The sequence below is a fragment of the Musca autumnalis genome, unplaced genomic scaffold, assembly GCF_047663935.1.
Source record: "Musca autumnalis isolate F117 unplaced genomic scaffold, ASM4766393v1 scaffold_2, whole genome shotgun sequence".
NCBI lineage: Eukaryota > Metazoa > Arthropoda > Insecta > Diptera > Muscidae > Musca > Musca autumnalis.
The window spans coordinates 115,898,296-115,970,384 of record NW_027411755.1 but is presented as its reverse complement, the minus strand read 5'-3'; the positions used below and the strand labels follow the sequence as shown (position 1 = coordinate 115,970,384).

At 36.0% G+C, this 72,089-nt stretch overlaps 1 protein-coding gene across 1 annotated transcript; it reads right to left on the bottom strand.

Annotated features, from left to right (window-relative positions):
- Positions 1-52,669: 52,669 nt before the first annotated feature.
- Positions 52,670-55,786, bottom strand: LOC141393044 (uncharacterized). Its single transcript, XM_073965989.1, has 2 exons — positions 55,279-55,786; positions 52,670-55,041 (listed from the first exon to the last, which is right to left on the bottom strand). The coding sequence occupies exons 1-2, from the start codon at positions 55,663-55,665 to the stop codon at positions 52,678-52,680; spliced, it is 2,751 nt and encodes a 916-aa protein (XP_073822090.1). The 5' UTR covers positions 55,666-55,786; the 3' UTR covers positions 52,670-52,677.
- Between the last annotated feature and the right edge of the window lie 16,303 nt (positions 55,787-72,089).

The window sequence follows — 72,089 nt, the reverse complement described above, 5'->3', positions numbered from 1 at the left end:
CTGAAGAGAATTTTAAACAGAAAAATTGTACACATAGACATTTTTGTACCTATTATTGAAATATTTGTTGCATAATTTTGCATATGTCATATGTTTCGATTGCAATGTAATCAGAAGCCAAAAATATGCCCAGTCCCAAAATTTGGCATGAATCGGACCAAAAATAGGGGTTGCATAAAATTCCGCTGTCTAGTTATGACTTAGACTCAGATCACAGTCCAATTATTCTTAACTTTAGTACAAGGAATGTTCATAAACATAAACATAAAACATTAATTACATCAAAACCAACATACCTATGGTACAACATCACATTGAACAACACCTAAATTTAAATATCCCGATTAAATCCGGAAAGGAATTGGAAAATGCTGTAGAACATTTAACACAAGTCATACACAATGCTACAAATCTAAACACTCCCGATAAAATTGATTTAAATTCCACAAACTTTTATGTTACGGCTGAAATATGATCAATGATAAGAGAAAAGAGACGATTGCGCAGAATTTGGCAAAATTCGAGACACCCAATGGACAAAACAAATGGGAATAATTACGGGTCCCTGTAGAAAAAGATCAATGTCCTGCAGCTGGGTAAACGATGAAATTGCTGACTACAGTAGGTTATAAAGAAGAAACAGAGAAAATTGAACCTTTATTTTGTGGATGTCCGATGCTCACTACCCGGAGACGAATCATGGGTGAATACACTGTCCAATCTCTGAAGACTGTCAGCCAAACCGAGGCAATAAGTTTGCTTCTCCTTGCCAAGGGTCTGAATTGGCGGCAATGAGAAGGAATTACCACATCATAAAATATGACAAACTCTTTCATTTCTTAACACCTACACTCTTCAATACCATTCATTGTGCGTCTTTACTATATCCCGAAATAATCTAACAAATCCATTACATTCACATGAACTTAAATTTTTTTTATCAAATCCTTCAAAAACAATTTTTATAGCCAAATTTCCTTCTAATAAATATACCTGACTGCTACCACGTGACTGACCATAGACATTCAGCAAATTCGAAGCACGTAAGCAATTTTATGTTAACTTATCTGATGGTGTCATCGTAAGGTCATCCTTGCACGCAATCCACGCGAAACCAGGAACTTTATGACAACAACCAGAAAAAAATCAAATTCACATTTTGAATTTAATTGCCGAATGCAGCAACACTACGCTGCTGCTCGCTGACCACAGAGGGTTGTGTCTACCTTCCACCCACAAACGACCATCAAAGCTCAAAACGGTAATTAATACGGACAAAACACGTGAGAAAGTGAACAAAAAGTAAAAAAGCGAAACATCACACATGTGAACATCGAAACAACGCGGAGAGTTCAATTGACTTCCGTTTTACTTTAGCTAAAATATCCGGTTGTAGCGTGCCAACGCAAAATGTTGTTGCATAATTTCGCCTGCAGAGGAAATAAAATATATTTAGCACCAAACCCATGGAAATGAAATGCCCCTGGGGTTTGGTTACCGGTTTCAGGACTCATCTGCATGAAATTTTGACGTTTTGTGCGTTCTCCGCATTGGTGGGCATTTTTTAATAGGTGTGGTTCCTCCGGCAGTTCGTTAGTCGGCTTATGTTAATATTCTTGTGTCACGCCAGACAACATAGTTTGAGTGTGTCTGTGTATCTCCCAGTGGATCTGGGACAGTGGAAAATAAATTGTGAACATTAAAAAAAGTTAAGGTGTTTAAATCATAAATATCCATTATTAAAGTAGAAGCAACCATGATTGGATTTTTACGATTATTGTTGTAATAAATATAAAATATTGTTATTGTTGTAACTTCAATAAAGGTTTGTTTGATATTGGAATACAATTCGTCACATTTTAACATAGTTTTGTACTACATGTAAATTAATTACATTCACAAATACGCTATAACCAACAGAACTTAATAGTCAAACCGAAAATGAATGTCCATATCACTCATTTACTCAAAGAGTGGCATAACTCAAAAATTGCCTTTTCTGAGTTAGAAATTTCTATTTTTTCTACGACTTCTACCTTATCTTGTGTCAAATTTTCAAGTTGATGTCTCAAAAATTCAACGAGTTACAGCTAATTTTCTGGGAATTAGGCATAAATCGTCTAGAACGTTTTTTGAGGTTATGAAGCACTAAAGCATTCAAATCATGCTTGAACTTGCACAGAAATTTGTCACTGATATCTGGCTAGCTCTTTACAAAAGATGGTCCAAGTAGTTTCTTTAGTTTTAATATAATAAACTTTTTAAGTTGGGAAGTCAAATTTCAGTTTTTCTCGGAATTAGATTTTTCGAGATGTGTCACTCTTTGAGTAAATGAGCGATATGTAGTCCAGTCAAAATAGACATTGAAATAGCAAAAAGCTGAAATTTGGTGGAGAGCTAGGGTTTGCCTTTAGAAGCAACAGTTATTCTGGGTTAAAGGTCAAAATTTGGGGATTGTTTAGGTTTTCGTATTTTTTCTTGAAAATGGTGGGTGTAATCAAAAAGTGACTAGAGCAAATATTGTAGACAGAAAAATTCTTTACAAGTTTGGTGTTTATAATTTTTTCTAGAAGAAACCATTCTTAATATGTGCTTATAAGGGAAATAAGTACATATTCAGGTGAAACGGCTAACTTTTACTTTTAAACGGATACAACTTTTACCTTAGTCGATTTCTATAGGTCTTACCGTTTTTGAGAAAAATAAAAAAAAAAACTGAATAAGGCCTCCAAAATGGCCATTGACCTTGAATAACTTCGTATGCACACATAGGATCGATGGGGACGTTTAGGACGTTACTTCTAATGGCAAACCCTATCTTTTTACCAAAATTCAACTTTGTGGGAATTTTTGCTATTTCCACCTTATACGCATGTCTATTTTTACTGAAAGTTGTTTACTGAGATCTTAGGTAGATTTTTGTTGTTGTAGGTGTTCTTGAATTTTGAACGGTTTGGTATCTATGGACCAGAATCGGAGAAAAAAAGTATAAAAATCTAATATTTTCTAAAGTTTTTGCTATTTTGATCTTTAGAAGCCGTCCATAAAGAGCTCAGATATTCCAGAAAGTTGTTTACTGAAATCTTTGGTGCATTATTGTGGTTGATTGTTTTCTTCAATTTGGATGGTTTAGTTTCTAATAGAAACGTTCTATGGAGCAGAAACCGAGAAGAGGATACAAAATTGCATTTGGTTTGCTAGTTTAAACTTAAAGAATCATTTCTACAGAGTTTGTATGTTCTAGAAAGTTGTTTATTGAAATCTAGGAACATATTTGTAGTTGGTTGGCAGACTAAAATCCGAGAAAAAATTATAACGGATATTTGACATTAACTAACGATTTTGACCTTGAAGATAAGATCGAAAATCTTTAAGACAAGAGCGGTGTAGAAGATATGAGCCTGACAAAATGATCCCTTTTGACATCTAGGCCTCAGGTCTTTGGGGACCCATAACCGCAAAAGTCGAAGTAACAGGGAAAAACACCGGAACACGTGTGTTCTTCTTGTTTTTCGTCTTCTATCACGCTGCCGTGTCAGAATATGGTTAATTTTCCTTGGTTCAAAAAATTACCCACAGTGTAACAAACAACTAATTACACTATGATACAAAAATTGAAAAAATTATGCACCCCGTCATCAGCGTAAATACAAAGTAAACTCGATACGTTCTCTTTAAGTTACTGCAAATATAAATTTTCTGTAACAAACTCTTACTCCGCGAGCTTATCTTAGCAGTATTGTGGCGTGTGCAAGAACTCAAGAGTTGAATAATCAGTTAATACATATACAATTTAGAAATTTTTATCTGACCACAAAATGTAGAACGCATTAAAAATTTGATGGGCGTATAATCTCATTAAATAATGGCGTATTGGCAGAATATGATCTTGACATTTGATCAAAGTTAAGGGAACGGTTTTGTAGATTCCTGGGCGAAAAACAAGAACCAAATCGACTGACAAATCTTCTGATCTTCTTCTTTATTTGCCTATTCGTTTCACGAATTTATGGTGATCAATGCAGTTACATAAAATGTATTACAGTATATTCGGTACATATATGTGTTTATAAGTTGTTGATTATTTCAGCAAAAGATTTTCGATTTCTGCACTCGCTGAGTAGAGTTGCAACATCATTTATACCGGTCCATTCCTGAATATTATTTATCCAAGATTTCTCTTTTCTTCCCCTGGACTGTCTTCCCTCTATTTTGCATCGGATAATGTTTTGGAGTAGTTTGTATTTGTTGTTTCGCATGATGTGTCCAAGATATGCAGTTTTTCGTTTCTTTATCGTACGTATAAGCTCTTTTTCTTGATGTATTCTTTGCAGCACTTCATTGTTCGTTACAAACTTGGTCCATGGTATTTTTAGAATTCGTCTGTAGGTCCAAAACTCGAAAGCTTCAAGCTTCTTCACGTCGGCTGCCTTCAGGGTCCACATTTCGACTCCATATAGCAAAACTGACCATACATATGTTTTCAGATATCTTAATTTTGACTTTATATTGATATCATGACTCACAAAAATTTTCTTGTATTTTATGAAAGCTTCTCTCGCCATTTCAATTCTGCTTCTTATTTCGTTTGAAATGCTCCACTTGTCATTTATTGTGGCACCAAGGTATTTAAAACTATGTACTCTTTCCACGTCGATATTTTTATTACAGTGTTTTATTTAACTTGCCTTGGTGTGTGTTTAGTTCAAATCTGGTAACTCATTTTTAACACGGTTGCAGTTGACCAATCGAACTAAAACTTTGCACACTTCTCAGATTTGGATGACAATACACGAATATGAAATCAAAACCAATATTGGTCCATTTGTACACTGTTTTACAGTGTTTTATCTAATTTGCTTTTCAAATCTGGTAACTCATTTTTCACATAGTTGCAGTTTACCAATCGAACTTAAAATTTGCACACTTTTTAGATTTGGATGACAATACATGAATATGAAATCAAAACTAATATTGGTCCATTCTTACAGTGTTTTTACGGTGTCTAACATGATCCCCTTTTCAAATCTGGTAACTGATCTTTAACACGGTTGCAGTTGACCAATCGAACTAAAACTTTGCACACTTTTCAGATTTAGATGACAATACATGAATATGAAACCAAAACAAATATGGGTCCATTGTTTCCTATAGCCCCCATATAACGGTACCACCCGATTTCCGGTGTTTTGCTTTTCAAATCTGGTAACTCGTTTTTCACGCAGTTGCAGGAGACCAATCGTACTTAAACTTTGCAGACTTTTCAGATTTGGATGACAATACATGAATATGAAATCAAAACTAATATTGGTCCATTCTTACAGTGTTACTACGGTGTCTAACTTGTCCCCCTTTTAAAATCTGGTAAGTGATTTTTAGCACGGTTGCAGTTGACCAATCGAACTAACACTTTGCACATTTTTTAGATGACAATACATGAATATGAAACCAAAACCAATATGGGTCCATTTTTTCCTATAGCCTCCATATAACGGTACCACCCGACTTCTGGTATTTTGAGGATTTTGTCTTCATTTTTAGCCCGAATTTGCTGTAACTTGGCATTTGGAGTTCTCAATAGTCCAGGAACTTCCCCACTAAAAATTGTGGACGTAGGTCAAGGTTTAATATAGCATCCATATAACTGTACCACCCAATTTCAAGCATTTTATCTACATTTTCTGCTCAAATGGACTGTAATTCGGCATTTGGGTATCTCAGTGTTCAAAAATTGTATTTACTAAAAAGTTAAAAATAAAAAATAATTTAAAAAAATTAAGTTTCAGTGTTTTATTTAGAAATGCACTTAAAACTAAAAAATAATTTGTCGCTTAGCCTCAATAAATATATTCTTTCTCATGATAGAATCTCTCAAATAAAACGCTTGCCGTTTAATTTTGCCACCATTCATAATTTAAAGAGGATACGATGGAAATGTACCTCATCAAAATAATGGTGTAGAACCTCAAGTATGTTTGGACGAAATCCGTTTCTGACTATTTGGATTCATTTAGCTGGAGCAAACGATAACTCTCAAACGGATCAACCGATTTGGTAGAAAAGTTGGATTCCGACATATTTTTCAAACTTAGATCAATATCGAAGTTGGGATATATCGGTCCACTCCTTCGAGTACTTTCCACAAAAGTTCAAAATTTTGGGTAATATCTTGAGTACGATAACTCTCAAAGGGGGTAACCGATTGGGTCCAAACTCTGTACTTTGTAATATTTCCTCCAGACATTGATAGGTTCGAGTACAGACCATATCGGTCCAGTCCTTCGAGTACCTCCCACAGAAATTTTCAAAATGTTTGGCCCAAGTGCATGTTAAGGACTCTTGTCAGATCGGCAAGGAATTTCTTGCAGCAGGTTGTGCTCTCGGAACTTTTCACGACAGTGTAACTTTTTTCGGGGGCATGTCCATACTTTCTAAGATAATGTCCCAAAAGCACTAAATATTACCATTACCAACTCAAATGAGTGATCAACACGAAACCCTACGAATTGAGTATCCGATTCGGGATAAATTTTGCAGAGCTTAAAATTTCTTCCAAACGTATATTAACTTCCAAGAAGCACTATATTGGAAAACATCTTCGGGTACCTCCCTTACAAAAGTTCATCATTTTCGCTTAAGGGCAGTTTACGGGCTGTTCGAGGATAGTTTGAATTTTTTACCGAAAGTAATTCTTGTAGACCCTTTTAAAGCGGTGTAATGGTTTTCGTGGTTCAAAAGCTCTAAAAAATATACACGGCAACCAACTAAGGTCTGATGGGAGCGATAACTCTCGAAAGGGGTGATTGACATTGGTCCAACCTTGGCTCATCGTAATATGCCGTGTGAATGGCCAGAATTGCTCAGAGTTAAATTCATAATACGGTTAAGGAATAATAATAAGCTTTACACCCCAAAGACCTTAAAAATTTTTCGTTCATATGTACAATCTTATGCGACACAGCCACTTAAATGAAGCTCTCTATTCGTTCGCAGTCGACGCGATTTGGGAACCATGTAGAAAACGCAAATCGGGCTCGTATCGAAAGTGCAGTTGGGAGTCCCAAATTAATTCAAACCTTTCAGAAAAAACTTTACGCCTTGAATCTACTCTACTAATAGCTTCAGTAATCATTGGTGGAATTCCAATGGATGCTACAACGCATTCACCAGCAAGTAATTTGCGTGCGAGATCGAAACAACAAGCATGTGGTTTCCTTTAAGGCACTGGCTAACGATACGGACCAACATGGCTTACAGAACGCTAAATTGAAGTCAAGAGTACAAACAACCCAGCAAAAAGTTTGCCTCCAAAGAGGCAGTTAAATGATATGTACAAGTGATCTGGAAGTGCATCAAATTATGCATTTTCACTCATGATTTTTACAAGAGCGTGACTACGGAAAGAGGCACTCCATTGCACTGCATTTTAACTGACCCTTTGGCACTGCATTTTAACTGACCCTCTGGCACTGCATTTTAACTGACCCTTTGGCATTGCATTTTAACTAACCCTTTGGGGTAGAATAGGAGGCAGTCCAAAGCACGTGTATTGATACAGGCATTCTGCGGAAATTGTACAAGCCATTACAAAATATGCCAGAACAAATAAAATGCATTTATTATTTGTGTAAAACAAAAATATTAACAACTTTATTACAGTAACACAAATTATGAAAATTCTCCATTGAATTCAATCGCAAACATGCGTGTTTCCTCCGCTTGCGTTTGTTCCAAGCTGAACTGTTTTTGCTTCATTTGCTAAATGGGTTGTCTTCCCATCACCAGTTAAGATTTCGACACGTACTCCAACAGCACTCCATTCGGAAATTTTCTTCTCGTGATTTGCCGGAAAAATGTTCACAAATTAAATATTATTTAAATATTAAATATTATTTAGTTTGTATTAACAAATGTTTGGAAATATTAACACGCTAATCTCTTTGTGGAAAATGTATGCCGCTGCCTGTAGAGATGTACAATCTGATTTATGTACATGTAGGGATCTCTAAAACTGCTAATAAAATGTAGCGAACGGAGTGCCTTTTTCACGACTCCGTTTGGACTGCATCCGGATGTTGTTAAATTGTGAGGAATTGGAGTGCCTTTTTCACGACTCCGTTGAACTGCTTCCGGATGTTGTTAAAATGTGACAAGTGTATGTGATTCTTTGGATTGCATCCAAATGCGGTATAAAATGTGAGGACTGGAGTGCCTTTTCACGACTCCAGTTGAACTGCATCAACACATGCCGTGACAGAACTAGTCCACATTGCACTACTTCCAATTTATTTTGCTGGGAAGAGATTGGTTATATGTAATTCATGAAACAACATGTAAATCATGTTATGCCTTGTTCATACTAAGGCTAATTCGCTCTCTATTCGTTGTTCGAACCCAAATTACGATATACATAAGGTTTGTCCTTTTACGTACTGAACTTTACTGAACATTGTTTCTTCAGTAATGTTTAGCAACATTTCAATTATACAATTGTCAAAACTTTACTGAAGAAAAAATGTTCAGTAAAGTTCAGTACGTATAAAGACAAACCAATAATTACTTCATTTCCCATACACATTTTTGAGAAAGAACAATGATTTTTGTACATTGATCAATTAAAATTACTCTCCGAACGACAATAAAATATATCTCATCTCTAACAAATGACAGGAAAGGAATTATGACAGGAAAAATACAAAATTTAAAAATTAATTAAAAACCCAAACATTTTTAGAAAAACTGCAAAACATGAATGAAAAGGAAACGGTTTAACGACTAGTATATACTCAAATCAGAGCAAACTTTGTCTTCTCTTTCATTGCAGTTGCATTTCTTGTCCATTGTTTCATATTCGCGTACAAATCTAGAAACAGCATATCCCGGAATGTCTGCTCCGGATTTTTTTGGTCCGTGCCGGGAAGGAGGAAAACCCAGGACCAATATATTTGTTCTCGGTTTGTCACATCCGCATCTTCACCCATATCCAATCTTCGGTGAGATTCAATAGATGTCTGGAGTGGGTGCATTTAAGGGGTTGTTCTGGACTTGCCCACGCGAGGGGCTACGATAGGGACTATGTTGATGCATGCTGCGCGAACACAGCCCCCAGTGAGTCGTCGTCAGATACGAAAGTCCTTCGTCGTCGGATTACGAAACTCCCCCGCAGTCCCCCCAACAGCAGCCGCACGCGCAGCATTTAACACCAGCCGTTGTTGTTCCAATACCTGAAAATGCATCCTTTTTGCAATTTAATTGCAATGGGCTCCGAGGTAAGATCGATGAAATAGTGGACTTTATGAATCGGAAGAAGATCAAGGTCGCGGCGGTGCAGGAAACCATGCTGAACGACCACAGCTCAGTACGTTGTGATGGTTACAACGTAATAAGGAAGAATCGCACCAGATATGGAGGTGGGGGATTACCTTTCCTTTTGCACCAGTCTGTTCAATACAGACCTATCTCGCTTGAGCCTGCCTCTAATGACCCGTGGGGGTAGCAGTCAGGTGTGGAACTGCGGAGATAGAGTTGCTGAACGTATACATCCCGCATCTCAGACTATAAGCCTGACATTAGCCCGCTTTTGAAAGGTCATAATCGTCTGGTCCTGGGGGACTTTAATGCGCATCATGAGATGTGGCATTCGGCCCTCGGAAACGACCAGAGAGATATAGCGCTGGCTTAGCAGATTGATAGCTCTACGTTTTGCTCGGTCAATGAGGACGACCTACCAGAATTAGAGGAGCGTGTCACAGTTCGCCAGACATAACCATCGTGTCACCTGGTCTGACAAATGACGTCACCTGGCAACCCGTCTTTTCCCCTGGATCAGACCATCTCCCCATAATTGTCTCCATCAGCAGCCATCCGATTTCATCACCTCTGAACGCCGCACATTCGTCAATCATGGGAAAGCTGATTGGCCGAGTTTCAGAGAGTTCACCAATCATCGCTTCAGAGAATTGCCCAATCCTTTTGATGTTCGGGTAGCGGAAAGGACGTTCCGAGACATCATCAATGCTGCAGCCGCTCGCCATATACCTGCTGGTCGAATACCCGAAGTAAGACCTAATTTCCAAATTTCTCACTAAAGTTCTCAACCTGTCGCTAGCCACCCTTATTGTTCGCGAAGTCTGGGAAATGGGCAGGGTGGTCCCGCTACTGAAGCCAGGCAAGGATGCCAGCAAAGGTGAATCGTACAGGTCAATTTCGCTTTTGTCACCTGTAGCGAAGACCCTTGAGGCCTTAGTCCTCCCCAGCATTAGAAATAGCGCTGCACACCATCTCCACACTTATTTGTCGAGGACTCAACCAGGAGCGGCCGTGTGATAGAACAGTGATGGTGGCGCTTGACCTATCAAAAGCCTTTGATACTGTCAAGCACTCCACGCTGTTCGAGGACATCGAGCAGACAACCTTCCGGCCAAGTCTGAAACGTTGAATAATCAACTATATGTGTGGTCGCCAGTCGTATGTGGAATTCAGGAACAAGAGATCCAAGCCCCGTAGGATGAAACAGTGAGTTCCCCAAGGAGGGGTGATATCTCCGGAACTGTTTAACCTCTACCTTTCCTGTATTCCGCCCCCTCCAGACGGCATTGAGATCGTAACGTATGCGGATGATTGTACGATCTTGGCGTCAGGTACCTACCCTGATGACATCTGTGAGAGACTGAACTCCTATTTAACCGATCTTACCACCTTTTTCCATGCAAGGAATATGCAGATATCCGCCACTAAACCGATGGCCACTCTGTTCACCACATGGACGGCGCAGTATAGAAGAGAGTTGAATATCAGGGTCGATGGTAACAGAATTCCGACCACAAACTGCCCCAAAATTCTAGGGGTCACATTCGACACCACTTTCACGTCGTCCGCGCATGCCACAGCTATCTGCGATAAACTGAAATGTAGGAACAAGGTCCTCAAGTCCCTAGCTGGCAGCACTTGGGGTGCAGATAAAGAAACCTTGTTGACCACGTATAAAGGGATAGGTCGATCTGTGGTAAGCTATGCGGTGCCAGTTTGGTCCCCGAATTTATGTGACACACAGTGGGATAAGATTCAAATTTGTCAGAACGCCGCCCTGAGAACAGCAACAGTGTGCCTCCTCAAATCTACAGTGGACCATCTACATGAGGAGGCAAAGATTCTTCCAGTACGACAACATAATGAGATACTAACGTTGCAGTACTTGCTCGGGTGTTACCGTGAGAGCCATCCCAATTACCATCTGCTGGCCACCGATACACCCACGCATATCAAGAAGGATATTCATGCTCTAGAGACAACGGTCCAACAATATAGGAGAGAACCTATAGATCAACGGGCATATCAGGCAGGTTTGAACAGCATTCACACGGACACAGTTGCTAAGACTATAAGCAATTATTGTGTGAATGCAGTCATCGGAGCACATCCCCCATCTGTCGCAGCTGAAGAGCGTCAGCTGCCACGACAAACCAGAGTAGATTTGGCTCAATTGTGCTCGGGATATTGCAGTCGCCTAAATTCCTATTGGGCGGGAATCGATCGCACCGTGCAAGACATCTGCCCAGTATGCGGCATGGGCCCGCACGGTACTAAGCACCTATTCAACTGCCCCGAGTGTAATTAACTTTTGTTTGACTATGCCATTGGAATTGTTGTTTTTGTTGGAAATTAATTAAAGCTAACACTTTTTTGTAGTCGTCCTCCCTCCCCCTACACCTATCTGCTTGAGGGTTGTTATGAATGGGCACTAAATATGAGCGGGAACGCATAGACGAACCCTTTCTGATGTACGATTTTTTTATTTTGTTTGTTTTTTATTATAATTTCTTTGTTTTATTTTAGTTTTTTTTTTTTTTTTGTTTTTAGTCGTTGTTGTTGTCGTCTCTTGCTGTTATTGTCATTGTGTTCATCATATTTTTTGGTCCTTTTTGTAGTCATATTGTCAATGAGTTCGTTGCACGCAATAACGTCGTCTATATTTTTGTTGTCAAACATTTACGTTTTGTTGAGCCACCCTTGTAAATTGTTGTAAGTACCAGAATGACATTCTATTAACTCATAGCTCGTTTAATTACACCTTAGCGTATGTAGAACAAATAAATCCATGTTTCTCATACCATAGACCTTTCAAAATATACATTGTATATGTATCTAAAAGGAGAGGAATTTTGCCAGCATATAATAATTGTTCCACAAACATCTCATAAGAAACAAGGGATACTTCTTTCATACCAGCGATCAATCTTTGACTTATTGTTTGGGAATCATGCTGCGGGAGGAATAAATCTCCTCAGAAATAAAATATAATCGCTATCAGGTGACCATTTTGGTCTTGGAAAATATTTTCCACGAAATCTCAAAAGAAGAGAGCAATCGATTCTAGATAAGCTCAACAATATCGTTAATTCTGAAAGGCGTGTTGAAGAAAATACTGGACCTCTTGTAGACAGGTGACTTTATGTCTGTTCCAAAACCTGCAAGAATCTACAAATTTTTACTACAATAACAATTTTTCCTTTATGACATCAAAAAAAAAAGTAGATTCTTGGAGTCTGGAACAGAACATTTGTTTTCAATCTGCTTGTTTAGACTAAGTAGCATCTTTTGAGCAATACAATTTTCTTCCTTCCGTTATGGCCTTTGTTACTTTTTTCGACACTTCGCTGTTTGGGAGAAAAATTGTAATTTTGGTAAAAAAAATGAAGAATAAAAAAACATGGGAACTTATGAGGATCTGTGGCGAGCAGGGACGCACAAAGGGGGGGCCTGGGCCTGGTCCAACAAAATTTTTTGAGCTACTTTAACAAATTATTACGCTTTTTTTTAAATAATTTTTTTTTAGAAATTTTAAATGAAAACTTTTATTGTTTTGAAGGTTCTGTACTAAAAATGTACTTTATTAAAAAGTTGTCTAAGAAATATTATTTTTTAATACACCTTTTGAGAGAAACTAGATTTGGTCCAAATTTTGGATCTCTCAATATTTGGTCCAAACTTTAAATCGTATCGGTCCACTCCTTCGGGCACTTTCCCCACAAGACTTCAAAATGTTCCCAAAAATGGTGCGCACAATAACTCTCGAAAATGCAAATCGATTTACTGGAGACATATGTATATTAGGTTCGAAAATCGAGTATAACGATTCACTCTTTCAGGTACCTCCAACACAAAATTTCAAATATCCGAATTGACCGAAACTCTGAACATCCTAAAATTACTTCCAGATGTATATATGGTAAATTTCAAATTTCTTTTGCAATTCCATTGGAAAAAATTTTAAAAAATTTTTTGCGAGCACATCCGCAATTTTTGGAAGATAGATTAAGAAAAAAGTCGTGGTTTCAAATCTGTTCGCGTTCACAAAATTGGATGCTGCGCTCCAAAGTTATGGAGGGTTTTATTCCCTTATAAAGAACAAATATTTAAAAATTCCATTTTTGCTGTAATAAGAAAATGTATATATAAAGCGTTAACAACATTTAATATCTATCCGTAGATGCCTACATATTTACTAAATGTATTTCAATTTTCGCGGAAAATCAAGAAATATTGAAAAAATCTTGGAGTAAATTTAATTTATTCTAATTAGAGTCCAAATAAAACTCGAAAAAAATAAATTAACAATACGTACAGAATCTAGACAACGCGTAGAAAAATATGAGACCAAAATTTTAACGATAGGATTTATAACTGCTATATTACAGCAACAACAAAAGACGAAAACTTATTGTTGCAATATTATTTCAAAAATATATTTTTTTGTTTAATACGAAAAATAGAAAAAACATTTTTGGGAGTTATTCTACTATTTCGCTAAATTGCGATGCAAGGACTAACGGACTTCGCTGAAACTTCTTCAGGGAAAATGCGATGACAAACCCGAAAGTGTATTTGCTTACTTTGATAAACAATAGGATTATGTAATAGAAAGTAATATTGAAATTACAACCAAAGAAAAAACATTAAAGTTAAAAAACGTATAATTCGCGAATTCGTTAAAATCAGTTAAGGCGCATGCGCTTTTCAGATACAGCGAGTGCCTCTCTATAAATATGTAGCGATTTTTCCACTTTTCATTCAGCGGCCAAAGTGTGCAGTCAGCTGCATCTTACTGTTCAAAAAACCTTTATGTGGGTAAAAATTGCGCGATGTACATAAGATTATAAGGCGCATCCGATTTCAGTGACCGCCTATAAAAAATACGTTATTATAACAAATTTTAAACAAATTCGTCAAGAACCGCGGATGTGCTACCAAATTCTATTTTATACGAAATACGAATATTACTCCAGAATCTCGGTAATTTATGCCACATGGTTTTGGAAAATAATATAATCGCGTATAAAGGATTCCATTTATGTAAAAATAACCAAAGAAAATCGCGGTTCAATGCGCGGAATCATCAAAATATAATATTGCAGAATTTCCTACTTACAAGGTATCTATAACCGTCGTTTTAGTGGATGGATTTGTAAGCGGAAGGGTTCATTAGATCCGGCGCGTAAAAAAACTAAAATCACGCGGGGTTCAAGGGTACCTGAGTCACAGTTGTAAATTTTGAAGCCAAAAAATGGGTTTTTAAAGAAAATTTACGCACCAAAATTTCGACTTTGGACTCCTATTACTAGGGAGCTGTATGAAGCACACTCATGAGATATACATCAAACGACGTGGAATCACGAGTTCTATAATCCAATAAATAGGTTGGGTAATTATCTGGTTGCGCCCTCCAATTATAAGAAAAATTCAAAAAACCCAGATTTCAAAACTTCAAAATGTCAGCATCGATTTTATGGGGATGTGGTGTATATGTCGAAAAGTCATACATTAGAACCATGTTGCCCAAGGGATATTCTTCAATTCTTTCTTTGAGCTCAGGTCTGAATTTCCCGTGGTTTGACCAGAAATCAAGAATGAGCACAAAAAAACTTGTAAACTTCAACACATTTTTACCCATTTTTTAATATTACCACCAACACAGCTTCCACATAAATTATTTGTTATGTTTCATTTTATGCTACCCCGACTAAAACACTTCAATTAATATAAATATATTCATATTGTATAAAATATATTGTCAGTTCGCGACTTATTAAATGGTGAACCTCAACTTCAACGATTGTAAAACATTTTTGAATATTACCATATATCAAGTACCAAGAGGGTCTATATGGGACAACATTTTTGGATACATCCCTCTCAAAAGTTCAACATAAGTGTAGTTTAATGGCTGTTCTAGGAGCCATTGCACATTTTGACCGCAAGGAGGGTCTTTTTTACAGCGATATTCTATTTTTCGTATGTAAGTCCATGGTTATGTCAGGAATGGCCCCAAAGCTCTAAATCTTACGGTGACCAACTAAAATGACGGCTTAACAGCATAACTTAAAAGGAATGACTTCCAAAATTATATAGATCCACTTCCGGTCTATTCCTTCAGGTATCTATATACCCTAAATGTTTCAATACGTCTGCCTGAAACTTTATATATAAAAAAAGTCAACGAATTCTGAAACTCTCTGACAACTTAATTTTTAGGAAAAAGATTTTGGTTATATAGCCCGTATTCAATCTGTCTACTGTCTGAGGGTATATCTCTGTCGGCAAAATCGACTGATATGAGAACTATTTTGTTTTCCAGAAACAAAAGTTAAGAATTTTTATAAGTTTGCCACCGCTGTGCCGGCAGAAGTGATTAGTCCTTGGAAAGCTTTTAATGTCATCGAGTCCATAAACATCAACTTGTGCAATAAAGATAGAAATAAACTGGAACAACAACCATGGAGGTATCAGAAGGAGTTTTTTTCGACTTAACCATTTTTTTAGGACTTAGCTAAAATTTTGCCGAACTTTTTTTAAAGCTTAGTTTCACAGAATACTGCGATTTGGATTCGGAGTCTATGAGTCATAGTATTTATCGCCCGAGTCCTGATAAAAATTTTTTCTTTTTTAATGTAATTTTCTGAATTTTAAGTTGGCTTTCACGGAATCTATCACTTTTGGTAAAATAGTAAAGTTTTTTTTTTTGGTTTTATGACATAAAATAATATTATTTTCTTACAATAATACAATTTTTTTAATGGAAGTGATGTTAAGTGTGTGATATCTGGATACGAACTTTAATGAAGAAAAGGTGATATGTTCGGGCAGAACTGTTAAACCCTCCACATTAAAACACTGTATATCTCATTTCGAAATATTCTCGAATGCAATCCCTGGAACGTGGATCTATTTCCTCACTTTCTGCATGGAGGTTCTCACAACAAAAGGATTTCCAAAACCCATATTACAAGCGATATTTTTAAAAATTAGCAGCTTCGAATTACAGAAAATCTTTCTCTGCGGGAGTTAGAACCCAAAATGCCAAACTAAGAGCTAATGTGGTAGAAAATTCTGGGATACGCCAAAATGTAAACCTATTTGGGTAATATTAATTTAAAAGCTTTTTAGTTATTGCTTCAATGGTTTGGAGCATTAGGTTAAAAACTTTTGCATGAGGACTATATCGATATTTTTAAAATGGTTGGCACAAGGACAGTTTAGCGACTCTTTTCGGTTCGCATTGATTGTACTGACGGTCCCTTTCACAACGGTACATTTGTTTCGGCGGCACGTCCGTATTTTCTGAGATAATGTTCAAAAGCTCCAAATAACAGAAATTTTTCACATCGTAATTTTTTACCAAACTTACAACAAGTTCAAAGAAGTCCTATATACGAAAACATCATTGGGCCACCCTCACAATTTAGTTTTTTTTTTGCTTAAGTGCATTTTAAGTGCTGTTCGAAAATTGTTTTTCAAATGTTTAACCAAAGTTCTTCTTGTAGACCTACATATTTACCGCTACATGTTTTTCGTGGGCCTGGCATATTGGTCCAGAAGCTCTAAAATCCACATAGGCCAAATAATTGCCTGATGGGCACGATAATCTAATGAAAAGAGTAATGTACATTGTTCCAATTTTTCGTGCAATGTAATATTTCTTTCACATTTAAATCATGTTTGAAAATGGACTATATCAGTTCGCAAATGTGCAGTTTTGAGACATGTCTAGGATCATATTGAAATTTGTTCAGCAGATAGTCCTTGCGGGGATAAGCCAACACTGACTGAGATAATTACCCTGTAAAAACTGTAAAAATTATCGATTTTGTCCAATCACTGCACAACACAACAGTAGTGTTTTGGAAAAACAACCTATAATGGGTTTGCTTTTTTCATTATATCACAGGCTGAATATATATCAGAAAAAAGGCTGATATCGCCTTTTCCATTTAAGAAAAAAATCGTCATTCCAAATCTGTTTTCGTTACCAACTTTGATCCTTGCACGCAAAAGATATGTCCGTTTTAATTATGCTAATTAGAAAAAAATTTAAAAAAAATCGCCATAATATGCCATAATATTAAAATAATGTTATATTGAATATTACTACATTTGAAACGCATCTAAACCGCGTAATAGTGAAAATAGCATGATGCGCATCCGATTTTCCAACACAGCGAATCAATCCCTTTTATTTGATGTACAGTTTGTGAAAATCTATTTGGCGGCCACGATGTAGCATCTGTTGCATATTAGGGCGCAAAATACAGTTAAATGTTCATAATTTCAACGAAGTTCATTTTTGAGTTGTATAGTTCATGAACGAACTAGTTCAATTGAACGATTCATTGAATAGAGCGTATGAACTAGATCAGTCGATATAGTTCAATAGTTCAATGAACTATAATCAGTCGGCGACCGTACGATCAACGAACGAACGATTCACAATCTAGTTCAACATTTCGTTCACATATGCATAAAATTTCGCCGTCGTCAGTGTTAAGTGATGCCTTCGTAATGTGATGAGTTTGTTTAGGTTTTGGATCAAGGTACAATGAATAGCTGTTCGAAAGTGAAGATTTCTTCGAAACACAACAAATTCCACATATTCCCATATTGAATGTGCCTTGTTCTGGATAGAAAAAAAAAAAATAAAAAGAAACACACACGCGCAAAGCTTTTTCGCATTGACAGTTTCTACACACACCACATAAGATTTTTGCTATTGTTTGTTTCTATTTGGTGTATGTATGCGTTTGATTGAACGATTATGATCCGAATGAATGAACTGGATAGTGAACTATGAACTAGATTACTGAACTAGTTCAGTTAAAAGAGCAGAACTATTGAACTAGATCTTTCAAATGAACTAGATTGTACAACTCTAGTTCATTTACATTTTATGCGCATCCGATTTCGATGATATCCTTTAAAAAATACATCATTTGATGTCGTTTCATTGCCATCTATCAAGAACCGTGGATGAAGCATTGCACTAATTTTTAGAAAAAACCAATTATATCTCCGGATTCATTATAGTTTTTAAATATCTGTTTTCGCACATTCAAAGCAGGCGTATCGCTCGATTTGGTTGCGTAGAAATGACACATACAAAACGCTTTTAAATACGCGATATTTTCAAAAACATTTGTTCAAGATTTTCGAAAATTGAGGGGTATCATATCCGCCGATATAGTGGATGGATTTAGACGCGCCGTGGCTTATTAGATTCAGAACGTAAAAAAAACTAAATTTTCGGGGGTTTCCACGGAAATCGAATGACGTTTGTAAATTTTACTGTGATCCTATGAAGACTACAGGCTCATGTTATGCATTAAAAAATACGAATTGGCGAGTACTACAATCAAATAGTATGCCTTTAGATAAATCCAGCTGCGCGTCCCAATTAGAGAAAAAATTCAAAAAACCCAATTTTTTTTTTGATACAGTGGATATATTAAAAAATCATACATTAGAAACCTTAACTATGAAGTGTATTCTTTAGCTTCTCCTTTGAGCATTAAGCTGTATATTGTGTGATAAAACCACTAATTGAAAATTAACATAAAAAACATTAATAAGAATTCAGCTTCCGCTAAAATTGTTATTTTTAAAAATCCATCGGTGAATCGAGCTAAACCACTTCAGTTTACCTAAGTACGTTCAAAAGTCATGGTATATTACAACTGTTAGCGAGTTACAGTACCCGATACCTCAGTTTCAACCAAGGTTTCGGAGTCGAAGTCTACGAGTCGGAGTCGAGCAATTTTGCTGGAGTCGGAGACGGAGTCTGAGTCGAAAAAAAATAACTCGACTCCGACTCCGGTCAAAATCCTTTCCACGTTATAGAAACAAGAACTTTGTTTTAAATCATTATTTATTTTAAATGGTATATGAAATAATTACCTTTTATATGAAAATATATATGCAAATTACATATTATACTAAGTTAAAGGACAATTCACAGGATATTTATTACCCTCTTAAGTGTAGTCTATTCATCCCTATTTTGTTGATCCAATTGATTCTTTACATTTTTGCAAACAAAAGTAAAGTTCTATGACAATCGAATTAAGATTGGACCTTTAACCTCTTTCGTCAGAAATCTTACTGTTCTTCTCACAAAGGTCTACTGGTATTATCATCTTGTTTTTTATGAAAAGTCATCCTTGTCTTCTATTAAAGACATAGTGGTCTCTATGGGAAATCTTACTGAATACCCTTTGACACGAAATGGAAGTTAAAATCGGGGGGAGGAAAATTCCTTTTGGGAATGAAAGCCCCAATTGAGAACACCAAAGGATCCCATAGCTAAAATTTCTGAGTCCTGACATAATGATTTTTTTGATTGACCCCCATCAATCATTGAGAAAATAGTTTTATATCTCTGTTTGGAGATATTGTTTCATCATGTTTAGATGACATGTTTTCAGTTAAATGGAATGAGGAACCTTTCTGTCAAATATGCTGTCCTTCTAGCTCAGTTCTTTTCATGTCCTTTTTGTTCTTGAACTCAAAAAGTAAAACAAATTGAAATTTTTTGCAAAAATTTTCTACCGAAAATTATATGTAGGTTTCCCATATCCAAGAAATCGATATTGTCACGTTTTCATTGTTTCACCCGTTACTTTTTCAAAAAAAAAACCGCATGTTTATGTATTTCGGTAAATCTCACATAATCTATTAACTATATATCAAATTCGGATGGCTACTTTGCTATTTTTCAATGTAAGATTCGAACGAATGCCCTTTCTAATGAATATGTAAGGAAAAACTAACACATTAGACTATATAGGCCAAAATATAGGGACAAATTACAATTTTGTGCACATTTTATTAATTTTATTAATTTTTAGTGGTATAGGAATTCACTCTCGGAGTCGACCCGGAGTCGGAGTCGTGAAAATAACTCGCCTGGAGTCGGCGTCGAGCCAAAAATACCTCGACTCCGAAATCGTGGTTTCAACATAAGTTAATTTTCTACAAAAATCTTGATATATAAGTCGACAAAGTCGACTGATTCCTATTTACTTGTAGTATGTATAAAAGTGATCTAAAAATTGTTAATGAGGACTTAAAGTATAAAATTTGGAATGTCATACCTTGTGGCTATCTACGATGCTGCTAGTGAACGACATAAATATTTCCTTTTTATATCATACCCCTTTGTGTTGTAATTGAATAAGGGGGAACTCCTCGTTTTTGTTTTGTCATAATTTTGATTGAACACGCGTCAAGTGAATACACATGTAATGCATTTTGATTGACTAAATGACTGCTGACTTTTTGTTTGTTTGTAATGTGTCCTACTTAAATGGACAAGGGAAAGGGTAATATTTGTATTGTGGTTTTACACCAAATGTGTGATAATAACCTATCTGTTTCTATTTTGGGGGTTGATTTATGACGTTACATATGTACTATGCAGTCCGTTTTGAAGAAGGAAATTATAATGTAAAGTAAATACGTTAGTTACCCACTATTTGGTTATAATACTTGGATATGTAGAATAGCCTTCAAGGAGTTTCGGGTTCCACAATGTGGTGCAATGTATGCATGACCGCATTGCAGGTAAAAGATTGTGGGTTCAAATCTCTGGTATGGGAATAACTAATTTTTCAGTGTGGGCTAATTAATTTTTAGTGGGATGTTTGTGGACTCCACATTTAGAATTATTGCATATTGTCCTCTTATTAATACGATTGGTAATATATATACCAGTTCTCTATTAATACTCCCAAGGAAGATCCTCGAGGTCTGTCCGCGGATTTCGTTCATACCATATTAATAAACAAGTGAGAAAAGGCTATAGTCGGTAGGGGGCCGACTATGTGATACCCTACACCACTACCTCTGTGCATAATTTTTTCACTCGAAAACATTTCTTTTAGGGAGATACGAAAATTTTCGCCGATCTGGCTTTTTTACCAAATGACTTAAGGTGAACTGAACCAAAATAATAATCAAAATTCCGACCTGTAGTGTGATTGCAGGAAAAGTTGAAAAAGGGATGTATTACTGACTATTGCGATATCTCTATTATTTGACCACCTACGCCAACCTACTTTGCATAATTTTAAAGATGGGATTTTCTACATTCTTAGCCAGGCTTTGCTTTTAGATGGTCCCCAACCAAAGGTGTGATATCCGTCACTATTATAAAAATAGCAAAAATGACAAGTTGGGTTCTATTAGCGACTACTGCGATATCTTCGTTGCTTGACCACCTACAACAACCTTCTTACATCGTTGTAAAGGTGATATTTTCTACTTTCCTTGCCAGGTTTTACTTTTTGTATACCCCTTATAGACGCTGAGATATTTGCTTTGGAGAAAATGTTGTCTTTTTATATAAATAAGTTTTTTGCCCATTACAACCCCTAAATATTATCCGACCATCGCCAAAATAGGCTTCTTTATCTGTGAGACCCCCATTAACCCTCAAAATTTGGTGACGATCCGATCAAACCGACCTGTAGCGTGATTTCCAAAAAAAATTTAAAAATGGGATGTATTGCCGACTGTTGCGATATCTCCGTTATTTGGTCACCTACGCCGACCTAGTTTGCATCATTGTATTGATGGGATCCTCTACATTTTTAGTCAGGCTTTGCTTTTGGAAAATCCTCAACCAAAGCTTTGATATTCGTCATTTTAATTAAAATCGCAAAAATGAAAAGTTGGGTTTTATTTGCGACTATTGTGATATCTTCGTTTTTTGATCACCTACGAGAACCTACTTAAGATCATTAGAAAGGTGATATTTTCTACTTTCCTTGCTTTTTTCCTTGGTTTTACTTTTTGTATACCCCTTATAGAAGCTGAGATATTCGCTTTGGAAAAAACGTTGTCTTTTTACCCAAATAAGTTGTTTGCCCTTTCCGACCCCTAAATATTATCCGACGATCACCAAAATCAATAGGGTTCTTCCTCTGTGAGACCCCCATTAACCCTCAAAATTTCGTGACTAGCCGATCAAAATTGCGACCTGCAGCGTGATTTCCAAAAAATGATAAATGGGATGTATTACCGACTGTTGCGATATCTCCGTTATTTGGTCACCTGCGGCGACCTAGTTTGCATCATTGTAAAGATGGAAGCTCTACTTTCACAATCAGGCTTTGCCTTTGGAAAGTCCCCAACCAAAGCTGTGATATTCGTCATTATAATTTAATTCGCAAAAATGAAAATTTGAGTTTTATTTGCGACTATTGTGATATCTTCGTTGTTTGATCACCTACGAGAACCAACTTTACATCATTAAAAATGTGATATTTTCTACTTTCATTGTTTGCTTTTGGTATACCTCATACAGAAGCTGAGATATTCGATTTGGAAAAAAACTTTGTATTTTTATCCACATAAGTTTTTTGCCCATTCCGACCCCTAAATATTATCCGACCATCACCAAAATATAGGCTTCTTCCCCTCCGGGACCCCCATCAACATCCAAAATTTCGTGACGATCCGATCAAAATTGCGACCTGTAGCGTGACTACAAGGTTTAGATGGACAGACGGAAGGACACACAGATCAACTCAGCTCGTCGAGACATTCATTTTGGTATATATTAGTATGGGTCTGCGACCATTATTTCGATGCGTTACAAACTTTTTGGCCAAAACCAACTTATAGTACCCTCCCCTCATAAAAAGTGACTTACATATGAGGCGTTCCGTGCCCTTGGTATAGTCATAACATTTTATATTAAATATAACTTTCCTGTAACTTTTATCGATTAAAAAGTTGTTAAAATGTCTTTTATTTTTGTAACAACTACAAAACAAACAAATGAAATTGTTGTAAAATAAACAATGAGTGAAGTTGTTAAAAGTTACAGAATACGCCCCATGGATAATAAAGATTAGCACCTTTAAATTACAAAGAAACAATAGCAATAATATTTATAGTAATATAAAAGTTAGCATTAACAAATAAAAAGTCGTTAAGTTCGGCCGGGCCGAACTTTTTATACCCTCCACCATAAAAAAGTCTTAATTAAAATGGAATAATCAGGGTCCTTTTACAATTTTAGGTGTAACGACTTTTCGACAATGGATAGATTCCTACTGCCTCCCACTATTGCTTAAATTACACTGTGAACACAAATGATGGGGCAGAGATAATTCCTTTTGGAGATGAAAGCCCTTGGTGTGTATATTAAAAACTCCGAAGGACAGATGCGCCGTGAGTCGAACTTCCGCGTTATGGCGTGATGAAATTTTTGCAAGAGACCCTGTAAGCCATCATGAATTAGCATTATATCTTTGTTTGTTGTTTTTGTAGAGCACTTAAGCAATAGTGAACAAAGATATAACGCTAATTCCTGGTGTCCCACAGGGTCTCTAACAAAAATGTCATCACGCCATAACGGGGAGGTTCGACTCACGGCGTATCTGTCCTTCGGGGTTCATAACATACTCACCAAGGCCTTTCTTCCCCAAGAGGAATTTTCCGTGCCCCAGACTTTCACCTCCATTTTGTTGCATAGTGTTATCTAATCTAGCTGCAGGGAACATCAAGAGTCAAATTAAGGGTAGTTTCATCTATATTGACGATTATTTTTGAATAGACAAAATTGTAGCTAAAATTCTCAAATACCGATCATTACAGCTAGTTCGGTTAAAAATTGCAGCTAAAATTCTCAAAATACCCAAAATCGGGAGATACCGTTATATGGGGGCTATACCAAAACATGGACCTATGTTGACGATGTTTCGTTGGACCTGTTTTATGACCACTGAGAACTTCAAATGTCAAATTACAGCTATTTCGGTTAAAAACTGTAGCTAAAATTCTCAAAATACAAAAAATCGGAGGTACCGTTATATGGGGGCTATACCAAAACATGGACCTATGTTGACGAAGTTTGGTGGAGATGTTTCATGACCACTGAGAACCTCAAATGGCAAATTACAGCTAGTTCGGTTAAAAATTGCAGCTAAAATTCTCAAAATACCGAAAATCGGGAGATACCGTTATATGGGGACTATACCAAAACATGGACCTATGTTGACGATGTTTCGTTGGAGCTGTTTTATGACCACTGAGAACTTCAAATGTCAAATTACAGCTATTTCGGTTAAAAACTGTAGCTAAAATTCTCAAAATACAAAAAATCGGAGGTACCGTTATATGGGGGCTATACCAAAACATGGACCTATGTTGACGATGTTTGGTGGAGATGTTTCATGACCACTGAGAACCTCAAATGGCAAATTACAGCTAGTTCGGTTAAAAATTGTAGCTAAAATTCTCAAAATACCGAAAATCGGGATGTACCGATATATGGGGGCTATACCAAAACATGGAACTATGTTGACGATGTTTGGTGGGGATGTTTCATGCTCACTGAAAACCTCAAATGTCAAATTGCAGATAGTTCGGTTAAAAACTGTAGCTAAAATTCTCAAAATACAAAAATCGGGAGGTACCGTTATATGGGGGCTATACCAAAACATGGACCTATTATGACGATGTTTGGTGGAGATATTTCATGCCCACTGAGAACCTCAAATGTTAAATTACAGCTAGTTCGGTTTAAAATTGTAACTAAATTGTTCAAAATACCGAAAATCGGGAGGTACGGTTATAAGGGGGCCATACCAAAACATGGACCTATTATGACGATGTTTGGTGGAGATGTTTCATGCGCACTGAGAACCTCAAATGTCAAATTGCAGATAGTTCGATTACAAATTGTGGCTAAAATTCTCAAAATACCGAAAATCGGGAGGTACCGTTATATGGGGGCTATACCAAAACATGGACCTATGTTGACGATGTTTGGTGGAGATATTTCGTGACTACTGAGATCCTCAAATGCCAAATTGCAGATAGTTCGGTTAAAAATTGTGGCTAAAATTCTCAAAATACCGAAAATCGGGAGGTACCGTTATATGGGGACTATACCAAAACATGGACCTATGCCCATATCCTTTGGGATAAAAGTTTGTTGATCACTAGGAACCCTAAGTGCCAAATGTGGCGAAGAACGTCAAAATACCTTAAATCCGGAGGTACCGTTATATGGGGGCTATACCAAAGAGTAGACCGATATAGCCCATCTTCGAACTTGACCTGCCTATAGAAAAAACCCTCGGGTGCAAAATTTCAGCACTCTATCTCAATTATTGCGGACGCTAGAGTGATTACAACAGATGGACAGACGGACGGACATGGCTAGATCGTCTTAGAATATTATCCTGATCAAGAATATATATACTTTATAGGGTCGCAAATGATTAGTTCGATGTGTTACAAACGGAATGACAAACTTAATATACCCTCCATACTATGGTGGAGGGTATAAAAACTGTTTTGCATGAGGTGGTCGGATATATCAAGAAGAATATGAAATGCTGCAATTTTACTTTGGTGATTTTCCTTAGGTAGTGCTTTCAATAACGTAGATCCGGAATTAATCAAGGAAATTACCAACGTAGCCAGAGGGCTTTTAGAAAATGTTGGGGTTTTAGACCACTAATCGTACGGTGCACTATAGGTTAAACAGCCCATTTTAGTGGCCAAAACTCAGATTTCGCACTTTGTATTTCCACTTACTAAGAAACATTTCAAAGATAATAAAAATACATTTTGTTTTTGTGTAAGGAATTACATTACGTTACATGACAATCTGGCAAATGTGAATTATCCAAGTATCTTTAAAACTTGATAAATAAATATATTTACTTGTATATGTTCAGGGTAACACAAAATCAAAATATTAATATGAGTAACGAATTGATAAGAGAGTATTCGATATCTAGTTATCAAAAATGTGTTGTATCTTGATTTGCATTAATTATCACAGAAATTGCAAAATTTTGAGGTTATGCATGTTTGTGAAGTCACAACGTTCGGCAATGGAAGTGAAAATTTAAGTTGGTTCATTGACTCGTGCCGAATGCAGAAAATTTGTATGTGATGTTAATTCGCTCGAGAAGAATTATCTAACTTTTTTCAGGATACCATATACATATTTAAAATAATATTTACTTTTTTGAAGTCAGGGTTAAAACTCGTAGCAAGTAATGCTAGCCTATTTGGAGTCTATAGCGTTCTGCTGTGTTTTAAACCAAAAATATACAGAAATGTTTTTTTTTAAATATCTCCAGTTACAGTAAAAATATATCACATGATATTATCGGATTTTGTTGGTAAGGGCACCGAATAATTTGAGGGAACATTAACATTAAAAGTAAAACAAAACACAACTACAAACGGTTCTTTGATTAACAGACTTGTCAGTTTTGGTCCCCAAAGGATTAAGGCACGTGTTAAGTATTTGGTCCATAAAGTGTTAATTTTTTGGCCCACGCTGTTCCATTTTTCTACCCGAAGCTTAAACCACTATCTTCAGTTAAACCAAATACTTTTTTCAACTTGAAAACTTTTGGTTAATAAAATGCCCCGATTAAGCCATAGCGCAGTTGCATGTCATTGTGATTTTACTCGAATGCAAAGTACTGCATTAGTCTTAATATCCAAACACATAAAAATAACCTCTCAAGTGGATCGGAAATTGATCCTAGATCCCCAACTTCTGGCTGATCTGTGTCAGTATTTACCAATGCATTGAAACTTTGACAGCTCCGGCATGTGCCCGCGAACCCCACCTGCCCTTTGATAAACCATAGTGTATAAGTGGAATATATTAATCAGGACAGTTATTTAGCTTGATTATAAAGTTTCCTATTTAAATCTTCAGGCAGTACATCGTTGTCTTAACTATAATTCTCTAAATTTTAGGGAATTTTTAGAGTCTAAAAGCAAGCAGTTTTCTAATCACAATCAAAACTCATATACATATACTTACATATATTGTTAGTAACTGAAATCTTATCCATCCCTTTGATAAATATAAAATATATGACAAATAGATATTACAGATTTGTCTTCCTGCATATGAAATATGCAAATAGTTATGAATTCTCGTTTTTGATTTTTTCAAATAAATATGTTTTCATTAAATATGCATCACAAGTTGTGTCGTTATAACAACTCTAACTGTTGAACATTTAATATAATATAATTTAAAGGAAAAGGGAACTCGGAAAAACGTTGGTACGTTGGTTGACAAGTTGAAGATAGATGAGAAGGGGAGCACAGAAGTCTATCTCTCGAAACATTCGTGGAACAAAAATAATATTTCATCGTGTGTTTACTTTCAATGAAAACATTTTATATATTTCGTTGTTGATATTATCTTTGAGGATGTTTTATTTAAGTATTTCCTTTTTGCTATTTTTCAACAAAGAAGAAGCACAAATACATACACATACACCTACTATAACAACAACTTCATGTTTCCATTCAATTTTCTGTGGGAAAATACAATAACGAATGTACGAACCAACATGGCAGGTTGCAAAAAAATATTTATCCTTATTTCTTCATTCAGATAAAATATACAGGGTGAAACGAAATTTTGGAATATTCCAATCAAAAAATGAACTTGATTTTTTGAGTTACGTTTATGGGTATTTCAGTAGTGCGATTCTCTTAACTCATTTCTTGAAAAGAAAGAATGAAAAGTTCAAATAAAAGTTGACAACACTCCTGTTATTGGTAGAACTTTACGGCTGTTTTTTATTCGTCGCTAACTTACCGAAAATATCGTTAATTACCGAAATTATCAGCATTTTAAATTTTTAATCGTAAATTTTAAACATTTGTCGATAACTCAAAAAATGAGTTAGAGGATCGCACTACAGGTGGCGATATGTACATTCATTTTTTAAAAATGTAATAATAATTTTGTTGCACCCTATAAATGTGCGTACAAACAAATAGTCTCCGAATGCAAATAATATTTTATTATTGCCATAATCAGTAGTGTAGTATATGTCGATATTACTCTATTTTGACGTATTTTATAATAAAGTGTTATGTTGATAAGTATCTAGAAAATATGTTAAATGATGAAGTAACAATAATCACGCCTAGAAGACAACTGACGTTAACTTCTTTGTAGAATCACAGAACATAAGTCTAGAAATGAGATTAAATAGGTACATTTTGAGCTAAATATTGTTCGATCATAACGATAAGGTGATAGGTTAGGTTTGGTTAGATTGAGAAGGGGGCGATACAAAATCGCCACATATTCGTATGGACATAAACTTAAGCCAAAGTAGATGCTTAAGTAGTGTTCTTAAGTTCGGAGTCTGGAAGAGGTTATATTAAATTAAATAAATAAGAGTTGGATTCACATTCACTATTTTAGGCACAACCTATTTAGATCTTTTTTTGACATAATGATAGCACACTATCAATAGCGGTCCTACACAGGAACCACCAACCCAGGACCGCTCTCGCACTACTTCGAGTTGGCGTTCATTAACTGATATTTTCAGTTCTCACTTATGTGATTAGGGTTCGATGTTGTTGTTGAAAGGATACATATGGTAATATTCAAAAAAGTTTTGCAATCGTTGAAGTTGAGGTTTACCATTTAATAAGTCGCGAACTGTTAATATATTTTATAAATTATGAATACATTTATATTAATTGAAGTGTTTTAGCCATGATCTCATAATATGGACCATAACAAATAATTTTGGTGGAAGCTGCGTTGGTGGTAATATTAAAAAATAGGTAAAAATGTGTTGAAGTTTACAAGTTTTTTGTGTTCTTTCTTGATTTCTGGTCAAACCACGGAAAATTCACACATAAGCTCAAAGAAAGAATTGAAGAATACCCCTTGGGCAACATGGTTCTAATGTATGACATCTCGATATATACACTGCATCCCCCTAAAATCGATGCTGACATTTTGAAGTTTTGAAAACTGGGTTTTTCGAATTTTTCTTATAAATAGTGGGTGCAACTAGATAATAATCCAAACTAGTTTATAGGATTGTAGAACTCGCGATTCCACGTCGTTCGATGCATATCTCATGAGTGTGCTCCGTACAGCTTCCTAGTAATAGGAGTCCAAAGGTGAAAATTTGGTGCGTAAATTTTCTGAAAAAACCTATTTTTTGGCTTTAAAATTTACAACTGTCGTACAGGTACCTCTGAATCCCGCGTGATTTTAGTTTTTTTACGTGCCGGATCTAATGAGCTCTTCCGCGGTCGAATCCATCCACTAAAACGCCGGATATAGATACCTTGAAAGTAGGAAAATCTGCAAAAATATATTTTGACAATTCCGCGAATTGAACCGTGATTTTCTTTGATTATTTTTGCATAATTGTAATCCTTTATACGCGATTATAATATTTGCCAAAAAGGTGTGTCACAAATTACAAAGATTCAGGAGTAATATCCCTATTTATCCCAAAATAGAATGCGGTGGCACATCCGCAGTTCTTGACGAATCTGTCTAAAATAATTTATATTGACGTATTTTTAATAGGGGGCCATTGAAATCGGATGCACCTTATCATCATATGCATATCGCGTAATTTTTGCCCACTTGAAGGTTTTTTGAATAGTAAGATGCAACTGATGGCACACTTTGGCCGCTGAATGAAGCATGGGAAAATCCATGCATATTGATAGACATGTACTCCCTGTATCCGAAAAGCACATGCACCTCAACCGATTTTAACCAATTCGCGAATTATTCGGTTTTTAACTTCTATGTTTTTTCTTTGATTGTAATTTCAATATTACTCTCTACTTCTTATTTCTATTGCTTATCACAGAAAGCAAATATACTTTCACGATGACTAATTACTTTTCTCGTAGAAGTTTAAGCAAATTACTTCAGGATTTGGATCGAAATTTAGCGAAATAATAAAATAACTCCCAACATTTATTTTTCAAATTTTTCGTATTTTACCAAAAATATATTTTTGAAATAATTTCCAACAATAAGTTTCCGTTCTTTGTTGTTGCTGTAATATGCAAGTTGTAAACGCGATCTTTATAATTTTGGTCTCACATTTTTCTACGCGTTGTCTAGATTCTGTACGTATTTTTAAATTATTTTTTTAGAGATTTTTTTGGACTCTGATTTAGAATAAATAAAATTTATTCCAAGATTTCTTCAATATTTTTTGATTTTCCGCGAAAATAAAAATAAATTTAGCAACTATTTTAGCATTTACGGATAGATATCAAATGCTGCTAACGATTCATATATACATGTTCATATTACAACACAATAGGAATTTTTAAATATTTTTTCTTTACAAGAGAGTAAAACCGCATATAACTTTTGAGTGCAGCATCCAATTTTGTGAACGCGAACAGATTTGAAAACACGATTTTTTTCGTAACCCATGTACCAAAAATGGCGGATGTGCTCGCCAAAAAAGTTTTTAATTTTTTTTTCTATGTAATTGCAAAGGAAATTTGAAATTTACCATATAATTTTGGGTTTCTTTAAAATGCAACTTAAAACGCATTTTTGAACGGGGCAAATCATGGATAGGACAGAATACACTTCTTTGAGATTAGCAGCGGAAAGATTATTCTTTAAGATTAGTTTGATCATTAAGGTACGACAAAACAGTAGAGTTGTATAGTTCATGAACGATCTAGTTCAATTGAACGATTCATTGAAAAGGGCGTATGAACCAGATCAGTCGATATAGTTCATTATATTTTAATAGCTCACTGAGCGCCGACCGAAAGGTCCACGAAGAAAGATTCACAATCTAGTTCAGCATGTCATTCAATATGAATAAAGTTACGCCGTCTTCTGAGCTAAGTGATCAATGTGAAGTGTCAACTCCCATTGTAATAAAAGTAATTTCTACATAAAGAACATTTCTGACAGAAAAAATAAAAAGAAACATACATACACAAAGCTCTTTTCGCAGTGATACTTTCTACACACACAACATATGACTTTTTTGCAAGCCACTTAAATGAAATTCTAAATTTATTCTTTCTTTATGAATGGAATAAAAATATCTAAATGTAATATTTTTGTAGTTCAATAATACTATTATAATGTTTTTTCCTATTTGGTGTATGTGTGTGTGTTTTCAAAGCATTAAAAGCCGTTGAACGATTCTGATCCGAATGTTTGAACTGGATTGGATAGGGAACTATGAACTAGATTACTGAATTAGTTCAGTTAAAAGAGCAGAGCTATTGAACTAGATCTTTCAAATGAACTAGTTTGTACAACTCTAGTACGAACACAGAAGACCCGAGGGTAAGAGAGCTTACTCTTGAAGTCAACAGGTTAGAAGGCGAACATAAGCGGAAAAAGTGGCTAGATCACCTGAAGCAACGCAACATTGCTACAGGATTATGTAAATTGTGGGCAACGGTTATGTAAATTGTGGGCAACGGTTAAAAACGGGAAAGAAGGATGACAGAACGGCTGTTACTTTCAACGGCGAGACAGTGACTGACCCAAATAGGTGCGCGTGTTATTTTAACCGGCAGTTCATAGAGCACCTCGAGAGTGATAGGGCAAAGAGAAGTGTGCTACGCCGTATAAGAAGAGCCCTCCCAGCCGAGGAGGTACCACCACAATTTACGATGCGCGATGTTGCAGATGCCATCCGGAACGCGAAATCATCTAAAGCGTTGGGCCCACACAGAATATCAATGGTAATGCTTAAGTAACTGGATGAACCCGGAGTTGAGTATTTAACAAGTGTCCTCAACTTATCGTTAGCCACCCATATTGTACCATAAGCCTGGAAAGTTGGCAGGGTGGTCCCGCTACTGAAACCTGCCAAGGAGGCCAGCATAGCGGGGATCGTACAGGCCGATTTCGCTCCTGTCGCCAGTAGCAAAGATCCTATAGGCACTACTTTTCCCCACGATGAGAAGCTGTTTTCCAGTTGCCCATCATCAACATGGTTTTCGGAAAATCTATCGTACTACAAAAGCACTAGACGTCATATCTACACATATCAGTAGAGAACTGAACCAGAAAAGTCCGTGCGATCGAACAGTTATAGTGGCTCTTGTCCTATCGAGAGCCTTCGATACTCTCAAATACACTAGCGGTCATCTGAATAGGTTTGAATTTTTATACCCACCACTATGTGGTAAGGGGTATTATGTGTTAGTGCATTTGTATGTAACATACAAAAGGAAGCGAGATAGACCCATAGTTCCTTCTAGGGATATACATAGAATCACTTTCTGAGTCGATTTATGCATGTCCGTCCGTCCGTCCGTCCGTCCGTCCGTTCGCAACATACAGGTCGCATTTGTTGACCGATTTCGCTGAAAATTGGGGAATACCATTTTTTTAGCCGTCGGAAGATCAAGTTCGAAGATGGGATATATCGGTCCACGTTTTGGTATAGCCCCCATATAACGGTACCCCCCGATTAACGGTTTTTTGACGTTTTCAGCTACATTTTCAGACCGATTTGGCTATAATTTGACATTTAGGGTTCTTAAGTGTAAATAAACATATATAACAAAACTTGTGGACATAGGTCCACGTTTTGGTATAGCCCCCATATAACGGTACCCCCCAATTTACGGTATTTTGACGTTTTTAGCTACATTTTCAGACCGATGTAGCTATAATTTGACATTTAGGGTTCTTAAGTGTCAATAAACTTATAAAACAAAAGTTGTGGACATAGGTCCACGTTTTGGTATAGCCCCCATATAACGGTACCCTCCGATTTGCGGTATTTTGACGTTTTTAGCTACATTTTCAGATCGATGTAGCTATAATTTGACATGTAGGGTTCTTAAATGTCAATAAACTTATATAACAAAAGTTGTGGACATAGGTCCACGTTTCGGTATAGCCCCCATATAACGGTACCACCCGATTTACGGTATTTTGACAGTTTTAGCTACATTTTCAGACCGATTTAGCTATACTTTGACACTTAGGGTTCTTAAGTGTCAATAAACTTATATAACAAAATTTGTGGACATAGGTCCACGTTTTGGTTTAGCCCCCATATAACGGTACCCCCGATTTGCGGCGTTTTGACGTTTTTAGCTACATTTTCAGACCGATGTAGCTATAATTTGACATTTAAAGTTCTTAAATGTCAATAAACTTATATAACAAAAGTTGTGGACATAGGTCCACGTTTCGGTATAGCCCCCATATAACGGTACCACCCGATTTACGGTATTTTGACAGTTTTAGCTAAATTTTCAGACCGATTTAGCTATATTTTGACACTTAGGGTTCTTAAGTGTCAATAAACTTATATAACAAAATTTGTGGACATAGGTCCACGTTTTGGTTTAGCCCCCATATAACGGTACCACCCGATTTACGGTATTTTGACAGTTTTAGCTACATTTTCAGACCGATTTAGCTATATTTTGACACTTAGGGTTCTTAAGTGTCAATAAACTTATATAACAAAATTTGTGGACATAGGTCCACGTTTTGGTTTAGCCCCCATATAACGGTACCCCCGATTTGCGGTGTTTTGACGTGTTTAGCTACATTTTCAGACCGATTTAGCTATATTTTGACACTTAGGGTTCTTAAGTGTCAATAAACATATATAACAAAATTTGTGGACATAGGTCCACGTTTTGGTTTAGCCCCCATATAACGGTACCCTCCGATTTGCGGTATTTTGACGTTTTTAGCTACATTTTCAGACCGATGCACAGAGGGGAAACATAGGCCTAAAGTTGCTCAAAACTCAAAATATGAAAGTCGTTTTTTTATGAAAAAATTTTGATAAACGGCAACCAGACTCTTTTCTACATTTGCTATAACCATCCTCGACTTTGCAAGATAAACCAATCCAATGCAGCAGTCGATCGAACTCAGCCATACTGAAAACAAAAACTAAATTTTCGAAAACTAAGAAATTAGGTGAACATTAAAATGACGTTATTTTCGCGAAAATTTATATTTTTCAAGATTTATTGTTTTTGTATAGTCTCCGAACAAGATTAGCATTTAAAATTTTCAGTTTGATTTTACATTTATGCTCTTTAATATTGGTAATACATATCCTCTTTATGAAAATTGTTTATGATCATTTTTAAGATTACTACAATTTCAATAGTGAAAAAGTCTATTTCCCCGTCGTTTCCCGACCATAGTTTCTTCTAATGTTTTATGCGCTTGAGTCTCAAATATCAGATTCAATCATAAAAAATTGCGCATATTTGCGCCATTCCGAAAAAATACTAAAATATGAAATATTTTTATATGGAATTGCAAGGTTTACTCACACTAAACTTTGTTCCGCCTTATAACCGGGGCTCATATTTATCAGACTAAACCAACAGCTATCAAATATGTTTGCATTATTCAGAAACATTCACGGCTTTTCTCATGTGAATTGAGAAAAATTTAATTTAAGTAAGTTTCAAAAAAATAAAATTTGGAATGAAATATTTGTATATGGGACTATATATACATCTGTACCGATTTGTTTGAAAATTGGCTCAATGTTTTTTTAGGCTAGTTCAGGTTGCATGTGTCAAATTTCAGTGATTTTGGTGCATTTTTATCTCATATCAGATGCGAATATATACGGAAGCTGCATCCAAATCTGGACCGATTTTCATTATTTTCTATAGAATTAATCCTTGTACAGAAGATATGCTTTGTGCAAAAGTTTATATCAATCCGACTATAAATGAGCTTTCCAGGGCTTTTGATCAACTTTTAACACAAGTTTCCCCTCTGTGCGATGTAGCTATAATTATACCCTACACCACTATGTGGTAAGGGGTATCATGTGTTAGTGCATTTGTATGTAACATACAAAAGGAAGCGAGATAGACCCATAGTTCCTTCTAGGGATATACATAGAATCACTTTCTGAGTCGATTTATGCATGTCCGTCCGTCCGTCCGTCCGTTCGCAACATACAGGTCGCATTTGTTGACCGATTTCGCTGAAAATTGGGGAATATCATTTTTTTAGCCGTCGGAAGATCAAGTTCGAAGATGGGATATATCGGTCCACGTTTTGGTATAGCCCCCATATAACGGTACCCCCCGATTAACGGTTTTTTGACGTTTTCAGCTACATTTTCAGACCGATTTGGCTATAATTTGACATTTAGGGTTCGTAAGTGTAAATAAACATATATAACAAAACTTGTGGACATAGGTCCACGTTTTGGTATAGCCCCCATATAACGGTGCCCCAATTTACGGTATTTTGACGTTTTTAGCTACATTTTCAGACCGATGTAGCTATAATTTAACATTTAGGGTTCTTAAGTGTCAATAAACTTATATAACAAGAGCTGTGGACATAGGTCCCCGTTTTGGTATAGCCCCCATATAACGGTACCCTCCGATTTGCGGTAGTTAGATATAGGCACCATAAAAAAGGGCCTCCCGAATGAAGCATAAATGTACATAAACATAATCTGACATTTTAACGTACCCACTTAAAGTTGGGGACAGGAATGAAAAGTAATTATTCCATTTTAGTTCAGAATATTTTATGGTGTAGGGTATGAAAAGTTCGGCCCGGCCGAACTTAATGCTTTTTTACTTGCGCCGCAAATCCGCAAGATAACTCTCAAGGGGATTTTCTGATTCGTCGAAACTTTACACATCGTATTATTACATTCAGTCATGGGTCAGGTTGGAATATGGACTACATCGGTCCGTCCTTCGAGTACCTCCCACACAAAAAGTGCAGTTTGGGATGCATTTGATTATTATTATTATTATTTTTTTTTTTTTTTGAAGAAGGTTCTTTTCACGGTCCCTATTCTGGTCCCTTTTCCGGGGTAAGTCATACTTCCTGAGATAATAGTCCAGAAGTTCCAAAAAACCCTGCCGGATCCAACTAAAATTACAAATCTGAAAAAATAATTCTCAAACTTTTCCAAAACTCAGAAGTTAGCTTTCTAAAATTGATTTGATATAGCCCCATATTACGATACCTACAGATTCCACGTATTTTGAAGCAAACTCGTGTTACAAAATAAATATATTTTTATACGGCAGAGGCTGAGGGTATATCACCGTAAGCGCAACTGACTTATACTATCTTCTTTGGTGTGTAATTGAATATGAATAATTTTGGGATTTATAAATTTGTTTGCATGCAAAATTTTTGAATTTCTATTCATTGTTAGTTATTTCTACCAGTATAAAATGTATTTTTGATATCACAATATACGCCCATAATGAACTATTTTAAAAGCATATGTGAGATACAAATGCACAATTTTTGGACGATAGATCTTCAATAAACTCGAAATTTTCCAATTATCAAATATACCAAATTGCATGGTATATATATTTATTTATTTATTTTAGGTGTATTCCAAAAAGGAACTTGATATTCAAAGACAAAGACAAATTTATATATTTTTCCACAAACATCCCAGTAAAGACAAGGGAGGAGTCATATTAAGTTATTGATATGTGACTTGGTTTTTATCGCCGAGTCCGAATGGCGTGTCCTAAGTTACCACTTGTAGAGACTTTTTTCGTGGCTGAAATATTCAGGAAATATCGCCAACATATTAAGGGGTATTTAATTCCTAAAGGTTGTGGTGTAGGGAATCACATGGTCGGCCCCGTCCGACTATAGCCTTTGCTTACTTGTTTTCTTTTTATATGTTAAGATATCTTCTGATGTGTTCGTATTACAGATCCATACTATTTAGTTTTTGAGAGTCCTATCCTATGCCAACATTCCCAAGAAAAAACTTGACGGTGTTGCCATATTTTCGGAAAATATCCCAATTATAATAAAAAATGTACAAAAAAGTGTCAAATTTTTGCGATCATCAGAATAGGTTTGAATGAAATAAAATTGAAAAATAGTACTACCATGCAAATATTGCGCATTTTTTTGGTTTAGTTTAGTAAAATGGAACATTCTGATAAATCCTACAACAAATTTGACCCGCTTTATTAGGAACGTGGGTTCAATTCTCAACATGGAAAAGTTACCAAGAACTTTCAGATAAAATCAAGAAATATTCAAACAAAAACGTTTTATAAACTTGATTTAAATTACTTTTTGATTTCGTAAGATCTCTTCTGAGCTTCGGAATTTGTCTGAAAGCAAATACCAAGTGTAACCATATTATTAGGATCGATAAATTAGAAAGGTTATTGAAAATAGTTGGTATTTTAGTTCAAGTTTCATTTTTTAACTATCCTTGCAGTACAAATTTAAGTATTATCATGGTCACAAATCCACCATAGTGGACCACGTGTATCATTAATGTTCGAAAATTGGTCTGGAAAAATGTTTCTTCGACGACAATAAAGTAGAAAATTGTAATTCAAATTTAACTCAAAGGGGCATGATATCGCCGACTTTTATAGTGCTGTATAACTTCAGTAGTCCATTCCTTTGTACTTATTCGTGTTTGTTTTATGACTTGTGAACAGAAAACACTTTTTGACCTGACTATATAGATATTACAGCACTATAAAAGTCGGTCGGTACAGCCGCCTCAATTCCTATTGGGCCCGAATTGATGCCACGGTACCCAACATATGCCCGGCATGTGGATTGGGACCTAACGGCACACTTCATTTGTTTAGCTGCTCTGCTAACTCCACTCACCTGTCTCCTGATTCTTTATGGACGCAACCAGTCAAGGTTGCAAAATTCTTGAGTCTCGATACAGAGGATCCAGAACCTTATAACTGAAATAATACACGAACGAACATATATGCGATGCTACAACAACAACGAACATAAAGGGTTGTTAAAACGCTTATATGTTTACCACCAACTGTTCCTAGTCTTTTGTAACAAAAAAGTACCCGGCCGACGGTGACCGTTGATTTGTAGTCGAACACTCGGATTTGTAGTCGAACACACACGCTCTGTGCAATCGTACTCATAACTTAGAAAGTAGTTATTTTTGTTTATATTACTTTGTAACGGATCCGATTTTTGCTGGGTAGGTCCCCATTTTGGTATAGCCCCCATATAATGGTGTCTCCCGATTTTCTGTATTTTGAGGAGTATTCATAAAATATCCCCGACATGATTTGGACTTAAATGTACCTCCCGATTTTCGGTATTGTAAGGATTTTAGGAACAGTTTTAACCGAACTAGCTGTTATTTGATATTTGATTTTCTCAGTGGCCACGAGTGTTCTCCACCAATAATCGTCAACATAGGTCCATGTTTTGTTATAGCCCCCATACAAAGGTACATCCCGATTTTCGGTATTTTGAGGATTTTAGCTACAATTTTTAACCGGACTTTCTGTAAATTGACATTTGGGGTCCTCAGTAGTTACGAAGTACTCAGCCATAAATCGTCAACAAAGGCATATGTTTTGGTGTAGATCGGTACCTCCCGATTTCCTGTATTTTGAGGATTGTAGCTCCAATTTTTCACCGAACTAGCTGTAATTTGACATTTGAAGTTCTCAGTGATCACGAAATTTTTTCACGAGAAGTCGCCAACAGGTCCGGCCGAACTTAACGACTTTTTACTTTTTTTTTGTTTTAGGGAAGGTCAAGGTTGCCAGAGATAAGTGATCGTACCACTCTACCCCTGACAGGTCATGTCACAAAGTGATTTACCTCGTTAAGAGCAGAATAGTATGACAGGGTGGATTGTCATCCGCCGGTGTAGACGCGTCCGGTAGGAGAACTATCAAACACCCTCGAGGTGAAAGGTGTAGCCTCCTAAGTGGCGCGGTCTAGAGTTCGGAATATGGCTCCTGGAATAAAGATGTTGGGTTTGGCGTACAAATTTCGAAATTTTTCAAAAAAAAAATTATGGTCCATATCAGTCGATGATCTGATTCGGTTACAACTATCAGAATTGTAGATATTCTTTCATAACAGGGTTGTGTCTGGCGATAAGATGTTTGAACCTACAGCTATCCACAAATTTACTACAAAACTCATGTCTTATTTTATAGCATTCATAATAACGACTTGCCTTTTCCATTCTATCGCAGGGAGTATCCTCTACAACCAAAAAAATCCGTTATTTTAAATAAATAAAATTTCATTCTCGGTGATGTAAGCAAAGATAACAGAGAATGGAATTTTATTTATTTAAAATAATTCATAGTAGAATAGAAAATATAGTGTTTTTGAAAAAATAAATATATGGCATCACTGAAACATGCGGTTTCATGCCTCACAATAAAAATCATATGAAACTCTGACAAACAGAATAAATATAAATAAACATATTTATAATAAAAAGCGATACACTCTGTACATATTGCATGAATGATATATTCATATACAGAAAAACAAACACATCCATACATACTTACTTACATATGTTCATATAAATGTGAACAATTAATCGTACAGATGTACATGGATCAGATATCTGGTAGATATGTAAATATTCATGATGCCCCATACATTGTACTTTTGCTGTGCAAATACACCAGAGAGTGGGGCAACCTACAGTTGTTGGTTAGTGAATATTGACATTGTTATAAAATAAAATTGCACTAAGAGATTAATACTGCATGTATTCTGGAATTAAATAGTTGATGTGGTCAGATTACGCCAAATACAAGTAATTATAGGACATGGTTCCTTACTAATCGATATAGATACCAAATTGTGGTAAAAAACAACAACGATAAAATATCCCTCCATGTAACGATACACCCGATGGTAGAAAGTATTTCAATCCGATAGCCAACTTTTGCCCTTCCAATAAAAAGTACTTCACAGTTAGGAACATCAGAAATATAATAATAAAGGACCAACCAATATTAAGTACAAATCTCAGTTTCAGTTTTCGATTCGAAGGAAGAATTTTTATGTTTAGTGCCACTGTTCAACACTAACAAATACGGCATCAGTATACTATAATTGAACAAGAACCAAAATTACGTGTCTATGAATACGAATGATTTATTCTAATACGACAAGTTGAGCAATTGTTGCTGTTTTTGTTTGATTTTGTAATTAAAGCTAAACCTAGTTGTCTGTCAACAGCACTTCATACATTGCCACTAAGCTAGAAGTATGCTCTTAATTATGTTACTATGATTTTCATATGGGCACTTTGAAGGTGGAGGGTGATAATGATTTTATTTAATTTAATTTTATGCGTAATTTTGGGTTTGTGCTCCCCCCACTGCAACCACTTGAATATGATTTTATTAGTTTGTTTTTTCCTCAAAATACAATAAACAGTGGCATATGAACATATTAATAATGGGGATAAAATTGTCCACATTTTGGGGGCCATGACCCTACTATCGATGACTAGCTATCGGCCTGACTTTGGGGATAATTACAGAATTGAATAAATGTTTTAACAGGAATTGTCTGCAAAAATGTCATTTCCAAATGATACTACGTACGTTAATGACTAAATGGCTATGAACATAATAGTTGTGTCTTTTTACTTTTTCAGTAATAATTATTCAGCAACTTCTTTTCAGAGAGTAAGAGATATTTTACTCTTTGATACGAAAATAGAGAAAAAAGTAAAAAGACAGCATTTAGTAAACTTTAGCAAGATAACAGTTGATAACCACAACAAAAACATTGGCGCCAATGCATGAAAGAAAAAATAACTCCAAAGCAATGAAAAACTTCTTCAATTTTAAGTAAAATTTAAAAAAAAAATAATTAATATATTAATAAAATAATCAATAAATAAACCTGAGTCGTAATATTTATAGTATTTTTCCACAAAAAATAAGATAAACATTGAGCGGCTGACCATCAGCAGATGATTAAAAAACAGCTGATCGAACTTGCTAAAGGTTGCTGGGAAAAATTCTTTCAGCAACTTTTAGCAATTTCTCAGCAAACAACTGTCAAACTTGTTCTCTCACTTCGCTCTCTTTTACTGAACTTTTGTGTAAAAAGACAGCATTTAGTAACATTTCGTAATAATTATTACAAATTATCACGTAAAAAGACACACCTAATGTGTAATTCTATAATTTTGTTGTACAACAACAGTGTGTCTATTAAATGAGGATGTAATTTGTTCCAATTTCATTAAATGACACAAAACAGAAACAAAACAAAAAATGATAACATTTGTCGATAAACAAATCATTTAACAATCCAGATGCAAAATTGATTAGGTTGATAAACGTTTATAGGCACCACTTATGGGGTTAGTACATTCAGTATTCAGATTTATTATTGTTTTATCAGCGTTGCTATCTACTTTGCATGTAACAGATAACTGTCAAGTGGCACTGGTTAGTGGTTAATTTTGTGCTCAAAAATTGAGATTTATACAAGGTCAGATTAGTTTTTCGTGGATTTCCCCCATGATTGATAATACACCCCATGATTGATAGTATTCCTATCATTCGACCTAGTTGCAAAAGCAGTATAGATTGATTCTCGTCATCGAATACACATTGACTAAACCAATTTAAACATAATGTAAAAAACATCATCATCGGACACATATTACGGCTTTGGAACGGGTTAAAGGTGTCAGGGCACGAACATTTGCGGGGAGTTTAGCTATATAAAGACAGATTTGAACTACATATCGTAAACTTTGTTCTAGAAGAATTCGGTTTGATGTTCCAATTTTTCATAATTTTTATAGACATTGCGTGTTTTGTACATCATACTTGAAATCGAATATATATCTAAAATGGAACATATTTCTACCACCTTGAATCGAAAAACTGGCCTGTGTCAAATTCAGTTGGAGTGCAGCAATTTTGCTGGCGATAAAAAATCGCAACATACCCTTAAGCGGAGTACACACGATAAGTTTCGACTGTCGATTTTTCGGAATTATCGATAACTGTCCAACCGTCACGCAACCACAAAATATTTTGTGGTTGCCTGATGACTGACAAAAGTGAACGGCCACACTGGCAAGCAACCGATTATTTGAGCAAACTGTCAAACAGTCAAAACTGATCGTGTGCACCCCACTTTATGGACATACATTTAGATACAGTTAGTCAACTAAATTATTGCAAACGCTGCATTTTTAAAAATTTAGATTTTCAATTAGGAATTATTATAAGAGGTTCTTTAAATAATATTGGGTTTTTTGTACATATGAGTTGATATACAGACCTGTTAATGACAACATCAAGGCAATAAATGCAGAAATCGGAGGGAAGTAACGAAAGCAACAGGCAAAATGTATGGATACCTGTTTTTGTCAACTAAATAATTGCAAAATGAATGAACGTAAAATAAAATCGCGCAATTCCTCTCTATTTTTTTTTTGCGATTAAAGATTTTAATGACTTTTAAATAAATTCTTGACACGTCATATTGTGTTGTCATTAGTAGCGTGCAACAAAGACGGTATATTCGGAAAACTCCTATGATCGGTAAACGCATTTCGAAGAATTTTATCATTTGGCATATTCCAGTTATAAAAAAGGTAAATCCTCCCGAGAATCGTTGAAATCACCTCTCTTAAGTTAAGAACGGTGTAAAACATCATATACCGCACCGAGAGACAAGGAAGTCTCAAACTGAAGGCGTCACCTGGCAGACCACAAGTGGCGATCTTTAAAATCGACTTCGTCAAACTTTGCACATCGTATTAGTTCTTCCAGATATAGAACGGGTTCGAATATGGACTATATCGGTCCACTCATTCGGGTACCTCCCACATAAAATTCTGATAAAGTGGAGTTTAAGAGCTCCTCACGGATTATTTCGAATTTTTTTCAGTAGGTTGTCCTTGGCATCCTTTACGACGGTACAATTTTTTTTTGCGCAAATCCATACTTCCTGAGATAAGAAACCCTGACGGCACCAACCAAAATGGCAAATCCTCAAACTCCCACCCTAAATTCGGAAAAAGTGAACTTTAAGAGCTCCTCTCTCATCGTTTTGATTCTTTTTTCAGTAGGTAGTTCTGGCGGCCTAATTTACAAAGGTACATTTGTTTCCGGAGTGAGTCAATACTTCCTGAGATAATCACCCAAAAGCTCCAAAACCCTGCCGGCACATACTAAAATGGCTATTGTACAAGATAACTCTAGAAAATTTCTTACAAAATTAGTTCAACTTAATTTAATATTTCGAGTCCTTTATGAAGAAGTTTGGCTACTAAAAATGTTTGGTATACATATGTCAATGATTTCATATAGCCTCACATTACGGTACCTACAGATTTTAAAGCAAACTCGTGATAAAAATTCAATATATTTTATATACGGCATAATTATTGTGTTTGGTTTGGTTTTGTTGTTGTTTTCTGGTCAGTGGCTGAGGGTATATCTCCGTCAGCACAGCTGACTGATACTTTCTTACTTGTTTTTTTATTTATTTTATTTCTTTAACTCTTACTGGAGCATGGGGCGCTAACACTAGCTGGTTTCCATCTCACTCGGAGATATATATCTAAGTTGATCCCAAATTAGTCCGATAGTTCTAAACTCGGCCTCGCTGGAACGACTCCTTGTTTTCTTAGGTCTTTTAACCATTCCCTCTTTGATGAACGGATTCAAACGCAACGCCTGTTTTTTTCATATTATTGCCATCGTGTCGAAGAATATGATCAATCCATTGCCATTTTCGCTTCCTAATTTTAGAGCCCATATCCATCTGATTAGCTCGACGTAGCAGGTATGCATTCGTTTTTACACGTGGCCAGAATATATACAGAATCCGACGAATATAACGATTAATAAATACTTGTAATTGACAGGTCGTACATCCACACAGCAAGACAGATTTCACATTTGACACGAATATCCTCAGCTTTGTTTGTAGGTTTAAGTTTTGCTTTGCCAAACTGGTGCCAAAAATGCAAGTGCTACTTTTACTTTACTAATATCTCTACATCTACTGCCGTGCCGCCATTCAGTGGTTCTGTAGATATAACATATTTAAAACAAGTAAGAACGGCGTTAAGTTCGGCCGGGCCGAACTTGTTATACCCTCCACCACAAGTTGTATTGAAGTAAAATGGAATAATTAGTTTCCTTTCGTGTATGAAGAAGACTTAATACTAAATTTCAGCAATGTCGGTAAAACAATGTGAGGCACCGTTCTATGGGGGCTATTTCAAAACGTCGATCTATACCAACAAATTTGTGACGGAAAATTTTTAGGCTCAAAGAATACAAAATACCAAATTTCCTATATAGAATGTGGCTAAAACTAAAAAATACTGAAAATCAAGAAGTTAGCTTCAATGGGGACATAGGAAGACGTGGACCTATACTGATAATACTCTTCTGGAATATTTTATAACTCTTGGAAGACGAAATAACGAATTTCAGCCATTTCGGTTGGATACTGACGTCACAGTATTACGAAAATCCGGAGGTACCGTTCTATGGGGGCTATATCGAAACGTGGACCTATACCGACGAATTTTAGTCAGAAATGGGGCAATATGATCTGGCGAACAGTTTTATATCACATTGAAGACTAAATAACAAATTTCAGCCATTTTGGTGGAATATTGAAGACACAACCTTCAAAATACGAAAAATCGGGAGGTACTTTTCCATGGGGGCTATATGAAGGCGTGGACCTATACCGACAAATTTAAAGGGGAAGTTTGAGTACCCCCAACGAAGTCTAAATAACAAATTTCAGCCATTTCGGTGGAATATTGTGGCCACAACGTTCAAAATACCGAAAATAGGGAGGTACCGTTCTATGGGGGCTATATGAAGGTGTGGACCGATACCGACAAAGTTCTGGGGGAAAGTTTTATACCACCAACGTAGACTAAGTACCAAATTTCAGCCATTTCGGTGTGATAATGAAGCTAAAACCTTCAAAATACCGAAAATCGGGAGGTACCGTTCTATGAGGGCTATATGAAGGTGTGGACCGATACCGACAAAATTCTAGGGGAAAATTTTATACCCCTAAAGAAGACTACGTACCAAATTTCAGCCATTTTGGTAGGATAATGAAGCTAAAACCTTAAAAATACCGAAAATCGGGAGGTACCGTTATATGGGGGCTATATGAAGGTGTGGACCGATACCGACAAAATTCTGGGGGAAAGTTTTGTACCCGTAAAGAAGACTATGTAAAAATTTTAGCCATTTTGGTGTGATAATGAAGCTAAAACCTTCAAAATACCGAAAATCGGAAGGTACCGTTCTATGGGGGCTATATGAAGGTGTGGACCGATACCGACAAAATTCTAGGGAAAAATTTTATACCCCTAAAGAAGACTACGTACCAAATTTCAGCCATTTTGGTAGGATAATGAAGCTAAAACCTTAAAAATACCGAAAATCGGGAGGTACCGTTATATGGGGGCTATATGAAGGTGTGGACCGATACCGACAAAATTCTGGGGGAAAGTTTTGTACCCGTAAAGAAGACTATGTACCAAATTTTAGCCATTTCGGTAGGATAATGAAGCTAAAACCTTAAAAATACCGAAAATCGGGAGGTACCGTTCTATGGGGGCTATATGAAGGTGTGGACCGATAGCGACAAAATTCTGGAGGAATGTTTTATACCCCTAAAGAAGACTACGTACCAAATTTCAGCCATTTTGGTAGGATAATGAAGCTAAAACCTTAAAAATACCGAAAATCGGGAGGTACCGTTCTATGGGGGCTATATCAAAACGTGGACCGATATATCCCATTTTCAATACCAACCATCCTGCAAGTAATAAAAACTTCTGTACCAAATTTTGACTCTCTATCTTTAAAATTGCGATCTGTATCTTGATTTCAACAGACAGACAGACGGACGGACGGACGGACGGACAGACGGACATGGTCAAATCGACATAGAATTTTATGCTGATCAATAATATATATACTTTATAGGGTCTCCGACGAATATTTCGATGTGTTACAAACGGAATGACAAATTTAATTATACCCTCCATATGGTGGAGGGTATAAAAAGGGCTTGGTCTGTTGGCCCAAATAAGTACATAAGGTCGGAGACACTACTTACTCTGTCTCGCAAATTAATTATATGTATTAATATAGCGTTTAATTTACCAATTTTTTTATTGGTCAGAAATTATTTTTGACACTGAAAGGGTTAAAAAAGGGTGTAAGGGAAGTTCCCCGTCCAGTCCGAAATTCACCAAAATATGTAGTCTATTTGCACCGGAGACCGGAGAATCGGTTCAGTAGTTTTGTAAATGTAACATTTTTAAGAAAGTGGGCGTGGTAAATTTTTCTGTACATAAAAACCAAAGTTGGACTATGACCAACATTTAAAAAAAATATCCAAATCGTCCAAGACGTTCTCAACTGGTGCAATTACCAACGAACGAGAGAAAAGAAAACATACGTTTTTGTGGCACATTATACAGGTTCTCGTTCCAGTTGAGTTAGGACAGGTAGCTAGTTCTTTACAGTCCAAGGTTCCTACATACATTGATCCAATATGTATATTACCTTTATTAATTTTCTCCATAGTTGCGGTTTCACGCCATTGGAGGTTCATATGGATGACCATAATCATAGATCATTCAGTGAACGCGCTTCTTGGGAGTCGATGTTGGTTTCGGCTGCTCCTTGCGAGCCGCTCTTGGTGCTTGACCTCCTGGCTGTATTGTTTGGCACGCTCGTCCTATATAGGAGCATTTTCAGAAGCAATTTATTTAAAGCATATGCTAGGTTCATATATATAAACCCAACCAATAACGTATGTATGTGTGTCGCAGTGACTTCGGTCAAGGCTCAATCATTATTCGTGTTCATAAAGAACACAAGATATTTTTAAGAATTAAATAATCAACCTTTGTCCACATAACCTTTCCTAAGTTCTTTAAGGGGAAAATCGTCCCTCCATGCCAAATATTTAAAATAGCTATAAATACCTTTAGTTGAAACACAACATTTATTTAATCCTCTTATTTTCGGCATCTTGAGATTTTCTCGTTGAGTTTTTCGTACATTTGCACGATTTTCACAACCGATTGACAGACACTTTCTGTTTTGTTCTTTGCAACGACCAAATAATCATATCATGCCACTGTATGAGTGTGTATAAAAAGTAACATGCGTCTGTATGTGTGATTCGGATTTTCACATATTTTATGCCTGTATGTGTCCGCCTGTTGTTAGTTTGGTTGCCATAGTTTGGGTATTAATCCGATTGTGAATTGTTCATTTGCACGTGAGGATAATGAACGCCTCAGTGAACTTTAAGCATTTAATGCGATACCATATGCTGTGATGTTGTCAATGGATGGTACATTGTTGGTATTTTAAACTGGCGTTTGTGGTATTAGACCTTCTCCATCACGCTCTTGTTTTTTGCACTTCACATTTGTATTTAAGTCGTATTAACTACTCATCCGATGTCCATTCAATAATTTTGCACAAGTAATTGTTTCGATTTTCTGTTTAAACTTTGTATTTAATGTTGGTAAATATGTTTAAGGTATACATTGTAGAGCGAAATAATAATAATACGATAGTTATTGTTGATGAACAATGATTGAATTTATTCGCCTATTTTTATGTCTATTTATACTAAAACATAATTTACATCTATATCAGGATTGTCAGATATGGCGATTTCTTGCCAAAGTGGCTATTTTTCAACACGTTTGCCGACTTAATTTTTGACTTAGTGATATGGCGACTTTTTGACGGGTTATAGAATAGTTGGCGATTTCGTGTGCCAATTGTAGGAAATATCCTCTTTTTTATTAATTAAGCAATTTGCTGTATTTTGATGTACGGTATATTTTGTGTGTTCTTCAGTTCGTAATGCATTAAGATAATCATTTGCGACCCTATAAATTACATATAGTCACCATAATTGCCAAAAGTCGTAACTAACAAAATAATAATTTTACAGGGGGAGCAAAAAACGTTATAAAATGGAAAACTGTTTTATGGAATATTAATCATATGAAGGCAATATATGTATATAGGATATTATCAATCATATACGAATTGGAGTAAGCAATGAAATAAAAAGGGGTGCCACCGTGGTGCAAAGGTATGCACACCCGCCTTGCACGCTAAAGGTCGTGGGTTCGATTCCCAGGCCAGACAACATCAAATTTTCAACGGTGGCAAAATACCCCTCAGTGATGTTGGCGACATTTCCTGAGTATTTCAGCCTTGTAAAACTTCTCTACAAGTGGTGTCTTAGGACACGCCGTTCGGACTCGGCAATAAACAGTAGGTCTCATATCATTAAGCTAATATGAATCGGGGTGCACTCATTGATATGAGAGAAGTCTCCCTTGTCCCATTTGGGATGTTTGTGGAACAATTATATATAATGAAATCAAAACCGCGGAAGCGCTTGGTTCTGGGATCCGTCATTACAACAAAATCTTGAATATGATCGTTATTTTTTAACGTAGAAGTTTCAAATTTAGCAAGAGCATGTATTTTAGTCTTATGTTTTAGATTCAATCAAAAAACTAATTTTGACTTTTTTGGAGATACGACTTCGGGCATTTATGGTGACGACATAGTGGCGTGCACAAATGAGTACATGTTCACTAATTTTAACATGTTTTGTAAATATTTACACAACAATAATATCACAGTGCATTTTTGCCTTGGAAAGGAAATCCAAGTTCTTAACGGTTTGGAAGATATGAGCCTGACAAAATAATCCGTTTTGACATCAAGCACCCTAATCTTGGGGCGACGCACGTTGGTTGAAGGTTGAAAAAACGGGTCTTAATTGAAAAATTTAAACACATATTGTTGATAATCTGTCTTGACAGGGTTAACGAGTACAAAATTCTACCTCACTAGCCAAAATAGCAAAGTCGTATGTATGTTGTTTACTTTTCGTGTAGCACGGTGTTAAGTTTGAACATATTTTTAAAATTTAAGAAACAGGTGAAAAGTATTAAATTTTGCAGCTTTTAAATCGCCATAAAGTAGATTTTGCTACATTAACTTGGCATTTTCAAAATGGATATTTCAAACAAAAATGTTCTGAAAAAGTCTTGTAGAAATGTGTTTAAAAAAATTCGTCAAAATGTGTCCAGATTTTGCATAATTTTGAAATGTATTGGAGTATAAAAAAGAGTGTCGAGAAGGTCGTGAGAATTTTTATTTTGTATTTTTCTCTTGAGTGTTGTCTTTGATATTACGCAAACAAAATTTGCGTCTTGCTTGCGCATTTTGAGTTATGCCAAAAATGGTGAAAATAGTCTTGGGTCAATTGTTTGCATTATGGGGTTTTTGTCTTCATTTTCTCTGTTATTGTTGTGCAGTATGTCGTGGTTTGGCTTAATGTCTGTGTGCACGTCCACTATTATGTTAAAGGTACTATATATAATGATTTATATGAAATGATGGTGATGTACAAGGGGTGAAATCGCAAAAAAAGGAGATTAATTAAAATAATTAAAATCGGATTTTGGTATAACTGTCGTTACATGGTAATATGGTGCAAAAATCTAAGTCCCTAACCAAAATGTCAAGATCATATATTGTTTACTTCTAAAGTTACACTGTGTTAAAGCTAAAAAAATTTAATAATTTAAAGGGCACCCATAAGAGCAGCAATAATTTGAAGTAATATTTTTTTACACAACAAAAGTGGTCACTTTAGAATGAAATCGTCAACTTCAAGTAGATATAGAATCTTAGAAGAATATATTTATGGCAAAAGAACTTTAGAAACATATTAAAAATTAATTTAAAATGGATCCATTCTTCCCCAAAAGCATTTAGAGTTAAAAAAGTAGCGATATATTTTATATGGAGGTTATTCCACAACGAGAATATATGGAGATGATGTTTGATAAAAATATTTTCAATCCCTTCAAAATGCACAATTCACAATTTGAGCCAGTTTAGTTATATATGCCCAAAATGTTCGAAAAAAACCCCAAATTTGACTGTACCTCTATATGTGGGCTATACCTAAACATTGACCTATATTGACAAATGTTCGCAAGATGAATTCTTAGGCAATCAGAAATATAAATCCTAATTAACAGAGACATATATTAAAAAATGTGTTCAAGACCCTCGAAATACATGAAATCGGGAGATACTATTTTATGAGAGCTACACTAAAATATTGACCTAAATTTTTATATTTTTCATACAAAAGTAATGATCCATTTCACCCACTAAAGAATATCAGATCATCATTCAAAATTGTAGGCATCTTTTTCGACCTATACTCTTACCCGGTACAAAATTTCGTGACTATAGATGTATAATTGCGACTACTAGCGAGTTTATTATTACACTACAAACAAATAACGGAATATATCAGGCTGTAACTCTGTTATCTGATCATGCACACCAACATAATTGGCATCAATTGAAAGGTCAAGCGTTCCACTTTCAATATATCTCACTTGTCCGGAATGTCACTTCCAGGAGTTAAGATATAAGCTGTATATTAAAAATTTTCACAATTTTCACACAAAAGTTTTGGTCCATTTAACCCTCTAAATATTATCCGATCGCCATCTAAAATTGCAAGCTTCTCCTTTGTGACATACTCTTACCTTATTTAAAATTACGCGTGGATCGGACTATTATTGAGACCTACAGAGCTGCTACAAAATTAGATAAATATTATGTTTTTGGTCCATTTCACCCGCTAAATATTTCACGATCATCACCAATAAGAATAGGGATCTCTTCTGATCTGAACCCGACCTCCATAAAAAATTTCGTGACGATCGATCAATAATTGCGGCCTGGAGCGTGTTTACAATTTATAATGGACAGACGGACGGACGGACGGACGGACAGACACACATCTCAAAATCGCTTTATCTCGTCGAGATATGAAGATTGGTGTACCACCTTGGGGGTCTCCGACGAATATTTCGCGGTGTTACATGAATTTTTACCAAAACAAACTTATAATACCCTTTTCCACATTGTGGTATAGGGTATAAAAACAAACTTAATATAACACTGTGTAACACTGAAAATGCAAACAACTTCTAGTGGGCATTTTCTGAAAGTACATATTGAGACTACAAAAAGAAGTTATGGCCAATTTTTATAATTGCAAAAGGTTGCAGAAATGTTCCATGGAACCTTTTTTGTATTTTTGACAGTTTGTGTCACATGGATCACTTTTTGTCACATTTAAAAAACACACTTTTTATCAATTGTGTTCCTTCCACCTCCCTTACGTGAAATACTACTGTGGAGTTCTGGGCTTTAAATGAAACATTTACAGTGTTGGTCACACAATTAGCACACCCCACTACCAACATTTATTTTGCCTAAAAAGACCTTCAAAAGTAGTTGTATTTAATAAAGTATTTGTACTAATATATTCTCAGTAGTATGCTTAAAGAATACAACGCAATACAGAAACTGAAACATAATTGTCAATTTGAATAACCTCCAAAAATGTAAAAAATGTCCTAAATTCACTGGGCACGTAATTAGCACACCTTAAAAGAATCACTAATATTGTGAATAGTTTCAATATTTTCGTCCATATTCAGTTTTAAATCCCTTTCGTTTGGGAATAAGTTCCAGTCTGCTAGTTATACTCTGCTCCAGTCTCCGAAATGTTAGTGCCAGAAGGGAATTATATGGGGTACACCTTGGGTCCCAAGGACTGATGGAAATGTCAGTTTTTTAGTGTTTTTTATCGATTTTTTCACATGTAACAAACTCATTGAGGCAAGTAATTCATAGAAACATCAAATAAAACATCATATTCATGTTCATCTTTGTAAATTTGCGAATTGTGGGATGTACCCACCAGCAGTGTGCATCTGTAAAGTCCGTTTGACGCAAAAATTTTCATTAAAAAACTGTAATATGATGCGTTGAGCTATTGATTTTATAAATACTTATCCATCTGGACTGAACTTTACCGATATGTCGTGATGTATGTCACGATAAACCTATATTCATCTCTATGGGACCTACACAAATTTCAATAATTTTCTAAACATAAGGCAAATGGGAGATAGTCTAGTGAGAACGCAAGGTAATATGTTTCCCGGAGCTTAAAACGATTAAATTTGAAATCAATAATCCAGAAAACATTTATCTTAAATAGTATATGCCTCCTTTCATGGATTTTAACCAATTCCACAAAACCTCAAAATCCCTTATGGTCAGAAAGGGGTTATACTTTTAAACATACCCACGTGCCACGTGTTCATCTAGTGCTTAATTGACAGTTTTGTAATGATAGGTCCTTGGTGTTATTCAGACATGTAATTTTGAATTACAAATGGTGTTATAAGTTGATTTTTCTTCACATAAGGGTGCATTTTATTGATCTTCTTTCTATAAACCCCTTCCAAATCAAAAATTTTCTTGAATGAATCATCGACCTTAAACACTTTTTGAAAAGTTTTTGCACTTTTTATTTAAATTTCGGTAATCGGTTAACAATTCCAATAATTTCTGATCCAATTGTACATTTGTTTTTAAAGTTTTGGCGACTTTCTGACGTTTAAGTGTACATTACAAAAAATTGTCCGCTATTGGGATATATTTTGAGATTCCGGGGTGATAAGTTATTTTTTCTTCAAAAAAATGATTTGTTCAATACGTTTTGAATATGAATTAACATCAATATAAATTAATTTTTGTATATTAACTGAATTAAATTAAAAAATCTTATGGTGTGCTAATTAAATGCTTACTTACTTACTTACTTACTTAGCTGGCCTTTTACAGAACATTTGTTCCATAAGCCGAACTAAGAAAAAATCTCCAATCCTCTCTGTTTGCTGCTGTATTTTCCCAATCTGGGATATGTAACTTTCTGATATCTCGTTTCACTTGTTCGCTCCAACGAAGCTTTGGCCTTCCAGATCTGCGAGAACCACCATGCGGCCCGTATTTATACGCCTTTTTTGCGGGTTCATCATCACTCATTCTTATAACATGGCCTAGCCATCGCAATCGTTGTATCTCGATTCGTTCAACTACATTGATGTCATTGTATAGTTGATACAGCTCGTTGTTCACACGACGCCGATATTCGCCGTCAACACAGATTGGCCCGTAGATCTTTCGAAGAATTTTTCTCTCGAACACACCAAGCACTGCCTTATCTGCTTGAGCAAGTACCCATGCTTCGGAACCATACATTAGCACGGGTAGTATCAGTGTTTTGTAAAGTGTTACTTTTGTTTGACGAGAGGTGGCTTTATTCCTAAACTGCTTACTCAGCCCAAAGTAGCATCTGTTAGCCAACACTATTCTTCTTCGTATTTCACAACTGATGTTATTTGTTGTGTTTATGGCGGTGCCGAGGTAGACGAAGTCCTTTACTACCTCAAAATTGTAGGTACCAACATTCACAGATGGTGCGGGGTTTGTGGACATATTACGCGTTGATACCATCAACTTGGTTTTTTCGCCGTTTACTGCCAGACCAACTTTAGCAGATTCTCTTTCGACTTTTGCAAAGGTGTCAGTTACTTCCTTTACCGATCGACCCATGATGTCAATGTCGTCGGCATAAGCCAGTAACATATGGCTGTTCGTGTATATCGTTCCATTTCTTTTGACCTTCGCGTCTCGTATGACCTTTTCCAGCAGGATGTTGAATAGATCACACGACAGGCCGTCTCCTTGTCTGAAACCTCTTTTGGTAATAAACTCTTCGGAGAGGTTCTTTCCTATTTTAACTGAGGATCTCGTCTCAGTTAATGTCATTCTACAAAGCCGAATGAGCTTTGCAGGAATACCAAAACCAGACATGGCTTGGAACACCTTTGAACGTATAGGGCTGTCGAATGCTGCTTTATAATCGACGAAAAGATGGAAGGTGTCGATCTGCATTTCTTGGGTCTTTTCCAGGATTTGTCTCAAGGTAAATATCTGGTCAATGGTGGATTTGCCAGGTCTAAAGCCGCACTGGTAGGGTCCAATAATTTCATTGACCATAGGCTTTAGTCTCTCACACAATATGCCAGATACTATCTTATATGCAATAGGGAGCAGACTTATGCCCCTGTAATTGGAGCACACAGTCTTATCACCCTTCTTGTGGACTGGACATAGGATGCTCACGTTCCAATCGTCGGGTACGCGTTCTTCCTGCCAGATGGTGCTAACTAGCTGATGCATACACCTTATCAGCGTGTCGCCTCCGGTTTTGAACAGCTCGGCTGGTAGGCCATCTGCTCCTGCCGCCTTATTATTCTTCAACCGGTTTATTGCTGTCCTTACCTCATCTTGGCTGGGCGGTATACATTCAATACCATCTTCTGGGATTGGATCTGTGGTATCTTCGCCGTCTTCACTGCTATCGGATACCAACAATTTGGAAAAATGTTCTTTCCATATCCTGAGCACACTATCTGTATCAGTTACCAAATTACCTTGTTGGTCTCTACAGGAGGACATGCCTGTACCAAAGCCATCAGTTTGATGCTTCACTCTTTGGTAGAATTTTCGGACTTCGTTCTGTCTCCTGTACATCTCTATTTGTTCACACTCCCTCTTCTCCATCTCTCTCTTTTTCCTGCGGAAAAGACGTTTCTCCTCTTTCCTTTTCTCCCGATACCTCTCTCGTGCGCTACGCGTTGCTACTGATTGTAAAGTAGCCCTATATGCCGCATTTTTTTCTTCGGTAGCAGCACGGCACTCCTGGTCATACCATGGATTCTTTGGTGGAGGTCTCTGGTATCCAAGTACTGATTTTGCGGCTGTTTGCATGGAGTGGGCAATGTTTTGCCATTGTGCTGATATGTTATCGGGACGAGAAGCGCTTTCATTAAGCATGTGGGTCAGTTGAGTGGAATATGCTGTGGCTATCTGTTGTGTTTGCAGCTTAGCGATGTCCAACTTTCGTGTTGTGTCCGTCCGTGCTTTATTTGCAACGTTTAGACGGGTACGTACCTTTGCTGCAACGAGGTAATGGTCCGAATCTATGTTTGCTCCTCGGAACGATCGTACATCCAACACGCTCGATGAATGTCTTCCATCTATCACAACATGATCAATTTGGTTTATTGTTCTTTGGTCTGGAGACAGCCAAGTGCCCTTATGAATATCGAGATGCTTAAATCTGGTACTGCTAACTACCATGTTTTTTGCCGCTGCGAAGTCTATCAGCCTCATTCCATTGTCTGATGTTTCACTATGTAGACTGAATTTCCCGACTGTTTGTCCAAAGATATTCTCCTTTCCAATTTTGGCATTAAAATCGCCTAGAACAATTTTAATGTCATGGGCAGGACAACGGTCATATGTTTCTTCTAAGCGCTCGTAGAATATATCTTTGGTCTGTTCGTCCTTATCTTCGGTTGGAGCATGAGCGCAGATTAAGCTGATGTTGAAGAATTTTGCTTTTAATCGAATTGTAGCAAGTCTTTCATTCACTGGAGTGAAGCTGGATACCAGATGTTTTAGTCTCCGACTAACTACAAATCCGCAACCAAACTCATGCTTTGTGTCATGGCAGCTATAATACAGTGCGTCACCTTTAGGTGTTGTTGTGACATCTTTTCCAGTCCATCGTATTTCCTGTATGGCAGTAATGTCGGCCTTGTACTTTTCAAGTACATCTGCCAGCGCGTAAACTGCACCTACTCTATAAAGAGTGCGAACATTCCAGGTGCAGATTCGCAGATCATGGTCCTTAAAACGTTTGCGGGGTTCGTCAACTTTAGAGGGGTTTGTTTTTCTTTTCTTTCGTTTTTTCATAGTAGACTGTTTTTTCTAGGGGAGGGTTACTAACCCGACGCCCAAACCCAAGTTTTTAACGTTCTTATGGGTGAACGCGCGGCACATGTTAGCTCACTACCTTTAACGGGTGTTAAAGGCAGTTCCCCAGGTGACACCACGGGGAGGTCAGTGTCCACTTGAGATGAAAGAGGGACCAAGATAAATCCTGGGCTTTGCCATGTTAAAACCGGTCAGGACCGTTGCTTGGTATCTTCCATCCCCTACGTCAATTAAATGCCCCCTTGATAATTTGGGCGTCTTCACAAAACTTTTATTTTCAAAAAACCACTGATAATGCTATTCACTTATATTATTAAATCTGTTAAATACATTATAGAAAAGGATTTTGTTCACGAAAATATTTCAATTATTCTATCAAAACTCTTAGCTGACTGAAATCATTTTGCACCAAAGGGGTGCGCTAATTCTGTGACCAACACTGTATATGAGAAAATAAGTATATTAAGGACCATTATTATGGACCTCCTTAACATTACGAATGAACGTAACAGCGTATATTTTTGTGGGCTTACATCAAAATCTTGTCTTTAAGTTTTTTTTTTTTTTTTTTGTTTAACCTTTTTTCTGGCGTTAAACTTAAGCGAAAATAAATTGTTTTTTAATGTTTAAGAGATGAAATTGCTAACTACTGCAGATTACGCGAAGATGAAGAGGAAACAGAAACCATCGTCCACTTCTTATGTCGCTGTCTTTCGAGTACCTCCCCCTCAAAATTTCGGGAATGAACAGTTTAAGAACTGCTCTTAAATCGCTTTAATGTTTTTTTTTTTTGCCACTTGTATTCGCTGTCCCCATTACGACAGTACAAGTTTTTTTCAGGAGCAAGTCCATACTTCCTGAGAAAATGGCCCGAAAGGTGGAAAAATCCTTATGGTACCATGTGTAGTAGCTGGAGGGCACGATAGTTGAGCCATATCGGTCCACTCCTTCCTACCCAACAAAAGTTCGACAAATTCGTACGTCCAAAACTGGCCACAAATCTGGAAACCTCCTAAATACATAATTATTGAGAAAATGATTTCGATTGTGCAAATGACAGTTGGTCTAAAAATATATGTAAGTTCAAATTCGCACAGGCTGAGGGTATATCTCTGTCGACAAAGCCGACTAATACTTTTTTACTTCTTCTATAACTTTTTCAGGTTATAAGATCTCCGAGTGAATGATAAAAGCAATAACTGGGAGCCCTGTCAAGCAAGAAAGAAGTTTCCCGGAAACGTTAGTGGGAAATTGCCGACACCGGGGTCCCACTTAACAATTGCTAAAGCCACCTTTGAAAAAGCCGAAAAAATTGTTAAAGTGATGGCATGAACGCACACAACGCTTAATGGAAGGAGGCATACTGAAGATGTTGGGAAGTGCAACATTTTCTACCTCTAACCGCAATCAACAACAAACATATCGGTATTTCTGTTAAAGAAATGATACTGACAAATAGCTGTTACTTCGAACAGAGCAAATAAAACAAAATATTTTGCAAGACAATAGACGTTCCTTACAAGCAACTTATGTGTTTGTGTGTATGCGAATATTTTAAATTCAATTGTTGAATTAATCTCAAATCACAACCCGTTCCATTACTTTGACTAATTTTCTGACTGTATGGTTGGCTACTTATCACTTTGCTCGAATCTTGGGGTATTAACGGATTTTTGCAAACTGATGTCAAAGACAAAGCCACTCGTCAACGGTCAAGTGAACTGTCGTGAAAAACGTGTCAAAATTGAATGGCTTTATTGTGTCCACGTTGTGAGTGTCAACTCCCTTTTGACACCTTTGACTTTGACCAACACGCGACAACCGACCGTGTCATTTGATGAATTCTGCATTAACCACTGCAAAGACCAACTGACTGACAAACACACAAAACATTCTCTTTCAAATATTTTAACATACATGCATACGTAAAATTGCGTAGTGAAATGGATTACAAGGACATTAATGATGCATGCCAAGTGTGGGGTAGGAATTAATGAAAATTTATCACTTTGCTCAACTTATCTGAATTCATGATAATGGTCAAATGTATACAGTTTCTCTATTTCCAGTAACATAACGCCCACACATGAGGTAGGTGTTGTTATGTGTAATCCTTTTGCAAGAACTTTGAATTAACTCTTCACACCATTTCATGCACACACAATGCAATGGGCGAAGAGGATAACAAAGGATTTAAAATGTTTTGCACATTTGATAAAATCCAAATATTTACAAATGACATGGAAATATTTATGGGTATTAAAGGAAACAGGAATTCCGGATCAAATGGATTATGGTTTGCATTTGTGCAATATTATCTCTAAAAATTACTTTTTGTAATTACTCAGGATATTCTATACAAAAGTATGACAATTTACTAACACTAGTTATATATTTAACTCTTTCATAATTTACTCTAGTCTTAATCAAAATTAATTATAAACAAAACAAAAAAAAAACGAATATCAATACACTCTGCATATGTTGCTTCCATGGTATCCTTACATCAGTTCGCAGCGATAAGGGTAATTAACTCTGCAATTTTATGAGACATTCGGACAATTAACATACTACAGATGTTTGTTCTCATCCATTTCGGCCCCAAGTATGTGCAAGAAAAAATGCAATACGAAACAGTGACAAATGTACAGCATAATGAAGACTTCAAAAGAGTCGACTCTCAGCCGCCTAAAAAAGGCTGTCATCAGTTTGACGCCAAACTACTTTGTGAACTAGTCAATGTTGTACAACATTTACCATACGTTGGACATCGTTGTTGTACATCTGTCGTGATGTTGATGTTAACATAAATTATGTTGCAAATGCGTTGCTGAAATCATTTAGTGGAGAAACCATGTTGCGATCTTACACTGAGATAAATGTTTTGGTTCATGTAGTTATGATTTTGTTGCTTTTAATAATAAGTTCAATGTCATTTACACTCCGTTTCATTTCAATAGCACATTTCAAATTTTTATTTGTTACTTAATTTTAGTTGAAATAAAAATCAAAGCAATAAAAATCACCTGATATTTTAACGATCAACTTAACGGCAACATTGGACCCCATTAAGGAATAGAAGTCATAGGAATTGGAAGTTTCACGAATAACTGTACCCAAGTTTCAGAAGTTCAAGTTTATTTTGCACCATCTCACTTCTATCATTCGTTTTTCATTAGTTCTTTATAAATCTAACAAGAAACTGTCAACTTATGCCACATTTTTAACGTATTGTAGACAATTAAAAGTCACAGCCTTCAAAACGTCTTATTTCCCCAGTATTAAAGACATCGTTTGACTAATTTTAGCGTTTGAAACTTGAAATGGCTTTTATTCGTTTAAATTTTAAAGAATCGTAACAATATCATTCAAAATTTGCAGTCGTACTCAAATTATTAAAGAATGTACTATTTCGGTGACACACTTCAAACCGCACAAGTTTTGGGCTTTTTGAAAAAAAATATAAAAAAATATAACGGGACTTTATCGAAGCAACACTTGTTGTGGAGAGATACTTCATAAGGGTACAAAACAAGATATACAAACATATCCCAAGATATTCGACTAATGTCAACTAAAATGAAGTAACAACTAAAAATTTGAAATGTGCTATTCAAATGAAACGGAGGGAATGGGCCTCTAAAATCTTCTTTATATACATATATATAAAATTTAAATGAAATCAGAAACTCGACCAATTTACAACCAATTTTTTTAACAATTAAACTCTTGGGACAAATTCATCTTCATAATCTTATATATAATAGGGTTATGAATTTTTGACCTTTTTTCTCAAAAATGATTTCCTGTAGCAGCAATGAATGAACTTTTGCCTATTAATGCCAATGGTAACGTTCATTCCATTCCATTCCATTGATGGAACTGTTTGACATCACTAATGTAAAGGGAGAGTTGATGTGCAAAGAAGACGAGAAGCTCTGCAAATTGAGTGCAAAGACCGCGTTGGTTATTCAAGCGGCAAACCTGCTGGTGTCAATATCATTCACCCGTCCAAGCGAAAGAAGACAATAGAAGCGAGTGCACTCACATTTAACACTTCAGCAATACCTGATTGTTCCGAAAGTGGCTCGGATTTTTACGACAGTAGTACAGATAGTCCCTGGGAAGATGTAAATGCAGCATCAACGTGCAAAAGGAAGCATAACCAAACAGGCATTGCAAGACGCCTTGTTACAAGTTTCGTCCAATAAAGCAGCTACGATGTTCCAGCAGCTTTCCCCTGAAGGCATTGAAATCACAACCCCATGTCAGTCAGGAATCCACAGGCCTATCTTCAAGGTAGGTGCTCGGTTGAAGAACTACTTGCTAAACACGGTCTATCTGGAGAAGTGCAGCATGCATTTTGACGGCAACCACCTTGAGAGCTATGAATATGAGGCAGTGTTCCTCACGAACGAATTTAAAGAAATTAGATTGACTACGCTCAAATTGAAAGATGGGAAAGCTAAAACAATCGCAGAAGGTATCCAGAATGTGTTAGAGGAGTTCATCCTCTGGGGATCAATTGTGATGATTGTTGCCGAAACAACAAGCGTGAATACCGGCAAAAAGAAGCGAAAGGTTAAACCGCACCCACGTTCATGAGTTGACATGCTGGATCGTGCTGGATCGAGTTTTTCGGGTTGTCATGGACGATGAACTCCATGCGTCTACAACATCACCAAACATCGAATACATTTTGTGAAGGATTTGATGGAAAACTATGCTCAATTGAAAGCAGACTTCAGTAATGGTACAACTTTGATTAAGGAAACAAGTGGCTGGAGAGACGACATGAAATTTCTCTTCCACCTTACTAGTGTTTTCCGCCATTTCACTGAGAAGAGTGAGATACCTTTTATAGATTTTAAGCAGATCCCAAACATTTGCAATGCACGCTGGAACTCTCGTGCCATTCTAGCTCTACTTGCTTTTATACCGATGCCTGAAAATCGGAGCAGGTTGCCCAAAATCTGCTTATTCATTTCTTATTCATGGGCTGATCATTGGTTAAGTAGTCAATTGTTCCGCTCTGAAGATTTCGAAGAAATATCTCTACCCAAAAGCTCTCAAATGCTTGAATACTCATTGGAAAAAAGATGAATCTCCAATCACCATTGCCGAAGCAACCAGGGTTGTGAGCGCGCGATCAAAGATATGCAAGACTTATACAACTCCTGCCGTAACAAGGACAACCTCCCACTGAGATTCATCCTCTCCAATGACAATGTGAATATTTAACTTTATTTTGTGTTTTATGATCCTTGTTATGTTAGTATATTTATTTTAATTATTATTTATTTTATTATTTATATATTTTTAATACCTACTTATAGTGACTCCAAAAAATGTCAGAAATGCATTAATAAAATTTTTCAAATGATTTTGTGCGTGAGGTTTTTTATCCAATCACGTTAAACTTAAGATTTTATGTAATCTTATGTAAAAGTTCATCTTAATATGATACAGGGATATGAGGTTGTAAAAAAGTCATAACCCTAATATATAAACATCATTTTTTGAATGTTTCGTATAAAATCGGGCATATAGAGCATGTTTGGCGCATCAAATCTAAACCGATTTCAACATAATTTTTCGAATTTATTTCTAAACCGAATTCCGTCACGCGTTCCAAATCTGTAACCGTTCTATAGATATTTGCATACAGAATTTAAATTTTTGGAGGTACTTTCGATTATGATGCAATATCTCTGGAATTTGAAAACATTTTATAGCCTATGTTACTTTCAGGCAATGTAGTAATATACTCTGAAAATTTGAGGAAAGTCGGTTTAGTGGTTTTTCAGCCTATATATATATATATATATATATATATATATATATATATACATTCATATGACTCAATTATTTCATTGACAATGGGCTTTAATCGTTGACATAATATTCCGGACACTATTTTACAGGGATCAAACCTATGCCAATATAATTTGAGCAAGCAGTCCTATCTCCTGGTCTTGAAGGGGGACAGACAAAGAATTGTGTTAACTTGCTGATGCATAGACCTTATCAGCGCCTTGCCTTCAGTCTTAAGCAGCATGGCTGGCAAACGAACCTATGAGGTGTTATTATTCTAGCGACGGTTTATCGCTGTCTTTACCTCATTATGGCCGAACGGTAAAAATATTTCAAGAATTTTTACATATTTTCGTTCGTGATGTAGTTTTTTCATACTATACAGGTACCTCACATAAGATACATATGCAGTTTCTTATACCCATCCGAAAGGCACTATTTTTTTCAAAAATATGAATATGTAAGATCTTCATGAGATGCAAAATCACTTTCCTATTTTTCCTATATTCTCATTATTTGCTCTCATATTTCCTCTCTTGGTTGGAAAATGCACTCAACTTTGTTTTCGTTTTCTTTTGAATGGTCGTCTTATCGTCTCACCATCCCATTGACATTGTATCAACAAACCACAACACAACCACCATCGTCTCACATTGAGACTACGAGTATATCAACAAACCGCAATAACACACGCTTTACGCTAAACTACCACTGTCGCTACAATTGTTGTTACTTAACTGACAAACCGAACAACTACAGTGCTTTTGGTGTCGAAAAAACAAAGTGATTGGCTGTACGATATAGTTTGCATCTGCAATTCTTTAATTTCTTTAATATAAAGGCAACATCTAATATCTCAACCTAGTGCTGATAGACTCAACATGTATGTACAGTGAGTGTCGAAAGTATTCGGTTTTCAATTTCACCAATTAGAAGCCCATGCCCAATATCCAAAAAACCAAATACCTAAAAAAATGTTGGTCCTGTGGCAATTAAAAAGTGTATGTAACATGGATCCATGGCAACCCTATAAGCGAGAATAACAAAGAAAACGTTGTTAACCCTGTTTTCTATGTGTCAAAAATTATTATTTCTATATTTTCCTGACTTTTGCACATTATTTCACCTCAGTATTTTAGAAGCCCATGCCCAATATCCAAAAAACCAAATACCTAAAAAAATGTTGGTCCTGTGGCAATTAAAAAGTGTATGTAACATGGATCCATGGCAACCCTATAAGCGAGAATAACAAAGAAAACGTTGTTAACCCTGTTTTCTATGTGTCAAAAATTATTATTTCTATATTTTCCTGACTTTTGCACATTATTTCAACTATATTCGACTAAATATTCAAAAATAAGCAAAATTTCCTTTTATTTCTGCTGTTTTTATAATGAAATATGACCACTATTCATATATAGAAATAATAATTTTTGACACATAGAAAACAGGGTTAACAACGTTTTCTTTGTTATACTCGCTTATAGGGTTGCCATGGATCAATGTTACATACACTTTTTAGTTGCCACAGGACCAAAATTTTTTTAGGTATTTGGTTTTTTGGATATTGGGCATGGGCTTGTAAAATACGGAGGTGTTATTATTGGTGAAATTGAAAACCGAATATTTTCGACACTCACTGTACATATGGTTCATATTGTTCTGCTATGCTCACAAGACGATAACAACTACAGTGAAAATCATTAGAAGAAAGGGTAAATAGCAATAATACAAAATAAAAGCATTAATAAAAAGCAGCAAAATTTGTATCCGGTTTGGTTGGTGGTGTGTGGTGATTGTTAGTCAATAAAAACAAAACCACTTTCAAAAATTGCTTTTTTAATCTCTTAGAAGAAACCAGCATTTTATTGCTTTATGAAAGCCGTTCATGAAAAGCAGAAATTTGAACCTGGGCAAGACTTTATGAACACTATTTTTAAAATACAGTAATTATTTCTGGATGTACACTAGAGTGGGGCGATTTGAACACCATCACGGGCGCCTGGAGTTTCTGATTCTTGGGATTGTACTGAGCAAAAAAGTCAACTAGTCAAAAGTCTACGGTGAAAATCGAGCCCCCGGATTTTGACTTGAAGTTTTTTTCAGGGATTTTCGGATATTTTGGCATATAACAACCAAACCACTGATATTTTCGATCTAACACAAAAACAACAATTGTAGCCAAGACAATAATAAAGAACTCTCTAGTACATCGCAAAAGCATTGGAACGCTCCTTCAGGCAGTTATGGCCTCGAGAAGGTGCACATTTTTCGGAAAATATCGATAAATGACACTGTGCTACAAAATGGGACTCAAATTCAGTGGGTGGAAAATCCCTTTCGGAGATGAAAGCCCTTGGTGAGTGTACTAAGATCCCAAAAGGAAATTTTCAACATAGGTCAAGTTTCCGAGATATCGCGTGATTAATGGTTTAATTTTGGCCCCTTAATTTGCGAGAAAATAGCTTTATATCTCTGTTAAGCGTTATTGTAGCTTCATTTTGAGATTACATGTCTTCAGTCAAATCGAATGGTGAATCTTTTTGTAGAATATTTCATACCTCTAACTCAATTCCTTCCATGTCCTTTTCGTCCTTTATTTTTTGAACCTTAGTAAAAGTACCGCAAGATGAGATTTTACAGCATCCAAATATTCTACAAAAATGTTGTTCAGAAGATTTTAGGTACGGTTCTCATTGATGACCAATCGATATTTCCCCGTTTTCATGGTCCTTTTTGACATTTACCCGTATTTTGTTGAGAAAACTATGTTTTGTTTTTATGTATATTCGTTATTGGTCTGTGGTGCATCTGAAATACTTACCATAGATAGCTCTTGTAATGACGAACACGTTAATAACAAATTTTATTGAAGGATACTTCGATATCTAAATTTTTGAACCGGATATTCTGATATCAAAACCGATTTTGGAACCGGTTTTAAGTAACCGATTAATCGTATATGTATATCATTGGAAAGCTAATAAAATGGTCAATCAAATGACAGCAAGTAGCTGATTACATGATTACAACTTTGTTGGTTCCGAAGCTAGAACAACAAAAAAAAACCGCTTTCTTAAACCGATTTTGATGTAAAATATCTCTGGGTTGAAAAATTCTTTTTGGCGATGAAAGTCGATTAAGATATTTAATAAATCTGGAAAGACAGTTATGCCATAGGTCGAACTTCTGAGTTATTGTGAGATGAATTTGTGTTATGTTGTTTTGTTATCATGCACTTAAAGTTCATCAAGAATGAATTAATTTCGCCATAACTCAGAAGTTTGAACCACGTCAACCCAGTGATATTTTACATCAAAATCGGTTTAAGAAAGCGGTTTTTTGTTCTAACATTGGAACCAAGAAAGTTGTAATCAGCTACTTACTGTCATTTGATTGATCATTTTATTAGCTTTCCAATGATATACATATACGATTAATCGGTTACTTAAAACGGGTTCTAAAATCGGTTTTGATATCAGAATATCCTGTTCAAAAGTTTAGATAACCGGATCTATCCTTCAATAAAATTTGTTATTAACGTGTTCGTCATTACAAGAGCTATCTATGGTAAGTATTTCAGATGCACCACAGACCAATAACGAATATACATAAAAACAAAACATAGTTTTCTCAACAAAATACGGGTAAATGTCAAAAAGGACCATGAAAACGGGGAAATATCGATTGGTCATCAATGAGAACCGTACCTAAAATCTTCTGAACAACATTTTTGTAGAATATTTGGATGCTGTAAAATCTCATCTTGCGGTACTTTTACTACGGTTCAAAAAATAAAGGACGAAAAGGACATGGAAGGAATTGAGTTAGAGGGATGAAATATTCTACAAAAAGATTCACCATTCGATTTGACTGAAGACATGTAATCTCAAAATGAAGCTACAATAACGCTTAACAGAGATATAAAGCTATTTTCTCGCAAATTAAGGGGCCAAAATTAAACCATTAATCACGCGATATCTCGGAAACTTGACCTATGTTGAAAATTTCCTTTTGGGTTCTTAGTACACTCACCAAGGGCTTTCATCTCCGAATGGGATTTTCCACCCACTGAATTTGAGTCCCATTTTGTAGCACAGTGTCATTTATCGATATTTTCCGAAAAATGTGCACCTTCTCGAGGCCATAACTGCCTGAAGGAGCGTTCCAATGCTTTTGCGATGTACTAGAGAGTTCTTTATTATTGTCTTGGCTACAATTGTTGTCTTTGTGTTAGATCGAAAATATCAGTGGTTTGGTTGTTATATGCCAAAATATCCGAAAATCCCTGAAAATCCGGGGGCTCGATTTTCACCGTAGACATATGGTCTAGTTGACTTTTTTGCTCAGTACAATCCCAAGAATCAGAAACTCCAGGCGCCTTTTTTCCTTCCATACAAATCGCCCCGGCCTAATATACACTCAATCCAATTGTCTGGGATTGAACCTGTGATATTTTCGTCGTCTTCGCTTGCATTGGGTTTTGCATAACCTGAACACACTCTCTATAACTGCTACCAGATCAGTTTCATTCTAATTCCTGTATATCTTGATTTTTTTCACTTTAAAATACTTTTCTCTCCTTCCTTTTCTCCCGATATCTTTCCTATGCTTTACTTGTTGCTACCGATGGCATAGTTGCAATCATTATATACCGAAGTCCTCTCTTCGATAGGAGCACAACACTCCTTTTCATACAATGGGGGTTCCTTGGCGGGCAATACTTACGGTCCACTCTTTCGACAACCTATCACACAAAATTACACAAGGGGCAGTTTAGGGATATGTCTCTGATCGTTTTGATTTTATCGCGACCCATATTGCAACGATACAATTTTTCGGGGGTAAGTACATACTTCCAGAGATATAATCCCAATAGTTCTAAGAAAAGCCCAACTGGAATGACTGATTAACACGACTACTTTTGAATTGAGTGTCCGATTTTGACAAAACTTTGCACATCGTACAATTTTTTCCAAATGTACATCAAGTTGGCAAAAGGTCTATATCGGACAACATGTTCGGGTACCTCCCTCACAAAAGTTTTACATTTTCCCTTAAGTGCAGTTTAAGGGCTGTGGTCTTGTTTTTCGTGGGAAAGTCTACGTTTACTGGCATAATGGTCTAAAAGCATTAAAAAAATTCTATGGTGATTGTTGATCGCGATAAGGAGAGCCTCACACTTATCCAACTTTTCTACATATACTACATCGGACAACAATTTCTCGCACGTCCTTCACATAAGTTTACATTTTTCGATAGATTAAGTCTGGAGTATTCCCCCATTGGCTTAACTTCATCATTACCTTTGAGAGTAATGCTACCAATATCATGATTTCATCCCGGCGAAGGGAATTATCAATTGGGTTTTCAGGTTTTGAAATGATGATTTTTCTTGTGAAAACCTGAACTCTTTAAGCATCGAGTATTCTCATGTTAATGAGAATGATGCTCAATTTTCGGCTTTCCCAAAAAACTCCAGAACAAAATATTTGCAAGATATATAGTATGGGGTTGTGTATCAAGCAGAGGTGTTGGTAACATCCAGATTTTGGAAGAAACAATGACAAAGGCGGTTTATTTGGATGTTTTTAGCATGATTTTACCAACAGCTTCAAGAAATTTAGGTTTGTTGATCCTGAAAATTCAAAAAAAAAAAAATGCAATATAAATACTACCAAGACAACTACCGTATACATAAACCTTTTTTATTAAAATTTGGTTGTTATCAACACCCCAGCCGAAAGTCCAGATATTAATCCCATCAACAATTTATGGGTCCACCTGACAAAAAAGTCGGGAAAAGGCCGCCCACTAATGGGACCGACTTAATCAAATACATTAAAGAAGAATGGAAAAAAAATTCCATTGGGATATGTCTTTCCGAAATTAATTTATTCAATTCCTAGACGTTTAGAGGCTGCAATTTATGGCCGAGGGCATACGAAATATTAGGACCAACTTTTGCAGAAATACCTGAAAGATTGAAGAAGTTGTGAATTTTATACTCTACTCCACAATGTGGAAAGGGTGTTATAAGTTTGTTTTGCTAAAAATTCATGTAACACAGCGAAATATTCGTGGTATACCATTTTTCATATCTCGACGAGATAAAGCGATACAGCGATGTGTGTCCATCCGTCCGTCTGTCCACTAAAAATTGCAATCAAACTCCAGGCCGCAATTATGGACCGATCGTCACGAAATTTGGTATGAAGGTTGGTTTCACATCACAATAGATCGCAATTTTAACTCGTGATGATCGTGAAATATTTAGCAGGTGAAATGGACCAAAAACAAAATTTGTACCCGATTTTTAGCTGCTCTGTAGGTCGCAATAAAAGCCCAATCCAAACGGGAAATTTTAAATTAGGTTTGAGTTCACGACAAAGAGGAAGCTTGCAATCTTAGAAGATGATCAGATAATAGTTAGCAAGTTAAATGGACCAAAACTTTTGTGTGAAATTTGTAAAAATTGTTAATGTACTGTAATATGAAATTTGAATTTAACAATAAACTTGTCTGTACAGTACTACACACCCTTGTGTATTAGCGTACGAACATCGATAACTTACTACTAGTTACTTTGACAGTTTGATGTGCTCTCTTCTGTTTCATTATTGTACTTCAAGAGAGGCAAGGGGTTTGCTTGTTGTAATTGATATTCAAGATCATTCTTTTACATCGAACTATCAAGCCATACAGAACACCAATAAGTTTGCAAAGTCTTAAAGTTCAGCAGTTCATCCACGTTTATAAAAATTCCTTAAAATTTATAAGTTTCTATCAAAGAATACCCGCTAAAAAACCCAAAACCCTAATTTATTTCGCTAAATAATAATATATTCCGAGGTAATTATAATTATTATAAATTATCTGTGAAAAGTGCGTAAAATTAATTTTACCATATCAGCCATTGTTAAAATTTGGCCACGCGGTCCTCGTGATTCAGATATATTCTCTCCCACATACAAGCTGATAATTGATTTTGAGCAAACTACTAAAATCGCAACCAAAATTTAAAAAGGTAAAATCGCCCTCAGTTTTCAATCTAGAAATTGTTTCTACAGAAAGTGTTAATTTCTTACAGAGCATACCTAACCTCTTGGCAGTGATTTTGGGGCTCCAACGGAGCCGTCATACCACGCACACTGCATCCACATCCATTCTTCTAATGTGTGTTAACATATTTACATCAGAAATCATCAACAATAACCCTTGACTGCAACTTCGTTGTCATTGCGTCAGTACTTTGACAGAAAGGGGCAAGAAAACCATTCATTAATATCGCCCTAGTGAACAAAATCAGACGTAACTCTACCAACCCCAAAAATTACTGAGAAGTCATTCCGTAGACACCAACACTACGTCCTACCAACCTCTTAATTTGCACTCTTGGAAGACGTGAACAAAAATCAGCACCAGTGGTTCAGACACCTCGGAAGCAGATCTTAGAAAGTCTTAAAGTTCACCAAAGGCTGATACAATTAGTAACCCTCTTCCAAGCCATGATGAAGTAAATGAGGGAAATCATAGATGAACCGTATGACCACTTTTTACTCAAAACCTGTCAGTCTGCAACTGTTCCTAATTAATGGTCATAAACTGGAGTCAGGTTTCGTCCAAGGTTACCTTATGGATTTACATTAATATAGTAATAGTACCTAATATTAATCTACCAGCAAAATCATCATAATAATTATTCGCTATCAGTAAGACGTCCAATTATAGATTTTATTTTTCTCGCCAATTATATTATCAATATTCGTCGTTGAAGTCTCCGAGCTAATGGAGTCACCCATATTCTAAGTGATAACTAATCAAACATTTTGTTACAACAAACAGCGATTTTGCATATTTTGACAAAGCTCGTACATATAAGCAAAGCAAATCTAATTGAATTGATCTTTACACCCGCATAGCAACAAGAAAACAACGATGGAAGAGGCCTCATCCAGCCGTGCACTTGTTTGGTGAGTTGAATATAAGTATGTATGTATGTTCTTGAATCTTACAATTTGCTTTGCTTTATTACTGTCGCGATCGTCAGTTTGTTTTAAAAGAAATCATAACATTGTCAAATCGCCATCGATGACGTCACACATAGTATTGTGTGCATTGATAGATTTACCTGCCGTGTAATCGTCACAGAAATTTGTTGGCGTATGTAAATTTGTTTTTTTTTTTTTTGTTCCTTCCTTCCCTCAAATCTCTTTTGTGCTAAGACCGATTGAATGATCATTACTTAAAAAAAAAAAAAAAACTTTTTATCTTTTTTAGTTACTTCCTCATTATGAGTACAATAGTAAAAACTAGATTTAGCCGTACATTTAAAAGAATGCTAGAGTTGTGCCAAAGGAACTATATGGAACTATCTCGTTCACTTCGCAGTTCCAATGGCCCACCTTTTTTCTTTGAACAAACTGCGTATACTTACTATCACACGTTATATTTAATGATGTTACTCATACGCTTTGGAACTAGTACCAGGAACTAGGAACTAGATGACCCAACTCTAAAGAATGCATTTATGAAAAGACATCTTTTGAATTCTCAGATTAGTTTATGAAGTTAAAAGAATTATTATTTTGTAATAAATATACAACTCAATATGAGTAGATAAATCTTTATTCTTTTTCTTACATGGTGTAATCAAATAGTGACTTAGTGGTGCATTAGGGATTTTAACCAAAAATATGGTGCCTGGTTGAAATCATAGGTAGGGTGGGAACATAGCACCTGATTTCCTAAAATCTGGAAGTCCAAAATTGTATTTGATTGATTGTAGTTTTCCGAATCACTTGCAGAACGTTGACCAGTGTGGGGAATTTTGTCATCTATTTCATCGAGGTCAGTGTATATTATTTATTTTTCGAATCAGTATGTCTTAGGGAGTCTATAAATTTATTTCGTGTGTGGACTATATTTGATGGAGTTGAGCGAGCAAGAACCTCCCCAAACCGGCTGATAGCTAGCTCAGTAAATGGCTCCCGTCCGCTCCTCAACACCAGTAAGCGATTGAAGTCTAATTTTTGAAAATTTTGAATTGGTCCATTACAGTACATCCTGTATCTTTATTCTTTGAAGACCCATTTCGGTCCACTAAGTGATGTTTGGAAGAGGAACAGTTTTCCGAACTTTACGGTATGTATACAATTTTTGTTTTCCAGGGCTTTGAGAGTGACACACTTAATCCAGAATCGTTTTCAGTTAGAAAAGCCAAATTTCTGAGACTATTTTGGGGTATATCGTTTGTCATTTTTCTTTCAATTCGTGGGATCACGACTATTGGTCTGCCAGGTGACGCTTTCAGTTTGAGCCTTCCTTGTCTCTCTGCGCGGTATATGATGTTGTACATCGTTCTTAACTTAAGAGAGGTGATTTCAACGATTCTCAGAAGGACTTGCCATTTTTATACCCTACACCACACTGTGGTAAGGGGTATTATATCTTTGTGCATTTGTATGTAACATGCATAAGAAAACAAAATATATCCATAGTTCCTTTTGGGGATATACATATAATCAATTTCTGAGTCGATTTATGCATGTCCGTCCGTCCGTCTGTCCGCATTTATTGTCCGATCCAGTTGAAAATTGGGGAATATCATTTTTAGCCATAAGAGGAACTCTATTGCTTTTGGTGAAAATCGGTTCAGATTTGGATATAGCTCCCATATATATCTTCGGCCGATTTCAAGTATTTGCTGCACAAAACACGCTATATAAGTCCGATTTGGAATGTGTGACCGAATTCGGTCTAGAAATAAATGAGCCAAATTATATCAAAATCGGTTCTTATTTCGATATAGTTTCCATTTATATTTTCGCCCGATTTTACGTATTTGCTGCACAAAACAAGCTATATATAACCGATTTCTATGAAATTTGGAATGTGTCACTGAATTCGGTCAAGGAATAAATATGCCAAATTATATCGAAATCGGTTTAGATTTGGATATAGCTGCCATATATATTTTTGGCCGATTTGAGGTATTTGATGAACCAAACACCCTATATCTGGAATGTGTGACGGGATTTGGTCCAGAAATAAATGTGCCATATTATTTTGGAATCGGTTGAGATTTCGACATAGCTCCCAATATATATTTTACATATTCACAGTGGTGTAGGGTATCATATAGTCGTCCCCGACCGACTTTAATCATTTCCTTACTGGTTATAATTGGATTAGCCGTCAAGAGATTACATCGCCATTAAAATCCTTAATTGCAAAACATTGAGGGGAATTGCACAATTTTATTGTACGTTTATTCACCTTGTAATTATTTCGTTGACACCAACAAAGGATATCTGTACATTTTGACTGTTGTTTTCGTTATTTCCTACCGATTTCTGCATTTATTGCCTTGATATTGTCATAAACAGTAAATCAACTCATACATATCGATGCCTTACTACCTCAACCTCGTATCTTAAAATATAAAACTTTTCAGGAGAGACAAAAAACGATCTATCTTTTGACACAACCGTTTTTGGGTAAATGTGTAAGAGGCAATTATTAGGGAATTAGGTACATCTATGCATATTAATAGGAATAATATACTAACCTTTTTTAGTTTAAGTATG

Coding starts and splice junctions, on each gene's coding strand:
- LOC141393044 (XM_073965989.1), bottom strand. CDS start 55,665: ATGAAAAAACGAAAGAAAAGAAAAACAAACCCCTCTAAAGTTGACGAA. Junction 55,042..55,278: donor TCAACATCAGCTTAATCTGC/GCTCATGCTCCA, acceptor AAAAACATGGTA/GTTAGCAGTACCAGATTTAA.